We start from the raw sequence: 72,089 nt of genomic DNA on the forward strand, positions 1-72,089 counted from the left end.
AGCACTTGAAATGGAAAGATTTTTCTACTAACAAAATCTGCAAAAAAAACAATTAAACTTCTTTTTTTTTTTTCAATTATCTGCAACCCAGTAGAGAGTTTGCAGAAGAAATGGCCTAGAAAGCATTCATAAATTTTCACTGGCTGGTATGGCTCTTGCAAATACCCACTAAAAAATCATATATACAAATCCCCCCATATGTTACAGAAGTGGAAATTTTAGGATGCCTTAGATCTTGCTTGTTCACACAGAATTACTATGCAGTGTAGGATGTGGACTTGAATATTAAAAAGTAACAATAAGAATTGGTGATAAGGCCTGTTTATCTCAGACAAGAAAGCTGACATAAGGAAATAAATCCCACACCTGATGTGAAGGGAGAATGAGTGTGTGATGCAGAGGTTCCCTGCCTGCTCCACTTAGTGGCTATTGAGCTCGAAGCCTGACCTGACACCAGAGCTCCCTAGAGAGAAAGCAGTTACTCCAGAGAAAAGAATCCTTTCAGTGCTTCAGAGTCCAGGCTTGTTCAGAGGTTTATGAAGGCTTGAAGGCTAAATGCAGCCTGGAGATTGTAGTGCTGATATAAGGATAAAACATGTCATTTTCCGAGTTTGTTCTATGTGGTAACCGGACAATTTTCCAGGATGGCTTTCAAGTATTCTCTGTATTTTCTGCCAATAAAGTATTCCTGGCTTGTTGTTTTTGCACACTGCTCAGGAAAATTGCACAATGAGACATGCAGAAGAATGGTAGTTTAGTTTTTAGACTTCTCAGACTTCCCAGAATACATTCCCATTCTCAGCCCCTTTTTTCCATGGTTCACACCTGGCTTGTGAGTAGGAGGGAGGGTTTCAGGCATGACTCCTGAGCATGATTAGTATTTGGTTCAGCTAACAAATTGTAAGATTTACAGGAAACAAAGGTTGTTATCAAATCACACAATCATAGAATGGCTTAGGTTGAAAAGGACCTTAAAAATCATCTAGTTCCAAACTGCTTGACATGGGCAGGGACACCTTCCACTAGAGCAGGTTACTTATAGCCCCATTTAGTCCAGTCTTGGACATCTCCAGGGAAGGGGAGGCCTCAACTTCTCTGGGCCCATTCCAGTGTCTCACCACCTTCACAGTGAAGAATTTCTCCCCAGTATCTAATCTAACCTTCCGTCCCTCAGCTTACAGCCATTTCCTCTTGTCCTATCACCGCATACCTTTGTCAAAGGTCCCTCTCCACCTGCCTTGTAGCCCCTCAGGTACTGTAAGGTGCTGTAAGGTCTTCCTGGCACATTCTCTTCTCCAGGCTGAACAGTCCCAACTCTCTCAGCCTGTCTTCATAGGAAAGGTACTCCAGACTTGAGCTCAACTTGGTGGCCCTTCTCTGGACTCGCTTCAACAGGCCAATGTCCTTCTTGTGCTGGGACCCTCACACCTGGACAAAGTACTCCAGGTGGGGTCCCAAGATAAAATAAAAGTGCAGTGGGGGCTATTTTACTTTTCTGAGGTGAGGAAGTAGAAGGCCATGGTTCCCACTGAAGCAGAAATGAAGCTTTTATTCCACTTGGAGATGTTTAACAAGAGCAACTGCAGAAGCTAAAAGCACATGCAGCACTCATGATGGTGGGAGAACCCTGTTCTCTGTGAGTGACTCAGTGTGCTCACCTGGAGGAGGAGAGGACTAGCCTCCTTCTGCCTGATTCAAACTACAGATTTAGGAACTCAGGGGTTACTGACAACAAAAATTCAAGTCCTGCCTTCAGAATGCCAATTCACGCCCCTCATTGGTAAAGGCTCTGACCACCTGAGTGTTGAATGGGTCAGATGGAAAAGCATGACACCTTCCTCACTTTGTAAATCATGTATTTCTCCCCACAAAGCTCATCAGTTGAAATTAGCCATTAACTTTTATCAGCAACTGTGGATCAAATGAAAACCTCCAGTAGGGTCTGAATGCACAAGAGATAATTACTATAGGTTTGAATAGCTGCAAGTATGAAAAAGCCTGTAGCTGTACTTTATGGATGTTCTATTTATAAAATGTAATTTCCGATGTATATTGTATATATATCTGTATTTATCTTACTGCAAAAATCAGACACCTTTGCTACAAAAGTAAGGCATTGGTGAAATAAGCACTTACACTTCAGGCTAGATATAATACTGAAGGTCAGGAGCAGTTACAAAGTAGAACACTGCCCCAGAGTTACCTCGGTGTTTTATTTCCTTCAGCCATAGCCAGCCTGTGACCTGCTTATGGGCAGTCTGGGAACCCCACCAATAAATCCACTGAAACAAAATCCAAATCCAAAAAACCTGCCCTTACATACATAAAAACGAACAAATCTTCTCTCTTTATATGCAAGTTGCCAACATGTGGTTTGGTATTTTCTGTGGTTCTATCTTCACATTCTGCCTATGCCAAGATAGTGGGGGAGATGGGAAAGCCTGTTACCCAGTTTTACAAGTTATAATGGACAACTAATACCCAGCATGTTAAGATAATAGGAGACTACTTTATTTAACTGCTTTGGACTGGTAATATGCAATAATTGTGATGAAACTCTGAACTTAACAATAGATATCTACAATATTTTTATATCACTGCTTTTAGGTTTGATAAGCTAACTGAAAAATTCTTTGCTATTACCAATAAAAAGCTCTACGATGGTGTTTGGTGCAGATGTTTTGTCTTTTAATCTGCAATAATTGAGACAAATGAAGCAATGATATCAATGTTGCACATTTCCAAAACTGTCTTGATTTAAAAAACTCAAGAAAAGTCACCAACCAGCTGGTTGACAACTTGGTAGTAATACCTGATCCATGCAAAACATAAGTATCTCCTGCTTCCTGGTTTTCTCCTTAGGCCCTTGACCTGAAAAGAAACTGGGATTCAAATTGAGTAGAAATAATAACAGTGATACCTATATGGACCTAATTAGAGAAGAATGCTAATGGCAGAAATTTAGCACTCCAGGGTTTTGCATTTAGGGTATTTTACAGGACAGCTCTGTGGTCACATACTATAAAGCATGAGCAAATGAAACCTAAAAATGGCAGATAGATGGTGGGTTTTTTTAAATAATTATTTTCTTCAAAATAAATGGCTAGTATTTGACCTACTAATCCAATCAATTTGGTAACAAGCCTACATTTCAAATTTATTTGCTCATCTCCATGTATCAATTCCTAGCAAAATCTGTTTGAAAAAGATTGAGAAATCATGAATGGAATACAGAGCCAAGATACCCAGTGAGCTTCAGCTGTGATTTAGCCTTCACTGACTGAGTGACACAAACAAGTGGCAATGACTTCAAAGTGAAAAACTGGGAAGCATTCAGAGCTGAAGGGAAGGGCTGAAGCTGGCTTGCTGCACTGCCAAACCCTGCTGCAGCCTCTCTGCTGGCTCAGCAGACAAGTTCTCCCACCAGCATTGATCAGGGTAGCTTAAAAATGGGTCCCTCTAGACAGACTTGGGACAGATACTGGTAAACTCTTTAGCTTTCTACACATCGTTGAAAAGGCTGGGATTTCATATGGTCCAAGACAAGCTCTGGCTTCTTTCTCACCTCCTAAGTGGGGCTCATTTGCTCAATTCTGACATTCAAAGCAGGAGAACCCACGACTAATAGAAATTAGTTAAGCATAGGCTATGACAAGGTCAGTAGAGAAAAAAGCAAACATCCCCAAGGTAATTCAAATAATAAGCTAGTGGCAACAAAAAGGAAGAGCAGATTGAGTTACAATGACTGATCTGAAGCTTGTAGTGTTATCCCTCAGGGATTTTTGTCCCAGGATATCTTCAATATGTAGCGTCTGTGTAGCTCCTCAAAAACGAGAGAACAGCAAAGCAATTCTCTCCACTTCCCTCTGCCACCACCTTGAACTCATTGTTTTTAATCTGCCTTTCTTTTTCTTCTTAAGAGGCAGAGACACATTTACAAGTTGCACCTTAGAGACAAAAGTCATTATCCTTTTGCAGCAGCTTTATGTATTCTTCCTTAATATTAGAATCACCTTGATTTATGAAGCTGTGCTGCAAATAGAGGATTGACATTGCATGTAGCTAGGATAAGGACAGACAAGCCAAAAATTTCATGAGTGTAAGTGACAACTCAGTTCTAAAATGCCTGTTAAATTCCCCTGTGTTTTGAGAAAATACAAAATAAAATCCGATACCTAGTGAAGAAAAAAATCAAAAACCTAGAAAAAATGGCCAACGGGATGATTTTCTAATCTAGGAAAATTCAAAGTGAAAGCCTCTATTTCTTTATCATTCTACAATTACATATCTACTGTATTATGAATGACAGCAGATCTTTAACATGGTGAAAGGCAGCAGAACTATACAAAGAATGCAGATTGTTGCTATAAGTAATGACAGGAGAAATTAATCAAGGATTGGTTGTGCTGCATGAAAGTAGCAATTTCATCTTCCCAGTACACCTACAAGTATGAAAATGCTAACTGAATGTATGATTAAGCATAGCAGTTGTGCTTATGTCACATAGAATTAATAAGCCCTACTAATAAAGCCAGAAACAAATAAATTGAGAAGAAATTCAAGGGCAAAAGATAAAGTGAGACTACCTTTGTACATAAAATAGAAAAGCCTTGATGTGTCAAGGTGCCCTGAAGAGGGAAGAGAAACACAGAAAGGTCATTTTTTCTTTTGAACAATGATGTGAAAAATGGTGCAAGCAATTACACCTTCAGATCCCCAGCTGCAGTGCACCCACTGCCAACAGTTACAAATGAAAACCATACACAACTACAGGTACCACATGAGGATGTAAGCAAAGAGATAAAAAAATTCCAGTACTATCACTTTCATGTAAAAACTTATTCCTAACAAAACTCCCATGTTTTTATTACATGCCTACAGCAGTTTTACACAAAAAACAGGGAATGAGGAATAGAAGACACAGCTGTTGATATTGCCTCAACACCTTTGATTATAAGATGGTGTTTTATGTTTAAAATCTGGTATAGGAAAATAAAACCGTTTCTAAACTAATTTCATTGAGATTTTAGTTCTGTACCTGAGAACTCTTGGCCAAGGTCATAGACTGCTGAAGAAACTGACTTCCCTTTTTGAAAGGAAGAATTAATTGGTATTTAATTGTCAGTATCAGAAATACATCAAAACACGCCTGTAAGGGTTTGAAACCCATCACCAATAGCAATTGGGCCAGCATGCGCTGGGAGACAATCAATAGGAAGAAAGCAAACATCCCCTGGTAATTCAAACACAGCTTGGCTGGAATACCCCAGGAGATTTCAGCCTCTATCTAGCAACTAACAAAGCAATTATTAACTAAACTAAACAATTAACTAACTAAACAATTATTAACTTGGAATCCTTTTCATATATTTGCAGTAACTTCCAGTAGTACAAGCTACTGGAAGGAGAGTTTTCACCTTCCAGGATGTGGCATTTGATATAAAAGCTTAATGCATTTCAATTAATGTGCAGAAATATGATTGAATATATTCTGGATCCTAAAGCAAAACCACCCAAAACAAAATGCAATGAGCTTGTTTATATGCAACAGGAAAAAAATGTCTGTTATTACTTTAAAACTTTCAGTTTGAACAAATACTGACTGCTTTCAATGTTTGGGAAACTTTTCTTTCATGATAAAAATTGCCAGAAATGTTGGAATTTCAAAAGAAAAATTTTGAAGAACACTTTATTGGTATCAGTACAATCAGATAATGCAATAAGCAGTACACAGAGGTGCATGTAGGAAAGTAATATACTTTACTCAAATTTTAGCTTTATCTAACACGGTTATTGAATTAAAAAAATATTTTCAGTTTTTAAACTCTGTAAGATATTCTACCCTAGAAAAACTTAACCTCATCAGCTAAGAAAATAAAATTACATTTCTCCAAATAAAAAGCAATTCCATCAAAATGCTAAGGAAGTATATTTCTTCTATTCTGCTACTGTGCTCATCTCTATTTTACACAGGCCACATTTATCTGTTATGGTTAAATAAATTTTCTATTAATAAAGGTAAAAGAATTAATATGCATTTAATATACAAAACATGTCTTGTCAGGGTGTTCAAGTATCTGAGCAAGCTACATTTCCATCTTGGAATCAAGAAAGATTTGGGAAAAGATCCCTCTTTAAAGTAGTTGAGCAAGGTGACAAAATGAAATGCTTTCTCTGCACAGTGTGGCACATTACCACTAATCAAGGCCAACTATTAAAAGCTGCAATCAGTACACAGTCTTTGGAAACCAGGAATGTGAGGTTCATAAATTCACCAGAAGACAACCAAAACCAAGACCCACACGTTTGAGTTTAAACCCCATGGCTTTCAAAAATGACTGTGCTTTAGTTACTTTATATCCAGCTGGATTGATTTTTCCAGAGGACAAAACATAGTTCTTGACTTCCACAGTATTGCTACTTACAAAAAACAAATAGCAAAAGAAATTATTTTTCTAGCTCTCTGCTAGAGCAGAGATTGAATGTACACTGAGTAAACTCACCCCTTGACAGGATGTTTGAATTGCATAACATAGCTACAAATAGTTCTGTTCTGGTAGTGCCAGTGGAGGCTGGATTGTTATTATCCATGGTATGGTAACAGCCAGAGATCCTGGTGAGAAGCTAACTAACAACTCTGGGAGAACAGATTCGTCTCTCCTGGTTAATAAGAAATCATGTTATAGAGTTAAATCAGCAAATAAACAAGAAGCCCTTAAATTAAACCTGAACATCATATATCTACAGAATCTAGAACAACTCGCATGGGAAGAAAATACTGCATCAAAAAGTAGAAGTCTCACTCACTACAAGTACCAAATCATTAAATTGATGCCAAAAAGAAAAATGGTAAATGAAGCCTTGCTGTAGCAGAACACAAAACACACAAGATATTCATTGATATATCCTTTCATAATGCATATAGGTATTACTTAACTCTATTATCAATTCTAGTACTGCAGAAGAGTCCAGAATTGAACTTAGTTTGCCCAGCTTATGTGAACTTCTCCCACTTTCCAGAGTCTAATGAGCAACTGCTTCACCAGACCATCAGAACAAAACCTCTCCATCTTCCTTGACCGGTTGTGTTTTACATAAAGGCATTGGGGTTCCAAGAATTCAGTAAGAATTTAATTAACAATTTGAAAGGTGCAGATCACTGGGGGCCATTTTTGCTCATTAATTTAACAACAAAACCTACTTCACTATTAATTAGAACATTTCTAACACAAGTGAAACAGCTGTGGCAGTCCAGGCCACCTCATTATTTCCTTATACACATGAATATTTAAAAGTGCAAGGAACTTCAACAACACATAGACCAGTACAGACCCCCCCCAAAAAAAAAAAGAAAAAGAAAAAGAAAAAGAAACAGACTGAAAAATTACTTAACCCAAACAAATTTATTTATTGGAAGAAAACTAGGGGCTCTAGAAGAAAAAAAAGATTTTTTCTGACACTCAGGACATGAAACCAGAGGCTTTGAGGAACTTTTTGGATATTTTTATTTTTTCAAGAAGGAGCTCTGAACGAATATTAAATACCACAGCTATGAAGATTAACAACGGGTATTAGATTTGCTTCTGGAGCAAGTCAACTAATACCAGCACCAACTACTACTACAGAGAAGGAATCTCACCACTGTTGGCCAAAAAACCAAAAGGAAATAAAGCACTTCAATTTTAAGTCCCAGTGCCAGCCTTCTGATTCCTAGCTGAAACAGGACAAGGCAAGCCAGGCTTTCTAACCTCTTTCCAAATATCAGTCTTGAGGCTATTGACTGGTCCTGATCAGGTATAACCAATCTCCTTTCTGAGGTTTTGGCAGTCTTTCATTTCATCCAAAACCACCTTAGGAACTCTTAATGAAAAGAGAGGACATTTTCAAAACCCAGCACTAGAGTCAAGAAACTGCTTCTCCTTTCTCCCTGTTTGCTATAAGTCAATTCATATTTGCTGACTTTGCAAATTTGTGATTATTAGTGATATAAATTTTTAAGACATTACTTTTTTCTTCATTATGCACATTTATAAAATCTACTGTTAGCTAAGAGGAAAGTCTGACCTCTAATTACATTGTTTCAATCTTCATCTTTGCTGCCATCTGTAGGTAACTTGAGTGGTACAAAGGTAACAGTTCTGTGATCAGGACCTGTGCCCGTGAGAAAGCACAATGTTCTTGTTACCTGTCCATCCTGATTTTAGGGTTCAAATTAGGCAGAAAAACGTACAACAGCTTGTGGCTTTGCACTTCCAAGTAATCTTGCAACTGAGGTAGTTAAAAAAAAAAAAAAAAAAAGGAAAATTAAGTTAGAATCACAGAGTCACAGAATGGTTTGGGTTGGAAGGGGCCTTGGAGATCACATAGTTCCAACCCCCCGGCCATGGGCCGGGATGCCTTTCACTAGATCAGGTTCCTCAGGACTCCATTCAGCCTGGCCTTGAATACTTCCAGGGATGGGGCATCCACAACCTGTTCCAGTGCCTTACCATCCTCTAAAGAAAGAACTTCTTTCTAACATCTCATCTAAACCTGCCCTCTTTCCATGTAAAACCACTTCTCCTTGTCTTGCCACTATCTGCCAATATAAAAAGTCCCTGTCCCTCCTTTTCATGAGCCCCCTTAAGGTACCGGAAGGCTGCAAATACAAGTCCCCAAAGCCGCCTTCTCCACATGGAACAACCCCAGCTGTTGGATCCATGCTGAGGACCTATGCTATTTTACAGCATTATTACACCATGGGATGCACCAGAACACCTGTAATTTTGACTGTAAATATGAAATATAGGTCTTGGTGCATGTTTGGTTGTTAGAACTTAAGTTTCCTCTCAGTGAGCTATGCAATGTTTTAGCAGAACTGTTACGGTAAAGAAAACTTCTCAAGAGAAAAATAAACCAAAAGCAGAGAGGTTGGTCATAATCTTAAACCCATTATGACCCATTTTGGAAATGTGAAATTATACAAGTGAGGTCAGCATTTGAAATATTTGATTTAATGACTGGACAATTTTGATACATAAAAAATAGATACTTAGTAGTGAACAAGTTTATACAAACAAGATTTCTTTTGTATAGTACAAAACAATGATGGAGATAAAAAAAGATTTGCTGGGTTACAGGGCAAGACACAAGAACAACAAAACACCATTGAATAATTTTTTTTTAAATTATCAGAGTCTTATTTCATAAATACAGTGTAATGCTTTCATTTAACAAATACAAAATTTACTATTTAATTTATCAACAACAGGAAATATATAAAATGTCTTTGAATGACAATCTGATTTAAAAACTGATGCAAATACAATAGCATTTTTAGAATTCTGAGGTAATATTACACATTATCTCAAAAAAAGCTTCAATAAATAAAACTGAACAGAAGGCAAAGTGCAATTCAGTGAAAAGGAGAAAAGATAAAGCTTTTATTTTAACAATAGTAGATAAATAGTTATTAAAAGCACGTTTAAGCCTTAAAAAAATATTTTGGCTAATTTGCCATGTTTTCAGATAAATTGTATAGCTATTTTTTCATAAGCCAACCTTTCATGAATCCAATTCTACAAAGAGAGGAAAGGCAGTAGGTCTTTGTTTCTTACAGCCACATTCAGGTGTTAGAAATTTAACATTGCTTGCATCTATCTAGTTCATTCAGTGCAACAGTGAAAACTTAATTTATTTCTCAATATCTGAAATCCTGCAAGTTAAAATTTATTTTAAAATCTCCATTTGGGAGATACAATGTAAAAATGCAGATTTTTTTCAGTGCTGCTTTTAGCACGCTTCGTGCTAACCTAGCATAGTTCCAGGCTAAAGCCAATGGAAATTTTATTACTGGTTTCAATGACAACACTATGAATACAGTGTCAAAAATTCTAAAATATCCTAATATTTATCTCTGCCTTAATAAAACAGTAAAATCACCAGTAACTTTTCTAGGAGAAATAAAAAAGTAAAATTTACACTTAGCTATTGAAGAATATCCAGAACAGCTTTGAAAGCATGAATTAGACAGATTAATTTGCTAATCATTTGTAAATCTGTTGATTGTATGTAAATAATACAGAGAAAGAAAGAAGACTAATACAGTATTTGAGTACAGACACAAGATAGATATTGACTTCTGCAGCAGAAGTCAATGGGGAAAGCTGACAAATTAGATGCCAAAGTGTCTCAAATGATCTGGGCCTTATTCAGCTGAAAGAAAAATCTACAGAACACACAGTAGCTGTTCATATTTAAAACTACTATACTGCATGCTGATAGATTCTTTCCATTTAATGAATAAAACCCAGACTTACAATTGTTTCAGTATTTTAGAACCATTTCTTCCCCAGCTGCTAATTTACTAACTCAGAGCAGACATACCAAGAATTCTTTTCACAGAGTTTGTGCAGTGAAAAACACAAAACATCTTTAACTGCTGGTCTCCATGTTAATGAAAGTTGCAACATTCTTCAGAAATGTTATTGTATTCACTTTTGTCACAGCTTTTTTAAGACTTTCAACAAAATTGCTGCAAAAAAAGGATACCGTGATACTCTATATCAGTTTTCCACAGGTTGTGGATATAATTCTCTTCCTAAAGCATTTCACCAGATGTGGAATTTATTTTAAATATGTACTTTTGTTTACTATAATGCTACAGTAGATCTGGCTAGTTTGCTGTTAAGAATGAACATACAAATTCCTTAATACTTGTAGCGTGAACTTGAATCCCCTCAAGCTGAAAAAATACCTTTTAACACTCTTGTACATTCAAGTGTAAAAGCTGAATATACAACATCTAAAACCTCTTATTCATAAAAAATAATTTTTTTAGCAGTAAATGGCACTATCAAAACCCTATTTCTTCACAGGCAGTTATTTACATAGCTCTTAGACAGCTGGTTTCACCAAGCAGGAGAACCAGAATAATAAAACTACATACATTTTATAAAGATTAAAATTCCTATTTGCCTTTTTGAAAAAAAAAAAAAAAGGCTACATGCTGATGTTATATTTTTTCTGCCACTGGAATTAACCAATAAAGAAATATTCTGTATATTTTCTCCCAGTGGGATACCTTGATGTAAAGGAATTATGATTAATGATAAAGTGCTATTAAGAAAAACCTAACACTTGGGAATTGTCTTAGTTGGGTTTTGTTTATCGAACAGATGAGCTTTTTGTACAAAGAAAGCAAGCAGCAAATGTATTGCCATTCAGGAAAAAACCATACACTTCATATTTAATTAAAAAAAATAAATGTGATAAAACTGGCACAGTATCAAGAGACGTAACAATGAAAAGCTTAAAGGCACAATCAGAAGAGAGTGAATGCTACATTAAAATGCTGTTCTTGGAGTATTTAATCTTATTCCAGACCAAACCCCTCTGCATTTGAAATTCCAATTATTAACTTTTGCTTCAGTTCCTTCTTGTTCTTGTAAGGAGGGAGACAAAGCTGGTTGAAGCAGGTATGAGCCACAGGTAACCTAAAATAATTTTAAAAACACCCAGCAAAACACATTTAAGAATAATGCCACAGAACCAGAATGCTGCCAATTGCCTACACATTTTCAGTTAAACATTTCTTAAATAAGAAATCCTATAAAAGAAACATTTATCCCAATGTTGGTTCAAGTTCTGTTGAATGCAAGTAACACCACTGCTGATCTTAAGTACCTCAGATGAATTTGTTTGCCTGCAACAAATTCTACCTCCTTCCTCTTTATTTTTTTTTTCCAAGTTGGAAACATCTCCTTCCAGATTTTGGGAACTCCAGGTACCACACAACTTGTCTAAACACAAAATCTGGGTATAGAAAGAATCCACATCATGGAAAAGGAAGGTGGGTCCTGCAGTAGGTACAGATACACCTGGGATAACCACAGTTCTGTGTCTGTGAGGATACAGAACTCAGGGTTCAGCCTGGTAAAACAGGTCCTTACAGACTTCAGTGGGGAGCTCTGAAGAATTGACTGAAATGCTGGAAAAACAACACTTCACAAATTCTGGTCTCAGCTATACCAACACCTCCAGTTCCAAGTTTCTTCTGAGAGAGAATTGAATATATGTATTGCAGATATGGCTAAGGAATGTCTGACTGAAACACTGGAAACTTTGTTTCTGACTAGAATGGATTCATTTGATGAGCCACAGGTAATAAAAAGCAACAGGAACTTCTTGCCATTTAAATTCTCAAGCGACCCGGAGGACACACCTGAGGATATATACTTGTCCTACAGCTGATAACTTGGGGGGGAGACAGGAGAAAGACAATGAGCTGAAGCTCAACCTGCCATTTGGAAAACACACTCAAAAATGTATTACAGTTGGACACACATATTTAATTATGTGACTGAAAAGCCCTCTAGGTCTCTTTTAATTACATCCCTCAGTCTTTTGGTGCCCTTGGCACCAACTTGGCCTTTGATCATTGGCAAACATGCACAAAAAGGGGCAGAACCCCCAGATCTGGAAACCCAAGTTACTTTTCCACTCTCTGCCCTTTAAATGATCAGCAAAGATCTGTTAATTGGACTGGAGTCATGGCTTCAGAATTTGGAAAGTTGAGAAGCTTTTATTAAATTTGCCAATTTTTATTGCTATTACATTCTTTGATCCTATTGTGTGAATAATATGATGATGGTGTCTACATTTATCCCTGTGCAGGCAGTCTGACAGCAACAATTATCTTGCAAAACATGGACCTGCAGCAGTTTAAAATGCACACTGTTTCTAAACACATTTTCCCATTTTTAAGAAAAAGAACTGTTTACAGAAAGAACGTAAAGAGTGATTCAATGTTGACTGATTTTTCTTTATTTTTCATCTGCTCTTCATGTTCCTTTAATGTTGCTGGAACCAGTTATTACCTCATTGAGAAAAGCATTAAAAATATCACAGTGATGAGATAAATTAAATTTAAAACAACCTCAAAATTTATTGTTTATGCCTTTAGATCAGCTCTTCACAGAAAACCCAGCAAAATTCAGATTTTGAAAAATATAGTTCCATTTAAGTATTTTGATTACTCAGAGTGTTTGAGAAATCTAGGTAAAGTCAGTAACTATTGCTTCACAGAGAACTTCAGAGCAGAAAGTTTTTCTATACAGCTTTCAAATTATTTAAACTGACTTTCCCCAGTCTTAAGAACTAAAAAAAGTACTGACTGACTTGCTGTAAATAATGCCATCAAACTCAAAAAATTCAGAAAAATTTATGGTAGTTCAAGGTATATTTTCATTAGGTCAGCTGTCATGTTAGGAATGATTAAATAAGTACTTTATTTGAATTGAAAACACATAAATAATCCCTATAAATAATTACCAGCCTCAAATGTAAATTCTGACTGGGAAAACAATTTCCTTGTTTTTTAAACTTATGCAATCAATAAATGGGTGTAACATTTTGAAGGCAAACTGAAGGAATCGATGCAGTTTCTTCCTTGTACATTTGTTTGCTCTTCTGTAAAAAGACATTCAAGAGCAATAAGGGCTCTTGGGAAAAAATTTAATGGAAAAAAATTTAAAATAAAAAAAACCATCACTTACCAATTAGTGGATGTTTCACTCCTTGAAATCTTGAAATTCAGATCAGCCATTCCTCCCACAGGTACTCTATCACTTCCTGTAGCAAAATGTAGCAGCTTCTTTTGAAGATCAAGAGAAAATCCAAGTACTACATCCCAGAAGTATCTATGCTCGGGGCAGAGGGAGAAGAAAACGTTGCAAGATGCAACATCATAAAAAATAGTATGAAGATGATAATAAGACTACAAGTATTACATGATGAATATCACTTACTGAGAGTTTAATTAATATAATCTATAGGACATCAGCAATGCTCCAATATACTAGGTTAAATTCCCAAGGAATTGATAAGTACAATGTTTTATTAATTTTGGAATGATGTCTTGCCAAATGATGCCCCAACCCACTTATCTATACAAATATAAATGCCTTCTACTCACTAATATAAATGTCCTTAGTATCATAGTGAATTGAGTATAAAAAGTATTTTTAGAAGATTGGATAATAAAAATGAGATTTCATATGAAGGATTTGGAGCTTTTCTTTTCAAACTATTCCACTTAATGTGGTCATAATCTTTTAAGGACATTCAGTAAACACATACCTTTAAGGATCTAATTCTTCCTACTCATGACAATTTAGTAGTGTCTTTGTCTTATTTAGAAATAGGTTTCTAAAACTTCAGTCATTCTCAGGTTATCCTTGAAGAGATTACTGCTGGAAGACTAACATTCCATGATGTTTTAAACTCAGTAACTAGAATAAAAACCCAGGCCTACCGTATAGTCAGATCAGTTTTTTGGTAGCCCTCATATTGGGTACTTCTCTGTAAAGCAGACATGTCCAGTTCAGGACTGCCACAGACGAGAATTTCAACCTCCTCTGGACGAAGTAGCTGCCAAAAATCAAGGACAAAATATTTAATTTTTTAAAAAATATGCGAAATGATGCTACTAGATTAATTTTTTGTCATTACAGAAAAATTAACAGAATATCATTCCATGTAAGTCTCTAGCTTGGATACATACTGATTATAGAAAAATGAATCCCTCAGCACTTTGAAGAATCTCTTACTGCCATATATAGCAGAAAGTTAATTACAGAATAACACAATATTTCAGCACATTATGTTCTTAATTTCTTCACCATTCTTACATTTATTACACTGACTTGCCTATCATGTGATCAGACTACAAATGGGTCAGGAAGAAAATTAAGTTTTTACATATGGAAATCTAAGGGAGGGTATTGATGTCAATTTTGATTTCAAGTTCCATTTCATTTGCGCTGACAATCCCAGCGTGGACAGCTGAGCAGCAGAGGCTGACAGAACTTGACTCTCAGTAGTACACACTGCTGTGCAAAGCAAAGACTTCTAACAATAAGCTATGTTTAATATCCACTAAACTTACACCTGCAGAATCCACTCACTCATTTTCTACAACATCATCAAGTTGCATAGAAGTATGCCATGGGATTTCAATGGATACTCATCATCCTTCCAGAACCTTCCCTGTGGTTGGGCACACCTCACTTTGCTGCAAGGTGTCACAGCTCACCAATTTCACTAGAATTTAGAAAATCCTTGACAAATCGAAACTTTCTCTTCTTTCTCAATGCAGAAGGGATGCTGTAAATTAAAAAAGTCATTCCAACAGCCAAACAGGGCTGAAAATAGAAGAATGTTTAATCTCAACCTGAGTGTTCTTTCTGCAAAAAGCAATGAATGTTTTCAGAGGAGTCACTCAGGAACACTCAGGCACAGTTGTTCTGCAGTTCCTAAATGTAGGGAATACACAGAAACCTTGTAAACATTCACTGGAGAGCCTGTGATGTGTCCGTGAATACACAGTGATAAAACCTGTCTTCTGGAGCTTTATTTATCTCTTTTCAATGAAACACTACAGAGAAGAGTCGATTACCTGATTAATTTCTTCTACTTATGTTGGATTAATCAAGTCTATCGATCAGTCAAGATTCTTTCCAAATCTTAAAATCATCCAGTGCAATTTAATTTAGATAACTCAGTGTCAAATACTTGAAATAGAAGTGAAGGGTTATGTTTCACTTATTCTTACCAGTAATGCATAAGAAGCACACACACTGTGAAATCCATAATAGAAAGCTGCAAATTGTTTGTAGATCGATCTATTGAGAAGAAAATCAACATAGAGCTGCACATATTCTAAAAAAAAAAAATTATTTTGTTACATTATAATAATTTTAATCAATAACCTGTTCTGCCCTCTTAAATTGTAGCATATATGAAAAATTAATGCATTTAGTTTTAGATACCATTAAATTGATAAGCATACCAGAAAGAACTACAGCCATTTCATTTTCATACTCTGTTTATGAAAGCATAGGTTCATAGAAAGGAGAAAAAGAACAAACTTAAATCCGCAAAGTATGTGTGGTTAATGTATGCCCAATTACCTTTCCTATTCCTATTTGTGACTGGAATTTTATCTCCATTTGGCTTTAAGTTGTAAGATTTTATAACACCAAATTCTTCCTGAAAAACCTACAGAAAAAGAGGAGTCAAGATCAGCACTGGAAAATAAATGAATATACTTAGAAATGACAAAGCTTATATTATGTCATGCATACCCTTCCTCTCTTCAGCACGTGCTGTAATTCTGAGGGTTGTGAGATTTTTACAAGTTAAATATTACAGTTTTCAAAAAATTTCTCAGAAAATTAGTATTCAAAGAACAAAAATTGACCCTATTACATAGTGGCATGTCGAACTGACCTGCAGGCTCTGGAGCCATACAGCTTTTCATACAAAAGAACAGCACAGAAGCAGCAAATAAATTTAAGAAGGCATTTGCTCTGCTGTAGTTCACCTAGGAACTAAGTACCACCAATTTGAAATTTCATTAACTCGTAGGTTCATGTGTTCTTAAACAATGAGTAACTGAAAAAGGCTTTCCTGACTGAAATAGCAGTTACAACACACAGGTCAGGAAAAACTGTAAAAACTTGAACAGGCTATTGCTGAAGTGAGATTTCTTCAACAAAATGGAAAATTTGACTATCTTCTGGGTTAGACAGAAAAGCAAAGAGCTGGAAATGCACCAGCAGCTGGCCAAGTGACCCTGGTGGTGAGCACTGGGACCCACCTAGAGGGTCAGAGAACAACAGCTTGGAGTGTCACCACAGAGCCAACACGTAAACACGCAACGGCGCCAAGCAGCGCGGCTCCTGGAGCCAGCTCTGATCCCATGCAGTCATATTCCAAACAATCAGCAATCACACTGCAAGAAACCACTCTGCTGCCATTCTAACATTGGAAAAAATCACTGAACGAGGTTGAGAACCACTTATAGTTGCGTATTTAATGACCTGAAAGGTTGAGTAAAAATCCTCTTCAACATTGCCTTCATAGGATAGAAGTTCACTTAGTCCATGCGCCAATTCCTACAATATGAGTAAAAAACTCTTTAGTAAATCTACAAAACTAAGTGATGCACTTTGCAAGGATATGCCAGAAGCATGGTTTTATACAGAAAGTATCTTGGAAAAAGCTGTATTTTTAAAATGCATGCTATGCTAGAAAATATAGAGATTTTCTGATTCCATCAGAGGAAGACTTTATCAGCCTGTGCTGAAAAAAAAGCTGTTTTCAAATAGTTTGTAAGTCAAGCATTAAATATGAATAAATCAGGTTTTATATCAGTAATTTTTCCTCTTGGAAAATGTAATACTTACAGGCATAATCTGAAACAGATCATCTAATGTGACACCACAGATGCCTACAAGTGTGTTATGATCACAGGGAACAATGGGAGGACTCAATAATTTCTTGTAACAGCAAGGTGGGAAACGAATATCCAAAGTGATACTGTTATATACAGCAAGTCCCATAAGCTATATGTGTCAAAAGTTAAGGGCAAATCTGACACATCATGAAAAACACTATAGATAGTATTTTTCCAGCTTGGAAAAAAATATTTTAAGATTCGTGCTCAACAAACAGAAGGCATGTAAATTATTTCATTGTTTCTGGGCTGACAATTTTAAATTCAGATTTTCATTACAATTAAGCAGTGGTTAGCATGGTCAAATGATGCACATTGATTGACAGAATGCTTGAGAATCTTCTTCATAATATTCTGTACAAGCATTTCTACAATCAATTTTTCCAAAGTATGGTTATGAAAAAGAGAAAGATAAATATGTATTTTCTAGTGAGAGATCAATAAAGCAATGTTTCTTTTAAATAAATCTAAAAGCATTAAGACATACCTGCACTGGTACTACAGTTCATCCATTAGCATATTTAAGTGCATCCCATGAAACAAATTTGAAACTATCCCAATTCAATTCTCACAAGAATAGAATGGATCTGTTAGAAAAGACCTACAACCACCATCTGATCCAAGTGCAATCGGTTAATAGGCACCATTACATCATCTCAGTGGAGTTATAAGCATATACTATCATAAATAGTTTGCCTGAGGTCTTCATTTATAAGCACAACAGAAAACCTAGAAAATAAACTAGTGCTCAAAATAGCACTAGCCACTATGTGGCTTCCATTTTGTAATAAAAAAAGGCACAAAGCCACATACTGCTCAACAGGAACTTAAATGAACTATAAATGGAGACAGGCACATTGATGTTGACTGAAAGAAACTCCGAGGTTTAAACACATAAAAAATTACAACTTATACACAAAAAAAGTTGCATGTTTAATATTGATATGTAATTGTAATATGTACCACGTACCCACACACCACCATTTTCTTCCTATTTTTAGTTCACTTGCTTGGACGATATTCAAAAAAATACATTTAAAATGGAGCATAGGTGTATATATAACCTTTGAAGGAACTTGAGCCAGTGTCTTATTCCATCCCCACACCAGCTCATCAAGTGGCTGTTGTTCACAAAAGGATACGGCTCCAACCAGTCGGAATTCTGAGTAGTTGTCACATTTAAAGCTGCTGAACCAATGGCACTGCGAGTCCTTGTGGTAGGTGAACATGCCTGCAGAACGGTAACATGGCCCTTAAAAAGGCACTGAGTTTTCTAAGAATTTGTACAAAGCCTCCTTTTTCCTACCCATGCACCCTTGGAATGCTCCTGGGGGTGCCCACATCCCCATGCTTGTTCTCAGGACCCTGCTCCCACCCACGGCCGGAGCCTGCAGGCAGGTGCTTGGGAAGGAGCACCAGGAGCAGTGCCAAGCCTGCAGCACACTCAAGCCCACCAGCTCTGCTCGGTGCTGGTGCAACACGTTCTTCAGGGCCTCCAGTTGTGGATATTTTGCATTTTCCCTATGCAATCTGTTTCTTCATTGCACTCCAGCATCGGTACTGCCATAAATATTAACTGTCTAACCAAAAATTTTCTTACTGCAATGTAAACTCACTTCCTCCTCTCTTTCTAGGTCAACAGCAGATGACAATCCCAAAAAATGCTGGCATGAATCCCATGATACAAATACCATAAGTTTACATTCTTAGAATAGAAAACTGTAAATGGTTTATGTTATACACACACTACCAGCAAAGGGATATGTTTCATATTTTCTGTCAAAAAATTATACCAGAAAAGTTAAAAAAGCCCCAAACCACATGCACCCTAAAAAAGCCACTCATGGGTCTAAATGACAAGCTAGTTCCTACTGAAATCATGAGTATAGATGAGTTTGACTGCTATTTGTGTCAGATACAGAACATTCTGTTTTAAAGAGTGACAGAAAGTAAAAACCTACATAATAAAAGCAGATAACAGCTCTAAAATGCCTAGGAAGTATTGCTCAGAGAAGTAAGAGACACTCCACATAAGTGTGCCTTAAATGCAGAAGCAAACTGGATAAAATGTGATGGCCTTTTTGAATTTGTTGGGATTGAATAGGCCAAGTTTATTATTGTTGCCATGGTCAGTACAAACCAAAGCACTGACTAGTTCTAAGCACATCTCATATGCAAAAACTCACTGTATCTCTATTTGAAGATGAAGTTGGTGAAAAATAATATTTAAATTAAAAAAAAAAAAAAAAAAAAACAAAACCCAAAAGTCCTTTCAATTAAAAAAAAAAAAGGAATGAAAATCCAACTTTTCTCAGGAACATCTAGTTCTTATGATAAATGACAGGCAAAAAGCTGCCTCCACATTTCCCCCCCCACTCTCCTGAACAATTTATCTTTTGAACTCCAGCTCAAAAAGGTGCTTATCACAAAAGGTTTAGACACTGCTATTAGACATTGCCAGAAGCAACAGAACAGCTGCATGTAAGGCAGAGCAAGGTTCACATGCTAAAAGACCATAAGGATGTTGGAACAAAATAGGTTTCGAATCCCATTTGTTAATTGTCCACACCAAGATAAAGAAAGCATTGCAAAACACACAGACAAGCAGACAGCTGACTTAATTAAGAGTTTTTAAATCCCAGGAGTTAAACCTGAAGAATCAGTTAACCTGGAAAGGGTAATAACAGTGATATTTTCCCTTCCAAGCTTCTGACATGTTATTTGCATCTTAAACATTAAAGACAGTAGAGGATACAGTCCCTTTCCAAGGGACAAGAATATTCTGAACTCCTCCCACACTCAGCTGATAGTCATAACAATGAAAGAATTTGCACTTTAAAGTAAGGAAGCCTGCCAGAGATAGTGAAAAAATAAATTACTCTGAATGTTTCCAAACTCATCAGTTACCAAGCTCTGCTGACAGCTTTTTTACTAACAGAACTGTCAAACTTACAGAATGTTTTCTGCAGGATAAATTGTTTCCTATTAAGGTTGCTATCACCAATGTCATGTCTTCACACAGACCTCTTTTTACTGGAAAAAGGGCTACAGGCAAATAATCTCAGCAGATATGACAACATATTTATGACTTAAAATTCAGTACCTTTAGAAGTAGTCCTATAAACAATAAAGGACCATGATTTTAAGGGACATGAACACTTCCAGGCAAAGACAGGCAAGCTCAATGACTATCAGGTGTTATGCTCAAGTCCCTGGAAATCAATTTAAAAGCCATCCTGGCAACACTTTAATGCACTAAGTCATCAGTAATGAATCCATGCACAGAGGAAAGCTCATCAGAGTGGTGAATAAAACACACCCAGATCCACCTACATCACTATAAAACAAATGTATAGAACTGCTTGTTTATGACTGCTCATTCATGTCTTACAATCTCCTATTTAATCAAAAAGCCTTATTTTTTTTTCCCTTGGGCATGAAATGCCCTTATAGGCTCACAAGTCCTGGTAACAGCTGAGGCAGGTTTTTTCTTTCAGGCTCACACCTGCCTATACTGTCTCTGCTCTTGACTGAAGGACCCTTCCCTTCTGAGATTACCACAGACCCCTTTAAGAATACTGACCAAACAGAAATATGATGACAAAGATTCAAGTAAAAACTAACCTCTCCCAATCCTAGTCACAGAAATAGTACTAGAATGTGCAGGCACTCTCAGTGCAACTATCAGCACCAAAAAAATCCCCATTGATACATGGGAAACCAAGGTTGGCAGTTTGTCAGAACTGAGCATACTAACAGCACCCAACTCCAGCTACTGACAAAACCCAGAAAAACTCCCTCCCTAAACTAGCAATATGAAGACAACTGAGGGCAGTAAGAAAATGCAGCATGTGAAGAAATAGGGAAGGATAGTAAATGATAAACCAATACATCTGGCTTTATCTCCACTTGAATATTTGCTAAATCATTGAGCTGTTTTAGGCTGAGATAATTTCCTTCACAGCTAATAGTTAAGCTATTAGAAAGTTTATGTTTTGGATTTGTGCTGAAAACAGTGTTTATAATGCAAAGACTTTTCAATTATTGCTGAGCAGTGCTTACACAGAGTCTGAACAAATTCTCACAGTCTACTTAAGAATTATGAGGACTCACCATAATCTGGGTGAAAAATCTGCCGAATCAGAAGCAGAAACCATTCTTTTGTCAGGCCACCCATATCAAGACCAGCTTCTCCTACAAATGTAACTTTCAACTTCTTTTTCAGATCTGCCTTCTTCCTTGCTAGCTATTGTGAAATAGGTAAGGCAGAAGAAAAAGGAGATTTAACATATTATCACTACCACTAGCCATAGAGAACACCTCAGCCTCTACTCTATTGCTCTTACTTAGCTTAAACCATTAATTTGCATGATTTTCTACTAGTAGGTCAAAACTATATTAAAACAATGACTGAATTGCAGAAATAAGACAGTTATGACTTCTTGACATCATCAACTACTTTGCACATGGTGTCACTCTCTGGCCTTGAAAAGAAGTTAGGTGGTGTACAAACAGGCTGAATAAGCAATTAGATATAATGAATTGAATTTGTCTGGAATATTTCAGACCTATACAATTTTTTACCTTTTACAGAAGATGTGCTACCAGGAGGAAATGACAAATTGAAAAATTACTTAGACATAATTTGGAAATATTTAGTAACAGGGAAGTAAGCTAACACTTTCAATATTTGGACACCATTTGGTTCTGTGTAAGATGCCTGCCAGCAAGTATCAGCTGCTTTCTAGAACTGTTTTTTAGACAATGGTAACAAGCTCTTTTCACTGCTTTGTCCTAAGAGACAGCATTTCATGCAGGTACACAAAAAATCTGCAAAGAATTAGATTACAGTCTTTTACAATTAACGGTGATCTTTCAGACTCTCTATACAAGCTTCCTTTAAACCATTAATTACTGTCCAGCACCAGAGAAAGTGTTTCAACCAGCCAAGAATATGCATGTGCTAAATTAATCTCCATGTTGCTAGTTGCTCAAGTAAATTCCTATTACATAAATTTTATAACTATAGGTATTTGTGTTATTTGAAACAAGCTATTTATTAGCTGAAGTGATTTTCCTTTGCAAATTTTTTTACACTTGAAATACAAGTAAGACATCTTCCCTCTCTACCTGCCATTCCCCATAAATTTGAAAATATGAATATAATACGTTCTTACTCATCTCTGAGATGGGTAGAAGAAAACATTGGAAATAAATAGGAGAATATTTCGACTATAAAAACTTTTGAATTTGCTCTTGGTTATTTTCATGGGGTTAAAAAAATGACAGTGCCTGAGAGAAAGCAATATTACCAATCATATTTCTTTTTTCTTAGGAGAAAAGGCCAAAAATAGACAGGTTTTAATATATGAAAATAAAGTTTAAACTTACATTTTATGACATGAGTAATCAGAATTTGTTTGATGCTGTTTTCACTACCTGGACTTATTTTTCAATATCATCAGGCTGTTCTCAATGTTTAGAAAGAAAGGGAACTAAATTTCACTAAATAATGTTAATTAGCAAGGTTCAGTGGATACTGAAGAAATGCCTACTTTAATGGACACATCTGTTTCATTTCTAAAAAAGGAAAAATTACATTGAAGAGTGTGAGGAATTAATTAAAAGAATTTAAGAATAGAAAGCTGAAAATTCTTATAGAATAGAGAAGGAAAAAAAATATTCAAAGAATTAGAACAGAACAACCTCATTAGTGATTAGTCACATACTATTCATGCGGCTATAATGGAATCAAGTTCTACAGAAATTGATAATTGTGCACTGTATTTTTAACAGAAAAATTACAAATACAGACCATGTGCAAGCACGTATGTTTGTTATGGGTTTAGCTGTGGAGCAGTATGAGCACAGGAAGTTAATTTCAAAATGTCTAACCCAATCTGTTCTGCAACACTACAATTTTGAAAGTAATTAAATTATCTTTATTTAGTATTATGTAGTTGTATTCCCAATCTCTTAGTGCAAAAGATTTAAATATGACTTATCAACAATTTAATTTTATGTTTTTGTTACCTCATCAAGTGAATCACTAACAAGGTGTGTCCTCCTCACTTTCACATTTAGGAATAACATATTCATGTCAGGCTTCTGTCTCCGAGAAACTTTATCCACAAGGCTTTGCTATTTGAATGAAAAAGAAACATCACACATACAGTACCTTCATTTGAAAAAAAGGTGTCACACTTTTTAACTGTAAAAAGGTGTCAGTATTGTGCCTTGAAGACATTTCCCTAACACTGTAACTGCTTCAGTCTCTTCCAGGAGATGGAGAGAAATTTCTTTCCTGCTGCAGATACCTTCCACACTACATTTGAACTAAAGTCTTGGGAGGTTTAACAAGAAGGTGGCACCTCCCAAGTTGTTAAAAATATACCCATAAGATTCTGGAAACTGGCTTATGCTTTAATTAGTTATTTACAAGGTATATCCAGCAAGACAGGAATGGATAGGTGGTGGTGCTTCCACACAGGGCACTGAGGAAAAGAGTACCACCTATCACCTAGAGCAAACTACTACTGAGGGAGGCAGACAATGCCTCTTCCCAAACACAAGAGGCTGCTCAGAAGCAGTACCTCTTCCATGACCTGAAAGGATACAGTTGAATCTTGGTCTTTCACACACCTCCACAGAATAAAATAAAAACCAGTTCAAAATTCTAATGAAATTTTTCTTCCTTAATCATTGTGTTGATTTAACATGCTAGCATGTTATGCTGGTTTCTCAAAAGAGGAAAAAAATTAAGTCAATATTATAAGTTATTCTCTAAAACACTGCCCTCTATAAGGATCCTGAAACTAAGTACACAAAAAGAAAAAAAATACTGAGAGAAGCCAGCATGGACATCTGTAGACTATTCATAGCAAAATGGTTTAAGTTCTTTTTCAGGGTAGTCAGAAATACTAGAAGTTGTAATGACAGGTCACGTGTAATATCAGTCTAACAAATACTCATCAAATACCAATGGATGAGACATAAACATTTATCATTGAGGGACTTACCCGTGCAATACTTATCATTTGTTGTTCTGAGTCCCTTTGAATAATAACTTTTTTTGCTGCTATAGAAATAATAAATGGGTATTGACAGAAAGAAAACCTAACAAGAGAAAAGAAGATGAAATATTTTCTTTCTAGCATCTAGCATACTATTTTCATTTTAAGAATATAGGAGTGAATTATCATTCAGTAAGTAATTCCTCCACTGACAATAATTTGCAAATAGCTGCTGTTTTCTTCACTTTGTATATAGTGATACTTGACTCACTAGAACAAACTATTATTTACAAATACTGCTAGAAACTGAAATTAGTAATACTTATCTCTTCTCATTTGGGTTTTTTATGGGGTTTTTTTTAAGTTGCTTTTTTTCCTTCTCAAGCAGAACATCAGGTATCAGACAGAAGAGTAGCCTGAAATACCTGATTCAGTAGAGCAAATTATGGTCTCCAAGTTTTCCCCAACTGCTGCTGAAGGCAAGGAAAATGCCTATGAATGTACTGGAGGCTAAAATATGTCTGTAGTAAGACACAGTCAGAAGTCTATGCCAATAATTAATAAACCTACTTTATTATCATCCATATTTTACATATTATCTCTAGTTTGTAAAGGCAGAATGAGATTTATTTCAGACAATCTCACATCCATGCAGTAGCAAGTAAGTAGTAGCTATAATATGTTTTTACAATAATATAATGCAGTATTTAACGTGGATCTATACAGACATAAATGGTGTGCATACCATATACGACACTACATATCCACTACATTTAATACAGATATACATAGCATAGATACAATGTTTTGAAGTACTACTCAACAAGAAACAACCAGTAATTCCTCTTACCTGTGAGAATTTCCATAGCATTGCCAGTTATGATATTCTTCCATAAGATCAATATGATCAAGTGTAGAATTATAGAAATCCGTATATGAAATAATAGGAGGGCTAATCAGACTATTTGCAGCATCTACAAAAAAACCCACAAAGTCTTTTAATATAATGCCTAGGTTCAGCACATCTCATTTCTTGGCATCATGAGCACCAGTGATCTCAAAAACTTTAAGCCAAGTCTAAAATAATACAAAATGTGAATAACTTAGTTATAGAACTTAGCTCAGTCTTAGCTACAGAACTATAGCTACAACATAACACTATACAATATCACATTAATTGCTGTAGAAAAGAGTAAATCCCTAGTTAAGCCCATTTATGATAAGAGAACCTCAGTTTGACTCTGGTTTCCTTACTGACATACACTAAATTAAGGTTTTATGGATAAAGGGTGCTATGTTCTGCTGAAATTGATGAAAAAGCAGTTTGGCAAATGGAAGTGGCTAAGAAATCCATATAATTTCAAGCATCTATGGCTAGAAAATCTACATTTTTTCCAGTATACCATCTAGACCTGCACAAAAATTAAGTACTTGACCAAAGGAAGAAAGCCAATTCATATTTAAGCGATCTCATTATATAATGGCATTCATAAAATGTCCAAGAGCTAGTAAGTTTTCTCTTTTTACACTTCAGCATAATTTATTTTTGGTCAATCAGACACAAAGTAGTGTCTTTGATTGACTAAATAGCTCTTTTTCCAGAATTAAGGAACAAGCAACTCTTTCACAGATGACTATAAACACATCTTGGGTTTAGATACAGGTGTGCTAGTGTGCCTAACTCTGGACAGGTAGGACTGTGCTTTTAACTAGAAGTTTAACTTTTTTTTTTTTTTGCTTTTAACTAGAAGTTTTAAGTTGACAGTGAAAGCATCTTAATTCCAATTTTAATTTTCATCTGGTGGTTTTGTCTTCTCCTAAAACAGAGAAAGTAAGTGCTCTAAGCACCACTTGGCAGCAGTTCAGAAGGTTTACATTTGCTGTGCTCTATGTTGAACTGAGCAGGGATTCACTTTTTTAAGCAGTGGTTTTGGACATAAGAGGCACGTGCATTGCCTAACTTCCTTTAGATGCCAAATAGTTCTGTGGGGGTAGGTGAGTTACAGAAGAAATTCTGGCAGCTACAAGTTTAAGGCAGTTTCTTTTAAAAATCTAAGGGAAACCTTAGATTGGTTACTTCTGTGGATTTCTGTTTGAACAATCTTCAGTTGTTGTCATATGAAAACTCTGCATAGCAATTATCCTCTACTGGAAAGCAAGTAGGAAGACTTACCAACAGAAGACTCTTGCTTACTACATTTTAGCATTTTATTGTAGTTTGTACTGTGCCACCATCATTATCAGTCTTCCCCAGAAGAGGAGCAGTAAAAACTATCCTCTCCCAATATGGGCGTGCGTATGTGTATATATAAAACAAACCCTATATACACACATAAATATACATATAAAAACATTCACATGCCCACACAGTTCAAGAAAAATACCTACTAAATAAAGCCAGGACTTTTGCTGCTGATGGAATCCACCAGGTACATTTCACCATAGGTGGAAACTCCTCAGGTTTTGCAGGAAACAGCCGTAAAGAAATAAATTGCAGTAACCTGTCCACCACCTGCTTGAACCTCTTCTGTGAAATCCTAAAACAAACATGCTGCACTTACTCTCATGTGATCACTGTCTACACTAGAGTTAGTTATCAAATTTCAATGCTTTTAAAAAAAATCCTTCACTAAAATTTTTAATTCAATTTTAATTGTTTAAATTATTTTTTGTTTTAAATGCTTTTGTTCTGTACATAAAAACAAAATTCCAAATGTAAAGTTTGAAGAAGCATGCTTTTAAATATTGACACATGGTAATTCTCTTCAGTGCACCCCTAACTATGCTCTTTAAGTCTGTGAAAAAAATAAAAAAAGAGCAATAGAATCATTATCTGTTCTTGACTTTTAGTGAACAAAACAAAAATCCTTTTCAATTTCACTCCACACTCTGAATACTGAGGAATTCTGATTTATTTTGAGATATATGGTCCTTTTAAATAAAAAGTGGTATATGCTTCATATGCTTGTGCCATGTGCACATTTTAAATTACATGCTGCACCACTTCCATAATAGCACAACAGTACACATATATGTGTAGACGTTAAAATAGCATTTTGTAAACAAGAGCATTCCTGTTTCAATGGTTTCCATTTCTAATACATGCTTTAAGACTAAAAATATACATGTCTATTGCATCCTTAACCAAAAGTGTAAACCTCATTTGTAAATGCAGTTCCAATGAAGTAATATTTTACCACAATTTTAAGCAAATCTGGACACAGGGAGGGGGAGGGAAATTGAATTACCATCCTTGCAGAGAAGAAAATCCTTAAATAACATTTCCTAGGAGAATTGGAAATTGCAAATGTGGCCAAACTTTGTTTTTACCTCAAACGGAACTTTTTGCTCAGTCAGTACATACCAACTTAGGAGCTGCTCTTTGGGCAGTTACACCCATATGACTGTTTTAGTGAGGTTCTATTAGAGTTATTTCCATGAATTACAAATCGAATGCCCTAACCACACTCTCTCACCACCTCTACTGCACTAGGAAGCCAGGCCTCTAGCTCCCTTGGGGTTTCTGTACATTACAGCAACATTACAATATCTTTTGCAATTTACACCAGATTAAACTTCATTCAAACAAAGATCATGAAGATGTTTGTTTTAATAATACCATGTAAACATATAACTAAAAATTTACACACAAGTTATTTTGCATATGTTATCAAAAATAACTCTGTTAAGTAATTTTGTGATTAAGGCTTTTTTTGCAGAAGAATAATAATTTTTATACATTATGTACATTATGCATCTATAAATCAGTATCACTTATTGGACTATGTCCACATGTATTTGAAAGCAACAAAACCAATCTCTTTAGTCAATTAAATTAACTTTCATATAATTTATAAAACAGTCAACATCAATGGAAATACAGCAACAATTGTAATCCTAGAAATAGAATTTGTAATGTGGAGTTTTGGGTTTTTTTTTTTTTACTTTTTAGACCAGTGCACTAGGAAATGATGGTCAGCTTCTGTTAAGGCTGCTATCTGTCTTAGCAAGTGAGCATAGATGACATAAGTAGAAGTGTTACTAAATTGAGGATTCTGAAAAAGATTAAAAAAAGTGTTAGGTTAATAAACTGCATAAAGGGAAAAAAATCATTAGGATTTTTTCTTATGTTTGTTGTTGTCAGTACAATTACACAAGAAAGTAGTTCACCAAACAGCTTGACAGTGGTAAAACTATGGGAAAAAACAACTCACAACTTCTAGCCAAGTAAAAAATACACAACTTCTGTATTGTAAAAGTATGATTTTTTTTCCCCCAAAATAAAGCCCACAGGTAGCCCAAAGGCAGTAATCTCAGAATTCTGAATTATTCTTTACATTGTAACACAAACTACACTCCTCTAAGTGATGTGGTTTGCATATCAGTAATACAAATTCTTATAGCTCCTGTCTATCCCGTATCAATCCAAACTCATTTTCCCTCTATTCCATGTGTTCACATATTCCCTCATTTCAGCAGGAGACATTCTTTTCAATTCACAGCTAGTATATACCACCACAGAGAAGAAAACTCAATAGTTTTCTCAAAAGAGAAATAAATAAATCAATAAATTAAATTGCCATTTGATATTCTCAAATAACAGCAGAAAGTGCTCCTTGTGTGCGGAGGTGTTAGGTACACTAGCAAAATATAAAGGGGAAATCTGGTACAAATGCAAGCCAACTATAGCAGCAAAGGTAAGAGGTGACCACAGACAGAAATCAGACATTGTAACCAGTCAGACAGACTGGAGAAAGTCAGTCAGACAGACTGGATAAAATGCAACACTGGAGAAAGTCACAGCAATATCAGAAAGTGCATATACTGAAACTTTCAGAGTTACAGCATCCTAATACAGTGAATCTGGGAATAAGGACAACATAAGAACAAATAAGTAGGTAAAATATTTATTTTTTCAACCCAGAAAATAAAAGCAAACAATTACTTGTCTATTAGTGCATAGTTTTAATCTATGCAACCTTTCCTCATCAACCATCTTCCATTAAACTCCCATTCCCATCATGCATTACACTTTTTCCATATTTTAACACATTGTTACAACAGGAAATTGGATGGGAAGTATCGCAGCTATACAAACTATCTTGTTTGCACAGTATACTGGTTTATAGATTGTAAGTTAAGTAGACACATACTTACATAAAAGTACTGTATTTTTCTTACCTGTAAAAGTATACAATATGCTCTGAGATCATCCTTTGTTCGTGGCCTATGAATTAATGAAATAATAAACATATGGATCCATAATTTATAGACATTAAGAGTCATGAAATCATGGACAATTTTATTTTGCTTTGCTAATATGTATAGAATACCATATTTAAGAATCTTCACTGCTCTCAAAAACTGAAAAGGTCATTTACAGATTCTGACAATTCTCTAAAGGTAGCAGGTTATTTATTATCTATCTTTTTAAAACATGACAGAAGGCCAAAAAAAGGTCAGAACTGAAGAGTCAGAGGTGTTCCAAAGATGGAATTCCACATTATTGTCTTTCTCAAGTGACACCATAAAAGAGCTTATTTGCTCATCTTTGATATTTCCGGCAAGAATTCTCCATTCACTTCTACCACTGCAGCCTCTGTACTTCTTCATGTTTATCAAGGCTTTTACATAACCACAAATACACACAGCAACAGCACAAAAAGCAGTGTAAGTTGGAGAAAGGGGTAGCCAAGACCTGGGACACATGTGAGTTACAGCAAGCCACTGTCCTTTGCTATACCTTTTTATAAATTACACTATGCATTCTCACTTCCATTACTTCATGCCAAGATGTTGTCATCTCCAAAAACATTCCTGCTTTTGAGCTATCCCCTTCTGCATCCTGCACTGCTCTTTCTGTGGTGCTGCCCCACACAAACAGTATTGTGAAGCAAACTGTGGATCAGGGAATTGTCCTAGTAGCTGTTGGGGGGTGGGCAATGAGAGTAAGTTTTAACCTAGTTAAATTCTTAAATTCATCTCACAATTAAGAAGTTCAAAGAAATGCCCTGGCAACAAGCAGCTGAGATTTGGCGATGGAATGCATGGCTGTGTATAGATCTGTTTCTCAGAGGGTTCAATGCCAGCTTACAGAGTTCAAGATGTATTTCAGAGATTTGCCAAAAAGAATTAAGTTCTTATGTGTCAAATAAGTTGCATCACATTTTCTTTCTTTGCCTAAAACAATAAAGATAAAACATATATCTTAGTGCTGCTGGTGCAGCACTGATGTAAACATTTATTATAATTACCCTGTCCATTCTTGCAGTAGACCATTAATTATTCCTTTTAGGACTGACTTCTGAACATCTTGAGGCTATGAGGAAAGGAGAGGAAAAATAATATCTGAAGTAATTACACATATTCAATACAAGGTATTGTACAAACAAGCAAGTTTGCTTTGCTTGCATTTCAAGACAGCTAAGAAATCTTTTGTGCTATTATGCTAAATATCTTCCTCACAGATGTACTAGGTGAGTGTGGGGTTGTGCCAATGGTGCCTTTCAACACTTATATCCTGTAAATATAATTTCTAAACTACTCCTGTCCTTTGTATACTATGCACAGGACCTACATTTTACTATTCCCACCCTCACATTTTCTTTACTTCTCACCATGCAGTCCCATCACAGCCACGTAATATCTCTAAGATATGCAGTCTTTAAGAAGTACCACAATATAAACTATGCTTTACTAGAAGGAAAAATTTCCTTCTCTTTTACTAGAGCAGCTGTCATGATTCTACAACAATTCTCATGGGATCATTTGAAGTATGTTTTGAGAGATTCTTCAGAAATCATGCCTATCTGGGAAAAATTTTGGTATAAATTGTATAAAACATGAATTATTTTTCTCTACTTACAGTATTTAATAAGGCATCATAGACAACATTCACAAATTCTGCATCGATTCCAGAGTCCTCAATGGTATTAAATGGAGAATTGGTATCCTTCTGTAAGTTAGATAATACTATCTTTGAAAATGTATACTTACTATCTTTGAAAATACTATCTTTGAAAATGTAAATTTAACAGCAAGCTTAGGAAAACATGTTCAGATATAAGTATTTCCTTTATCAAAACATAAGAATAGAAGTTTCCTTAATTAGTATGCTAAAGGCAGAGCAAAACAATAGTAATCTTACAGATATTCATATTGTCATTCTATTTCAAAAATGTAAGAGGGTTTCAAATAATTAATTACATTGAACTTTCATCTTTGTTGTTGATCCATTATCAGACAAAGGCAAGAAAATTTTAAGGATTCAATATTTATTAAACAACTAAAGGTGACAGGTTATTTCGTCCAGGCTCAGATCCTACCATTCATATTAAATATCATAAGCACATTTTGCTCTATAATAGGCAGGAAATAATAATTTAGCATGAATTCAGAAACACAAATATAACAGTTCCCTAGGAAAACCAAGTATGCCATCATAATACATGAACAGCTATAACAGAGCTCATTCCACACCTTTTTTTTAGGGATAGGGAATTTCTGTTTCCAGATTTGCCTGGGCCACTGCATTAGCATGGATGTTTTAAAAGTGAAATTTGTGTAGAAAGTACCTACACAGTCACAGTGTCACATGCAAACTACATATTGGAATTTTAAAGTTCCACAAACTTGAAATAAAATTGCTTAACTGGAATCAAGAAATAAATGCAATAACAGATTGTCTACAAAAGGCAGGTGAGATCATGACAAAATTATCTGAGTGGCCATGAATACCTGGCTGAAAGCCTTTAACAGATATTTTTAGATACATTTTGAAGATACAAAGCACTGTAATTACTAAATAGTATTAGGAATTATTTTCTACCTTAAATGCAGCATTTATCTCCAAGAAAGAATCAAAAGTTGTAGAATAAAAATTATGTACAGCTTTCCAATCTCCCGATGCCTTCGACTTTTCCATATCATCCCTAGAGAAAATATATTCAAATACTGGTAATGGTTTGATCTTGCCAGCCATTTAGACTTTAAAATGCACTGTAACTTTAAGCTTTTCTCACTAAGCACACTTAGAAGACAGACGAGTATAATATCTGTATCTTTCTAACCTCTTCCTTGTCATTTAAAGATCGTGGTATTGTAAGAGAACAAAAGCATAGTTTGTGTTTGATACACCTGAGCAATGTCTTTTATTCAAAATGCTAATTCACAATGTCACAGTTCAGTGTGTTAGGACAAATAATTAACAGAACAGAATTAAGCTGCAGCTACACTTACATGGTGAAGTTTCTCAGAGTAAGTATGATGGCTCCTAAACTACTCAAATTCACTAGAATATCTCCAAAATTTTCTTTTAAAATTTTTCAAATAGAATTTAATCTTAGGCACAGGTGGTCAGTCTTAGGTAGTTAATCTTAGACAAGGTGATCACTGGTGACAGTCAACGTGGCTTCACTAAGGGCAAATTGTGCCTGACAGATTTGGTGGCCTTCTACAGTAGGGTTACAGTGCTGGTTGATGATAGCAGAATGATATCATCTACCTGGACAAGTGCAAGGCCTTCCTCTGGAAGCTGCTTCCTCTCACTTTGCTGCAGGCTGTGCAAGAAATCTGCAGCATGGGGAAATCCAAACCCAGCTCAGCACAGGGAGCAGCTGCCAGATCCAACTGAGAAGGACCTAGCCCTACCTGGAGGATGGCAACCGTGGGAGAGGGGAAATGGAGAGGTGGTGGGGGCTCACAGCTGGTGGTTCAAATGGACAGGACAAGGACAAGGCTTTAACCTGCAGGAGGGTTGATTTAGATCAGATATAAGGAAGTTTTTTACAAACACTGCCACAGGTTGTCTAGAGGCAATAGTCAATAGATACAAAAATATGAATATGGAAAATAATTCAGTTCTTTGCATCACCTGAGTACCAGGAAAGGATCACCTCTACAAATTTTCCTTTATATCTCTTTTTCTGTCCCACGAAATACACACTGAATAATGAAAAAGCTTTCCTTTTCCTCCCTGGAAGCACAAAATTTCAAAAGTGGGAGAGACAAATAATTGCCAGTATAACCAAAACACCTAAGACTGCAAGGGATTTGCCAACCTACAATAAGCCAGACATACTCTTTTCCAAAACTAAACATTCACTGCATTTCTAATTCTGAAGTATATGTTTTGCCATTTTCTGTGTGGAACAACATTTCAACCTAGAAAAAATATTTTGATCGTTTTCACAGTAACAGAGTTATCAATCCCACCATCATAACCAAACTAATTCCTTGCCAGTCTTACTGAAACTGTTTCCTCATTTGAGATTAACAAAATCAAACGTATGAATTAGGTCAAAATGAAAAGAATTCCAAAGAAAGGAAGAAAGCACATTTCTAGAAACACCAGTATAACTTACTGAAAATCTTTCACAGTTTTGGTTCGAATTGGAAGGGAAGGTTCAGGAGGAATTGGTGCTTTTGGTTCTTGGGGTAACGTATCCATGGACATGCGCTGCTTTTGCCGTACATCGAGGCAAAGAGGTGGCAGGTCCCTCCCTTAAAAGAAAGGTAAAGAAGAGTAAATACAATTCATCTAACACAAATAAATTGGTACTAGGAAAAAAAGGAAACTCCAAGTGTTTGATTCTAACTCTTCAAAAAAGTATTTTTCTTACCATGTGCACATGCAGACATGATGGAAAATTTGGCTAACTAATAAAAATAGCAGTGTTGCCCATTATTGTATTTCCAATACAGATTGTAAATTTTCAATATACAAACTGCAACACTGGTGCTCCTCCCAGCTAAGAAAAATCTCACTCATGACCATACCAAAGTCCAACTATCATATAAGGACAAGACTTCAGTCCATTTTTCTACACTGTGATATAGAATTTTAGCTAGAGATGACTGTGGATCATCTACAGTTTCCATAAAGAATCTCTTGAAAAAACTAAATGGGAAAGGCAAATTTTTTTGTCTTACAGAGAACTGTGGTGAAACAGAAGCATCTTTGAACACTTCTTTTCAATACATTTGGCTATCTACTCTAATACAATTGGCAGCGCTTTGCCAAGGTCTTTCTATTCTACTCCTTCCTTTCTATTTGATCTGAGAATATTTCATCAGATTAGCACAGCAAGACTTGGCAACAGCTGCAGTGAGAGCAGAGATGAGGCTGCCTCTGTGCCCGACACAGCTCCAAAACACACCCAACACAGGCCAAAGCTGTGCCCAACAGTGACACTGGTAGCACCCCTGTGACAATGTATTTAGGAAAGCATAAAAAAAACTGCACAGCAGCTGAGAGAGAGGAGGGATTAAAAAAAAAAGGAAGAAAAAAAACCCAAAAGAAACTACCCTACAGACATGCACATGAGTGGAAAAGAAGGAGAAGGAAGGAGGAGGTGAGCCAGGGTCTGGAGCAGAGAGTCCCTTGCAGCCACTGGAGAACCCATACCTGATCAGGCTGCTGGCAGAACTGGAGAGAAGTTGAGAACAAGGGAAGGTGTGGTAAGCAGGGAAGGGGAAGGTGTTTTGAGTTTTGTTTCTGTTTAGTTAAACTGGCAATAAATTAATAGCCTCAAGTCTGTTCTGCCTATGACAATTATTGGAAAATGTACTCCCAGTCTTTATCTCAATCCATGAGCTTTTTCATCTTATTTTCTCCCCGTGTCCTGTTGAGGTGGGGAAGCCACAGAGCAGCTTGGTGGGTGTCTGACAGTCAGCCAAGGAAAGCCCACCCAAAACATGAAAAAATATTTCCACTGCATTTCCAACACTCATTTTGACAGTGTCTTCACAAACATCCTCAAACACTCTTACAGTCTAATTTATGCTGCTCATTTTTAAAAGCATTTACATCAATTGTGACATATGTTTGGGATAAAAGACACTATATAAAATAAAAGTGTCCTCAAAAGTCATACATATTTAATGAAAATCCTTCATTCTTATACAATGAAATTGTATAAGACCCCTCTAAGCTTTTTTGAAAGTTTGTTTTTTTTTAATTAACAAAACATCAAAGCAGCATCACTACACTGCTGCCTACTTCATTTATCAGCAGGGAAACAGATGCTAAATAAGTCCCATGAATCCAAAACCAGATTTTTTCCCTCATGCTCATGACAGAGTCATTGTCCGTGTGACTTCACTCAGCCACCATTCATGAGATAACAGATCAGAGCTGCCTTCAATCCCCTGAGGATGGCATCAATTATTTATATGGAACCTTGTCCATTCTCACAGATGGAATTTTAACTATTTTAAGATAAGAGAAGTAATTGAAAAAAACAAAGCAGGCATACAGATAAAAAATTAATCCAAGCCAAGGTGCCAAACAATCCAACCATGCAAATGTTCTGCTATTGAACATCATTCTCTGAAAGCAGGATGGACTGATTTTAAAGAATCTAAGAATTTGTCTTATTTTTATACTCTGAGAATAACAAGCTTTTTGATTTAAATCTCATTCTATCTTCCTAATTTTAAATTGATTAAACATTGAGTTATAACCAGCTGAACACACTGAAATGAGGAAAATATTCTCTCTACATCTGTAGAAGAGACATCTGCTGGCAGACACTGCTTCTCAATTCAGTAAATTGAGGCTGCAGGTGATAAGCTGGTAACTTGCACCCTGTCAGCAATGCAATTTTCTCTGAAATGCAGTTTAATTTACATATACTAAAACTGATTTTTAATAGTATCTTTAACACACATGGTCAACTTCAGCATGTTTTGTCATCATTCAAGTTTATTTGTACATAGATTTATTTGCTCTTCTGCCAGTAAAGAATACTAATTAAGATCCTTCACTTGAGTTTCATTGAGTAAGAATGGGAAAGTTTATTGAGTTGATAAACAGCAATAATACAATATTACAAGACAAGAAAAAACAGTAATTTCTGGCTTCTTGCCCAGTTACATCAAGTAAAAAGATTCAGCATATCAAAAACTTTGGTGAAGAAAATCTCCTTGATACAAAGCAGAATTGGGTAATCCAGGGAAGTTCAGGGTAAATGAATGCTGCAATTATTTTCATTGTGACCAACACAGCTGCTGGCCAATGAAGATTTTCAAAGGAGATGAAGCAAACAAAACTTACTTACTGTAATTGTAACATTAGAAAAGAACTAGAACAATCTATTTAGTATATAAATTTTATACCAGATCATTGTTACATTGGAAGACTTATTACATGTGGCAGCTATGTAGCACACAAACATCCCCCTACTTTTCATGCTGTATTTACTAGCATTAGGTTTTCCATACCTTTGTCCTCAATGAAATTAATGTTGTTTGAACGTGAGCCTGAAGTATTACCAGTATATACACCTATATATATACAGCTACACATGTTCAGAGATAGAACATGTATAGATAAAATGCAAAAAAACCCAAACACCAAAACACCAACCAAGCATTATTCCTAAATGCCAGATTAGCAAAAGCAGCATTTTCAACTGATAAATTTGTTCAAATTGTTAATTTCTCCACAGAATACACATACTGCCTCAAAATATATTGAATTCACCTTTGACTCTTAGTAAAAATACTCTGGTTTTACATAGGCAGGTTACTCTGATCCTGAAACTACCACAGCATCTGCTCAATTTTACACACTGAGCTCTATCTCAAGAATATATCCCTGATTGTAATAAATATTGCCACGCAATAGTGTGGTGAAAATTAACAACTAAGTACTTATGAGGCAGTAATTACAACTGGGACAGCATTATTTGCAGCAAAATTGAGGGCACTTCACGAGAGTGATAGAGTTTATCATTCTTGCCAGGTATCAAAAAAAAAGGATGGGGGGTCAGGGGAGAAGCAGACCTTTGGTATGTTTTGCCACAGTCAGAGAATTCTTTACTGACCATCTCCAGCCACTGTGGTTTCCTTTGTGTAGTACAAAGCAATTTGAACAAAGCAAAAAAAACCCTGTCTGAGGTATCATTCAGACCTTTTGTGTTTCAGTGATTGCCTTTGTTTTGGAAGTAGAAGGCACCTCTTTACCCCGTAACAAAAACTGTTAAAAAAAAAAAAAAGGTCTTGCACTGACTTTTAGTTATGCAGTATAGCTAACAGGACTAATAAAAGATTATTTTAGCAAGAATCTAATGCTGCAAGTTATAAAGCACCTTTTTCTGCACAACTTTGAAACTGACAATACTTGTCAACAGTTTTGTTTCAAAGTCACACTACTGCGATCTCTCAGTCAAGTCTCTTTCTCGCCTCAAATTCACTTGAGTGCTATAAAGACCTAGTGAACCACAGAACAACAAGCCTGAAGGGGACTTCCTCAGAGACAAGATCAATACAAACCTGACAAATGTTTCTAGAGTCTTTTATGAAAAGTCCCAAATTACTGAATTCCTTGCCCAAAAGCCTAATAAAAATTCCAGGTCTAACCACAACATCATCTCATCTAGGCTTCATGATTCTAGCCTACCATACTGATACAGACCTACACTTTCTATCTTTCCATCAAGTATTGTTTTCTTGCCACAGCACAACAACCTTCCTTCTCACTTATAAAGCTATTCAGAACTTACTAATTGCTGCCTGTGCATTTTACTTTTTGCCATCACTGGCCTTCATCTTCACTGCAAAACACCATCACCCAGCAACTGCCTTCCTTAAAAGCCTTACACTTGCCTCATTCCCACCATCCTTCAGATGGCAATAAAATAATTTTCTCCAAAGTTCTGACAATTTCTAGAGACACTGATAATTCCATTGAATGACTGCAGCTAGACAAAGAATATCTGCAGATCGACTGCTGAATCAGTACCTTTTTTTTAAATTTCAGATAGTTATTCCATCCTCCAGGTCTATTTGTTTTTTCTTGTCCAACATGTCTGTATGACACAACCTCTACTGGGCATGGGCTATCATTTATCTCACTGCCTGTACAATGTACAACACAGCATAATTTAATGAAATCTAGATTTCCAGATTTTCTGGCACTACCACAATACAAATACTGGCAGAAAATTGAGCACCTTCTAAACTTGGTAACTAAGTAACACAGGTCTTTTTTTCTCTTACCGTTTTTGATGTTGGGTATAACAAGTTGCGTCGGTGAATTTCTGTTTCCGATGCCTTCTTTCTTTTGGTTGATAGTTGTGATGAAATTGCTGAAAGTGGAAAACTGATTTTTGGCTCCTTCCTCCAACCCCTGTAATTAAGATGACAGTGTGCTCTAAAGGGCTAATACATTACTGCTAGAGTAATCTTCCTAGTGAGGTTATTACACAGAATTCTTAAATACCTTTTAAATCAGACTGGTAATAACTGAATAAAACATAAATAATGATTCTGCAAGTTTGCTTCAAATTGATTCAGGAGAGGCACCATAAAATCCCTTTCAATTACATATGAAACTCAAGTTCCAATTACATAAAGAAACTCAAGTATTAATTTGTGGGATATGAAGATATCCTTGGATTTCTGTGAGGAAAACACAATACAATTCAGATGCTGTCAATAACATTCTAACTTTCTGTATCCTAATGTTTACTTTTATACTTCTCACTACATCCAGCTCAGTTTAAACAGAAGAAAGTGTCACATATTCCTTTTTCCAAATAGCCCTAATATATTCAAGTAGTTTAGACAAATCTCCCAAGACCTGAAGTGTGGGGTCAAAAATTCTAACTTCTAAAAACAGTTCAATACTGACTACCGGGGTAAAACTCCTTAATGATTCAAAATGGTCAGTGCTGCCACTGAAGAAAGGCTGACCAACAAAACTTGGTTAACAAAGTGGTAAAGACTCCCTGCTTGAGCACCCGTACATGCTGTCACCAAGGAGCCTGCACAAATCTCTGCTAGGAAGTGTTGATCACTAATGTGCTCTAACAGCAAACAGAAGTGAAATCACACATCAGACTTGCAAAGGATTGTGCCAATTAGTCTGCTGGCTAATCAGCACTGGGTGCTATTAGATATAGTTATTTACTATAGAATCTGCAAAGCACAGGTGGGGTTAAGAGGCTTGCTCAAGATGACAGAAGTCTCATGATGAATATTTTAATTTTCATCTCAATTCCAAGTCATCAATTGATATCAGAAGAGGGTAAATCAACTCAAAAAAAAAAAAATATAAACACACTTCCTGCACATCATGATTTTCAACCTCACAGTAACCTAAAGACTCATTTTCCTGATACCTGGTGTCTGTACTCTCCGTTAGAAAAATGTTTCCATACAAATCAAAACTTTAATTCTGCAAATGAGAATATACATTCTCATGTAATATCCTATCAAAATTTTTGAACCAGTACATTTCCCTTTTCCCTTAACAGAAATACATTTAGACTAAGACATGCAGTCAGAGTTCTAAGAAAAGCACTTCACTTTCACCACAAGATCCTGAAAAAACACCAGAAGAGTAATAACACAACCCATAAACCTACCACACCACAGTGTGCACAAGCTGGTACACTGCCAGAAATTTTAAATAACTGTGGCTATACAGTTATTTTTCCATGGCTCATAACTCACTAAACTGTAAATTTGAACAATCATCAGGAGTTCTGGCTTTAAAAAATCAAATTTCAATTCCTAAAATCGGTATTTTTACCAAATTTCAATTTCTAGTTCCAAATTCCATATACGCAATAAACATTCCAAAATAAAATATAATCACCAGTGTAATTCTCAGATTAACATTTCTTTTTAGTTTATAACCTTTGAAATATCATTAAGATGATTCTTAAAAATCATCTAGCACATGACTGGAGAAAACCAGACCCTGGACAAACATTAGTGACTGAAAAAGAACTTTTAAACAACTCCAGATCTGAGGTTAATCTGCTCAGTCAAAAAATGTGTGCTCCAGGCAGAAAAGCTGTGAAACACAGACTAGTCTAATTACAATTAATAGGGAATAGATAGCAGAGATAATTGAAAAAAGGAGTTTTTGTTAAACAAATTATTGTGACAGCCTTTTTGACTGACTTGGCTTTCTAGGTTTTACTCCAGCCATGTCACTGAAATACTACAGGTGAGCAGTGTTTTAAAAACTTTCTGTTTACTGCCACCTCCCTCAGTAGGGATCATAAAGAACACAAACTGCATCCCCCTCTTTAACTCCATCATCCTCTTTCAAGTACAGTTCCAACAATATTAGACAAACATATGGACAAAGACATTATTGGGAGGCCCTGGAGGGAAACTTCATGCTCATTAATGAGAAATTCTGACAACCCCTGAGGGAGTAATCTAGGGCAAGCGCACAACACCATGTCATATTTAAAAAATTTGTAGGAGGTCAATGAGCTTTTAGAACCTAAGACTCTACAAGCACACTGCCACCAGGAATCTGAACATCCACCATCCCCATCCCACCCACCAAAAGGAATGAATATGCTTAGAGGGAGTAAGAGGATCGAAGTAATCTTTAGTCCTGTTTTAAGATCATACTAATAACCCACAACTCTGTTGGCTTCTTAGTGGAAGTTTTCCAAAGCACTAAGCCTTCCATAGGACCGGAGAGTTACTAGCATTATACTTTATAAAACTGTATTTTTCATTATTGAAGTTAAATGAAATGGTGAAAACAAGTCAAAATGTTTGCAATGAGCACATACAGACTGCTTTCTTGGAAGGGATAAAAGATCATCTAGAAGAGCTTCTGGAAAATCCTGTGTTAGTAAACATTGCTTACTCAAGACCCTTATGTATATGGCAAGCAAAGACAAGTGAGGACAAAAAGATTTTCTTCCCTGTGCAAGAAGACATGGAGGACACTCAAATTTCCAAAAGGCATCTGACAGTGCAACAGGCTGCACTAGAAGCCGGATTTCCCCTTCCATTCGTAGCTTGAAAGGTGTAACTTTGGACTGCTTTTCCTTTACAGAAGTCTCTAATTGTTCCTATTTATTAGGGAGCAAATTACTTAGCTTTCCACAAGTTTCCTTCCAGAATCTGAATGCTGACACCCAAACTATCACCTCTTTGGGGATAGTTTACGACATCTCTCCACAGAACTCCCTCTCTATCCCCACCCCCTTGTAACATGCTACTGAACGCCACGTGAGGCCCTTGGTAAATTCAAACGCTGCCCTGCACCTGACACACAACCACAGATCTGATATCTGAGCCAGGTCTGAGCTCCTCTGCAGTAGGTCCACTTAGACAGCTTCTGCCTGTGGGCGACGCTTCAGAGGTACATGACGGATGTCCCGCTACAAAGAAGTTCTCCTGATTCTTTAAGGTAGCTGGAATTCTACGTGGTCATCCAGGGGCACATATTTTTCATTAACTGAGCTAAGCCTGACATTTTAGGCCAGCACTTGTATCTTTATTCAAGGGACTGGCTTTTACCATATTCTTGCACATTCTGACAGATTTACAAAGCTGAAAGTCTTTCAGGAGATTGGAATGTTTAAGCAAAATACAAAATTGGCAGAATTGCTCCAAGGAGTTTGCAGTTTGCACACAATTACTTAGTTTAACATCACAATTATTTCCTGACAGTCATAAATATTATATGGGCAATCTTTTCAATTCAAATTATGAATTTAAATAAATGATAATTTAAATGATAACTTCTAATAAGTCTGATGCCTATCAGAACTGATGAACTAAAATCTCCTAAGTGTATTAGTACAGGATTAGTAACATTTTTATTCTGTTGTTGGACCGAAATAACTTACCACAAGTTCTAATGTTAAGCTACGTAAGGTATCCAACTCACGCCAGGAAAAATTTATGTTCTGTAATATTGTATGGTCAGCAGAAAGAAAAGCACAACTCTGTTATAATTCAAAACCTGAAGAAAGGTTTCTAAAAGAAAGTTATTCTGGCAAATATCCTTTTTAATTTTCTGCATTAATTCATTCATCATTTAATCAAAATGTTCTGTGATCTTTGCTTCAACACAAAAAAAAAACGGAAAAGATTTTTAAACAAAAAGTTAAAAATACAGAAGTATTTCCCAGCTACCTCTCTTGCCATTAAGTGTATTAGAGCTGAAACCCTCCACCCCCGAGAACCCTTAATGAACATTCACAATGCTGCAAACCCTCAGTCATGACTAACCCGACAGAGCAGACCGTTGTAAAATGTTAACTATAAGTAGATGGAGAATTTATAGCTTCATTATGTCATTGCTTACAGATGCACTTGTTATTTTTAAGAAACTTGAATGAAAGCCTCTCAACGGAAAGGAACATGAAAGAAAATGAAGACGATGATTCCCCTCTTCCCTTTCTCCTCCCAAATAAAGCGGCAAACGCAGCAAACGAACACGGAGCGGCACAGGCGGGCCCGCGGGCGGCTGCCCGGGCGCCGACGGGACTTACCCCGGCAGCCGCGGCGGACACCGACGGGATGGGCGGCAATTTCTCTCCGTCCTTTTCCTTTTCTTTTTCCTTTTCTTTTTCCTTCTCCCCTTCTTCCTCTTCTTCCTCCTCCTCGCCGCCCTCCTCGGCTGACGGGGCCGCGGCGCTGCCCTGGCTCAGCTCCGCTCCCGGCGGATGCCCCTCGCCGGGGCCCGGGGGCAGCTCGGCGGCAGCCGGCGGGCTCTGCAGCGACATGGTCCCGCTCCCGGCAGCCTCTCAGTGCCGTCGGCACCCGCGACCCCGCGCCCTCCTCTCCTCCTCTCTCCGAGGAGCCCCCGCGGGCACCCTCAGCTCCGCCGCTCCGCTCGGCCGCCGCGGCACTGCAGCAGCCGCGCTGCTCCCGGGCGCCCAGACACCCCCGCACGGCGGGGCGGAGCGCAGCGCAGCGCAGCCCGGCCGCCCCCGCCGCGGCCCCGGCGAGCAGGGGGAGCGCGGGACGCGGCGCAGCGGAGGCGCCGCCGGAGCCGCTGCCCGGGAGCGCCCTCGGCCGCCGCGCCACCTACAGACCGCGGGCCGCAGCGGGGGCCGCCGCCGCCATGCTGCTCGTGGGCGGCTCGTGGAAACGCGCCTGGCGGCCGGGGCGCGGCGCGGGGGGAGCGGGGGACACGGCGGCGGAAACTCCGCGGTGCAGGAACCGGCGCGGGGCTGCGGCTGGCCCCGGCGCAGCCGCCCTGGCAAGGGGTGCCGGGCCGGGTGTGCGGCACTGACGGGACCCGGGAGTGGCGACGAGGAAATAGACGAGTAATAAACACATATAAACATAAATATATAAAATATATATAAATATACAGCTGGGTGAAGGGCCCTCGGGGCGGATACCGCTAGGCACGGCCGCGCCTCCGTCACGCCGGGTGGTGTTGGGTACTGCTCTGCTGGCGCAGGCCGTGCCGGCAGGGGCACCTCTCACACCATCCTGAGGCCGTGCCGGCAGGGGCACCTCTCACACCGCGCTGGGGCCGTGCCGGCAGGGGCACCTCTCACACCGCGCTGGGGCCGTGCCGGCAGGGGCACCTCTCACACCATCCTGAGGCCGTGCCGGCAGGGGCACCTCTCACACCATCCTGGGGCCGTGCCGGCAGAGCTGTCACTCCGCGCTGCGGCCGTGCCGGCAGGGACATCTCTCACACCATCCTGAGGCCGTGCCAGCAGAGCTGTCACACCGTGCTGCGGCCGTGCCGGCAGGGGCACCTCTCACACCGCGCGGTCGCCCCAGGGCACGTTCCTCGCCGCTTCGGGTCACGCTCCAACGAGAAAATACAGAAATCTTCGAATCATTAAAGTAGAAAAAGCCCTTCGAGATTATTAAGTCCAGCCTTCGAACAAATAACACCGTGCCCACTATACCATATCGTGGAGTCAAAGCCTTATTGCGAAGGACTGCACCGTACCACGAGGAATGAACGTGTAACGAATGTGTGAGCGTGGTCGGTCTCTGATGGCAAAGCCAGAGCGGTGCCGAGGCTGTGCAGTGGTGGGTCCTGGCCCTCCGTTTGGACAGGTCTCGGGCAGCCGGAGGCGGTACCGCAGTCAGAGCCTCAGCGCAGCTCCCTGGCTGTGCTGGAGCTTTGCTTAAGTGTGTGAAGAAATACCATCTTCAGAAGAGGCGCTGTGTTGAACTGGTTGCAAGACAACATCTAGACCAGATGTCACACGTCCTGGCTGGTACTGACCTGCCACTTGGCTTGGTATGCCCTGCTGCGTGAGAGGGGGACAATGTTGTGTATCCCAACCTACATCCAATTTAAGCTCTTCAAACCACTAGCTGCCAGATGAAACAAGTTTCCTTCTGACCATTCTACTTTTTCTCCCAGCTTCAGGAACAGAGTGTGAATAGCATTACAGACCATGAAAATCTTCAAAATTGTTTTTCAGGTGGAGGAAAAACATGTGATGTTTTTTCTGAGCATTGGCACTACACAAGTAGCTCCTGCAGAAGCTGTGGGAAATATTTCTGTAAGAATCATAAAAGCAATGGCACAATAGGTACTGCAGTGTTAATCTAACACATTGAAAAAGGCTTTTCCTTTCTGAAAGAATGGGCAGACCTGGAGTGTTTTTAGGTTTCATTAAGAAGTGGCATTGTCTCCTTACCTAGTTAAATATGAGATCTGGTTTTCCAAGTTCACTCTCCTCGCTGTGTTTACTTCCCAGTGGCTTTCAGCAGTTTGCATGAATAAGCAGCCTGTTGCACTTAAAACAAAGCCCCCCAAACACTCACTCATCTTTTTCCTTTCCATGCCAAGAAACAACATAATGATAGTAATTTCATCAGCTTCAGTACAAGCAGCTTTACACCCAGTGGCAGTCCCCAGCTAGAAATAATTGGCACAACTGTTTTGTGGAGCTGTGCCAGCTTGAAACATGGAAGGATTTGCTCCATTGAGCCTACAAAGAGAGATGAAATAAAGAAAAAAAATATATGTAGAAAGGCAAGTATAGAAACAAATTAGTATTTTTTTCAGTTCCATTGAGCTATAAAGGCCTGACTTTTGACAATGTCAAAAACACTGAAGTAATTTTCTACCAAGATTTTCTCACAAAAAAGCTAATGCAACATCAAAGACATCAACTTCTATTGTCCATCCGCTCCTGTGCTATTTGAAGCTGAAGTGCTCTACTGAACTAAACTAATTCAAGTGAATATTTTGACTCATGACAGTTATAAAAATAGGCACAAAAATTTCTTCCTACTTTTGTAAGAGAGCAAAATGACCATATACTGAACAAGCAAACACATTTTCTTACTTTTTTTAAACTAATGTAGCGTACATCTGGTGCCCAGGGTTTGAAACTAAAAGTATTTCAATATCATTCATAGATCCACAAGGGAGTCAAAGATATAACCACAGCTGGGAAAGACATATCTAAATAGGCTTTCAGTTTTCTAGCATGGATGGATGCTAGCTGGGAGCAGCAGTGCTGCAAGTAATGAGGTGATGCATGTAGACCCTGCAGTAATTTGTTGCCAAAGTGATGAACTGGGGTAGTGGAATAGTAAGAAAACAGGATAAAGACATTCTAGCAGCAAGATTTGTGGAATATACCACATACACAATTTTCAAAACTAAACAGAAGTATGCAACTGCCATTCTACAGGCTTCATGAATTTGTTGGCCAGATGGCCTGGGAGCCTTGACAAAGGCCCAAACACGCTCAGTGCCTGTATTTCAAAGGACACTCCCTTGATTTTTTATATCTTTTTGTAAGCTGCTTAAAAATCTTAAATCACATGGTGCCAGCTACTTCACTGAATTTTTTTGGTGAAAGGGGCCAAGTTAAAGTTCAACTGAAAACTGTTGCTCATGCCCAAGTACACATTGGCTGTGTCTACAGTTCTTTCTGTTCCTGGAAGGGTTTGCAGTCTCGCTCGACCCCATGCTGGCACACCATGCTGCTGGCTCAGATAAACATGTGCACACTGCAGTATCACCCCTGAATAACTGTAGGGGGACACAGGCAGCATGTGACCCTGAACAGATTTTCTTGTACTTATGGAAGAACTGTCCTGCCTTAGCAGGATGTTGACCTTTTAAGCTGGAATAAGACCTTCTTGACACCTTATTTTAAAATACTTCACAAATATTCTGTTCTGTACAATGAGTTTGAGTTGTCAGGAAGGGGGAAAAGTCACTGGCACATTTCTGTGCAATGACGTGGCCAGGCACAGACCACCACTAGGAATGACAGATGGAACCAGACCAAATGCTAACATTTGTTCACAAATGATTACTAAATGCTTACAAGTAATAGATACACTCACAGAGACTGGCATTTGGGAGTGAGACACAAATATAAAAAATAAAAAGGGCTAAATTCCCTAAATTGCCTAGTATCGTCATGATGATTGGATCTCACTTTTTTCTCTGCAGTCAGAAGTCAAATTGAGCTATAGCCAAAATTGCCCCTGGTTTAATTCAGTAACATTAGGGGATAGGTTTGGGCTGTTACGGGATATTCCCTGATCCTCAAATGGTTTAATGGTGTGTGCCATCAAATGATATCAAACATCTCTGTGCAAACTGGTATTTCAGGAATCGAAATGATATGTGTCCTTCAGAAAAGGTAGGCTGAATTTTCCCATTCAGTTACTGATGTACTCCCATTACACATCTGTACTGTGTCTCTCTTCTGGAGTAGTACTGTTTCCTTCTCTATACCTTTTGATGGTCTCATACACTTCCCAGTACAAAATATTTGGGCTATTTAAGAGATGTGTCCTTTGTGAGATGGACCCTGAGTGGGCACAAGGGGAAGCACAGGGTGGCTGAAACATCAAAAGAGGAAGCAAAGGCTGAAGACAACCCATTTCCTCTCTATGGGAGTAGGAGAGAAAGAAATGTCTGGGAGTTTTCCAAAACAACAGGTTTTCAGCAAAACATTCTGTTTCAACAGAAAGATCTGATTCATTGACATGGAAATGTTTTACAAAGAAGCATCTTTCTCAGTGACCCATTAGCAGAACTCAGGCAACATGCCACTGAAATCCACCTGTTACTCTGCCAACTCAGTTAGAGAGCTCACCACACTTCCATGTGAATCACAAAAATGAGAGACACTGTAGCTTCTAGATTCCCTGGCCTGTTAACTCCCAAGCTGTGGTACCCTCCTGTGCTGCCTGCCCACATCATCCTTTAGGGGAGATGGAAGTGCGTGTCTGCTCACAAGTCATGACTGTTCTGAGACTGCACAACCTCAGAGCTTGTAAGAGATCACCCCAGTCTTGTCCAATCTCCCCTTTTTGCAGCCACTTGTTTCTCTTGAAGTTGGACTAAGGTATATAAATCTGAAGAATTTTGCTCAAAAGAGTCCAAATGATTGTGAATCTATCTGCCATTCCTAACAAGCTAGTCCATTTATATTTGTTATTCTTGCTGCAAATTTGAAAATATGTCAGCCTTCAGCTTGGCTTACTGTTTTAGTCTCTGTATCATATGCCTTCATTTGCAAGAGAGAAAAGCTCCTTTTATTCCAGAAGCACATGTGCAAGGTGCATTCAAACCCTCCTAAGCCAAGTCCATGTTATTTCCCTTATGACTAACATTAGATGAATCTATTGCACTCGCTTACCCTTTGTCTATCCTCCAGTACTTGAAAAGTCTCATTTAAAAAATAAAATTATAAATATTTATTTTAAAAAATGGTGCAAAGAACTTGGATAATCATCTGAAGCACTTACATGCAGGTTGGGTTATCTTGGCAGGCAATCATATCTCTTTGGCAAATGGTAAACATTTGATTGAAGGTATATCACCAGCTGGGATGCATCCAGCTTGGGCATTCCTAGTACGGAGAAGGAAGAGATAATCAGAAGTTCTGTCTTATTGGCATCATTACATTTTCATTTTGAGTTCCTTGTCATCACTGACTGGTGAAGTATAACAGCTGTTCCAGCCAAATGAAAAGGCTTATGGACCCTGGTGCCTAAGCTATATATTATCTTCTAGGTAAGTGATTAACTCACTTTTGTCTGCCTGAATAAGGTGAATATTATATTACCTCTTGCCATGGAACAAGGCCCTTTGGGTTGAAAGAAATCATTAGCCTCCCTTTTAGAAATGCAATGGCTTTTTCAGAGGGAGCTTACCTGTGATAATGCAGTTTATGCAAACATTGGAAGAAAGATATAGCAAGAGAAAAATTCACCAAGTGAAGAGCATTCACTGAGTGACCTCTCAGCTTTACTAAGGTTTCCATTTCTTCTCTCCAGAAAGCTGGTGTTGGTTATTCAATCTAAATTTCAGTTAATTTCACTTGTACAGAATGTAGCAGTAGCATGGTCTTCTCCAAGGTATAGCAAGGGACAGCCATTAAGGCTGGGAGATAGCCCACTACTTCTGTCATGTCTAATTTGGAATTTATTTTTAAATGAGATAGAGGCAGATAATAGGCACAGAATTTTATCCAATTTCTATTCAAACTGGAAATAAGAAACAAATATGCCATGTTAAAGAAGGTTCAAATGAGGTGGCAGTAATAACGTTTAATTAAAAAAGTAGCTTCTGTACTTTTGTCATGTGACCTATAAAATTGTAAACCACTGTTAGAATTAACATTTGTTTAGTATGGCTTTACAAATCTCCTCTTACTTAGTGGTTAACAAACGAGTCTGATTTCTTTAAAAAGACAGCGTTCTTGAACTGAAGTGACAGCGAGACATACAATTTAAATAATTTCAATCTGCTCATCCTCTTTGCCTAGGAGGAGCTGGAGGAGCAGAGGGCGCTGGGGAGAGAGCGGAGGGTGCCGGCAGAGGCGGCGGTAGCCGGGGCTGCAGCTCCCTCCAGCGCCGGCTCAGCGGCTTTTCCAGGAGAGGGGCCTCGCTGAGAAAGCATCGCACTCGGGGTTCCCGGTGTTTGGAAATTACTTATTAGCTCGCAGACATGTCTGACAGGGTGGAAGTACCTAGATTTCGAACTTTAAAGGTAAAAAAATATGGGATAAGATCATGTATACAGTGATTTGCGTGAGTATCCTTGAAACTCTTAGGGCAAATGATCTAGACAGTATTAACCACATATGTTGATTTGGGCAGGATTCAGAGCTGCATGCGTGCAGACTGCCAAGACTTTTACATTTTTAATGCAGCCTGTGGTATTTCCTTTGTAATGTCTACATGGGATGGGTACAGTGCCTGCTTCTTCCAGTATCTTGGTTAGCTAACTCTAATTGCCTTTCCTATTAATGGCTAACTTCTGCAAATAGGAGGGATGTGAATTTGTGGAGGTCTTGAGTCTCTCAAGGAAGAAAGGCCTCTGGCATACATATGATGATGGTAGCTAGAATCAGAGGGCTGGAAGATGCTGCCCTACTACTGAATGGTGCAGTCCTTGCTGATGAATCTGCAACCTTCCTGCCACACTTCTCAGGCTGGTCTGTAAGATAAATCACCTCTGCTTTTCATCTGTGGCTACAGCCCTAGGGGAATCCAAAGCAGAGGGTGAACCTCTACCTCTACACCACCTCTTAGTGGTGCTGTTCCTGCAGCAGAGCAAGCTCTGAGGACAGCTGTCCCAAAATCTGGTTCCTCATGTGCAGCAGGATTCTGGTTTGGATCCAGCAGCAGAATTGTAGCACAGGCACTGATGTGTCCCAGCTCAGGACCTGGCCAAGCAGAGCCTGTTGGGTGCTGTGCCAGCCTGGCTTTCCTAGGCTCAGCCTTCCCTCTTGCAGGGCTGCTTCACTTTCTCATCTTCCCTGCTCAGGGCAAGTTGCTTGAGAAAGCCAGTTTTTTTCTAAAAGTGTAAGAGGGCTCTCTCCCCTGTCTCCTGTAAACACCATCAGTTTCAAACCCAACTCTTTCACCTTCCCAAGATTTCCTTAACTTTCCCCCTCTGCTATTAGTTGCAAATTTCCTGTTAGGCACTGCTATAGACCCAGTGGCTGCTTTCCAGCAATTTGCCTGGAGTAGAGAGTAGAGAAAAGGAACACCCTGCAGTGCTATGCCACAGCCACAGAACAAAATCACAGAAGGGAGAGAAAAACTCCCAACAAAACCCCACTGTTCTGTAGTGTCACTACAGGCCCATCACACATGCAGACTGAAATGTTCATACCTCTGACAAGCACACCTGAGGTTTCACATCAGGTTTGGGCAGAAGCAGCAGCTTCAGGACATTTCTTCAGGCAGTGTGGGCTCAGACACCAGAAGCTCCCTGTGTGCCAGTAAGAGGCAGCAAGTGACACAACTCATGATTTTCCAGAAGCTTGGAAGTGCTTTTGGATAGGTGCCAAGGGCATCCCTGTGCTGTGCCACTCAAACACCCTGCACCACTGGCACATGGCTACAGGCAGTGCTCAGTGCATGATGCATAAGTGCATTCACCATTCACCGAGGGCCTTTAAAAAAAAAAAAAGCACAAATGTAAGTAAATAAGATCAAGATGTATTTTATGGATACTGTCTAGCTTCTTTTACATAAATACTTGTAGTCACTCAAAATTTGTTCCTTCTTAAACAGCATCTATTCTAGTAAAACCTCCTTGTCAGCCAAAAAGCACAAAAAACTCTCCATGGTTTGTGTGGGATAAAAGGAGCGATGTAAATACAACTAATGTAATGGTGACTAAATTTACCTAATGAATGAACAAATAATGCTGTTTTGCTTCTCTCACCTTCAGAGGAAATGTGCACCAAGTGGTTAATAATCCATCCTCTGTCCCTGCCCCACACCATATCCCTGTATTAAGAAAACTCCACCACCAGTGCTTAACTGTAGGGGCAGAAATGTTACAAAAGCAAAGAATTGGTCTAGATAATAGGGATCATATATCTGACTTTCTCCTGAATTATCTTTCAAGAAATGTTTTCCCTTTAAAATTTTCCCGCACTTGTTCTCCTTAAAACATAAATATTTTGATATTTCTTGCAAAAGTCTTCACCTTCAGTGTAGTTCCTGAGCACACACAGTAAGGCAGTAGAGAACCCTGGAGTTACAAAACACTATTCGAAAAGAAACAAGAGATAATAAACAGCTGTACCAGTTTCCTGTATAAATTATAATACTTGTTGAAAATACACTGGAGCAGGAGAAGGACTCCTCTCTCTGAGAAGCAGCAGAAACAATGTGTGATGAACTGACCGTAACTCCCATTCCCTGACTCCCCTGCTTCACTGCTGGGGAGGGGGTGGAGCTGGGAAGGAGGGAGGGGTGGGGGAGGGTGTTTTGAAGGTCTTGTTTTATTTCTCATTATCCTGCTGTGATTCTGTCAGTAATAAATTCAATTAATATCTCTAATTTGCATCTGTTTTGCCCATGATGGCATTTGATGAGTGATCTCACTCTGTCCTTATCCTCAGCCTATGAACCCTTTCTTATATTTTCTCTCCCCTTCCAGCTGTGGAGGGGAGTGATAGAGAGGCTTTGGTGGGTGCCTGGCATCCAGCCAGGTTCAACCCAATACACACAGTCTCCCACGTTTCAGCTGATATTGCAGAATTTACTGTTACTGAGTATAAAGGTGCCTGATTTGCTGGAGAGCATTGCAGGAGTACAGGCTCCTTCCCAAGACAGTGATGCCAAATTATAATGTCATTTGTATTTCTCCAAGTAGTTCTATTTATAATAACCTTTCAGGTGACCCAATTGTACACTTGGTAAAGCATGTCTAAGGAAGATTAGTTTCTGTCTTTCAGAGTATGAAGTAGAGTACTATATAAATACTGCAGCTTAGCTACTGTCTGTTTTGAATGTCAGTTAGGATCAGGTAGTGTTTATGTGCTCTTGAGATTTAGCAGTTTTTATTCAGGATTTCTCAAATTTGCATCAAGCTGAAACTTGGCATGTAAGCTGTCAGCACAGATGCTAGTTTTATTCCAAAAATAGAGTAAGTTGAAGCTTTTAAAGGTGTTAAGTGGCTTATTTATGCAGTGGTTGCAGATCCTTTAGTTTTCTGTCTCTTTCAACTACACAGAAGCTTACTCTGTAACCTTCCTCCAGCATTACTCCATTCTCCAGCATTACAGTGCTGAGCAGTGAAGAATAAGAAGATAAGTGATCACACTAGAGTGATAATACAAGGATGGCATGCCCTGGAAACAGGTGTAAATAATGGTAATTTTTGGTGAAACAGAACTACATCCACGGAGTCACCATAAACAACAGTAACTGAGAAAACATCTGAAATGCTGCCCAAAATGCTGACATACTGCCTGATAGCACAGTGCAAGGACAGGCAAAATCCCCAGCACTGGGAAGGTTTCCTAGCACTCCCATTTAGACAAGGAAGGACCTTCTTTCAGGGATCACTGAAACCTCCTCCTCCAGGAATCATTGCTGGGTACTGCTCTACCTCCACCATGGTATTTATTGAGCATGTGTATTAAAGTCTAAGGCATAATGACTCAGAAAATTTATAGTAGTATGGATCATTTATGTTCAGTGATCTGCAGCATGGTTTGAGTGGTAACAAACTGCCCCTCATAGAATAAATCAACCCAAATATATATATATAACCACAAACGGACCCCTTTGCTCTATTTTGTGCAGCCAAAGAAATGCCCTCTACCATAACCTAAGCTCTGGTAGATTAGAAAACAAAACTAGGAGATTGTAAAAGACACAAGCTTCCTTGCAGAGTGTCCTGCCAACAGCTGCAGGAGAGGGCAGGTCAATGTAAACATGACATACACCCTGTCCTCTTTCCTTTCTAAGAACCCTGAAAGACAGGAGGGGAAAGGTAAAGCCAGGGAGAGCCTGCCTAGTCAGAGATCTGTCTGCAGCTCAAGTTTCCATCTGTAACAAGTGGAGACAATATCCAATTATTTGCAATAATGTTGATATATAAATAAATGATATGTAGGTTTTTGTTAATTTTGTCAGTTTTAAGAATACTCACAGGTTGTAAGGACTGTAATCAGGTTTCAACTGGACTTAGTAATTTAACAAAACCTCCAAATTCATAGCTGTATTTTTTTCCAGTGAGAAATTTACTCTTTGCAAAAGCACTTGTGCCAGTACAAGTCAGTGTGCATGACTTCTTTATTCTACTCTTCTAGGAGAGGCATCCCCCATCTGTTTAAGAAACAAAGAGAAGTTATCACAATGGTTGCAGAAATATATTTTTAAGTTTAGACCCTTTCATTCTACTGAACCAAACTAGATCCAAATACGAACCAGTAACAAGATTGTAAGCTTGAAGTATTTGCTTATACATAATACATATTCAATGCTCAATAATTTTATATTCTCTGAGGAATGGTAGAATTTCAACACTCACTGGCTATACCTCTTCTTGGACGTCTTCAGCAATAACTTCTCTTCTAAAATCTATTCCATAAAATGTTCAGGTGTATCAAAATCACTTAGATGAGACCGTATCAAGCTCTATTTAGTGGCCAAGATTTGCACACCTACAATACTCATGACATGAAAACATTTTAGTATTTCCTGTCAGAATGAAGCAATGTGAAAAACCTGAGCTAATTTATTTGGGCTTTAGACAGCTGTGGATGAGAACTAATTTCTGGTCAGGATTTGAAATCATGCCAGCAAGAGCTTACTCTTAAACAGATGCTCCAGAATTCTGTAAGGAGGGTCACATATCTCATGTCATCATTTGATGGGTACCTGGTCAGAAGTCTCTTCCCTTCCTGCTACAGCTGTCCCTGTGAAATAGCAAACATGTTTTCTAGTCGTTGTGCGCTCTGTGAATAATTTCCCTAAAAGGTTATTTACAGAAAAGTCAGGGTCCATTTTCTTAACTCTAAAAACATGAAGGTTGAACCAAATCTTGTTTGTTAAAAATCCTATAACTCTCAGTTTGGTACAATTCTGAATTTTTAAAATAATTTCAAGATGTTAAAATAATTTTACAGATAAAAAAATAAAAATCCCCAAAACCTAAAGAAGGGAGTCTTCTTTATCAATCCCTTGGTTTTGAAAAAATATATATAAAAATTTAGAGATTGTATTTTTCCCCAGTGAGCATAAAAATGAGACAGTCCAGAAATATACATGCAGAAGAATGCATGGAACACACCTTGTCTAGATGCTTTTTGTGTCTCTTAGGCCTCCATGAATATCAGGTCTCATTGCAACACTTCCCCTCAGGAAACATCATGGTTTATGCCAGAGATTTCTATCTCCCAAGAGTTTCATCTGTACCTGTCTTCAAACAAGACAAGCACAAGGTGGGTATTTTTGGTAGGTTGCTCATGCTGTTGATAATCAGCAGTGCCTGTAGTTTCATGAATGCTTTCAGTTCTGGTGTGTTCACTTCTGCTTTTGTAAGAAAGAACTTGTCCACCCTCTCCCACCCTACAGCTACGTGCTGTCATCCTTCCTTCCGCTGTGTTTGCAGGAACATTTTGTGTGGTCATGTGGAGCTCTGGTTGTGCTTAAGCCAGGGAAAAACTCAGAAAGGTTGGTACATCATCCTTGAAAAGATGGTGAGGGCCAGGAGCAGGGTCTGGGCTCAGCAGTGGCTCAGTGCAGTACCTGAAGGTCAGGCACCAGCTCCAAGGCTGGAACTCACCACACTGATGTAGGTGCTGTGCAGGAAAGGTGACTAAATCAACCCCTGGGAGAGACTCAAACAAGGCACCCCTGGGATTCAGAGCCCAAATTCACTTCTGGTGCCTGTCTGCCTACACTTGCATGGAAGAGGAAGGTGCACATAGGTTATATTTTGCAAGAACTGCCCAAAAAAGGTAGAGTGAATATTTTTTGCCTGTGGTGTGATTTGACATATGACATGCCACAGCAACCTTTCAGGGCACAGAATGTGTTCCCACTATGTATCTGATGTAAATAAGGATGTATGACTTAAGTACCAGCTCATGGCTGTAGCCTGAAGGGATACCATTGGACTGAGATACAACATTGTGGTTTTGCTTTCCATCTAGGGAATTGTAATATGTGCTAAAAATACTGTTAGGAACGTGGAAATGCAGACTGTTATCTCCTGCAGAGTGGGGCATGGAATGTCGATCCCAGTAGAAGTCACCCGCAGAAGAGGGAAAATGGACATTTTAAGGAAGACTTCTTGTGTTGCCAGCAAGATAAGCTGGGGCTGGGTTGATATTCTTTATCCCTCTCTCCACTCTGTCCCTTGCAGGATAAGGAATGATCTGTTTAGAAGTGAGTCATAGCTAAATAAAACCAGCATAGGTAATCATTTGCACCATATTAGGCATCACTTTTCCATCACACATTGTATCTATGTAGCTACTGGAGACGTTGTTTTCTTCCCTGTGTTTTTTTATGGGAAGATGCATTTATTTTTAAGCTGTATTTAAAGTCATTCATCTCTAGGGAAACATGGAGGGGATACTTGACAGGACATCACTTCAACCTCTCTCCGAAGCTACTTTGTGCCCATGGTCTACTATCCCAACTCTGGGTGGCACACCATGACTGTGGTTTAAGAGAGCATCCAGGAGAGAAGACTTGTCCTGACAATCTTTTTAGAAAAAGTATCCAAGATCCTGTCTGAAATGATGGTTACAGACAGCAGCATCTGCTGAATTATTTAAATTGATATCTTCAGGTTATATAATCATAGAATCAGAAAGGTGGGGAGGAGAGAAATTTATACACTAATTTACTTGTGAAGGACAATAAAATAATAAACAAAACATTCTGGATAAATAACAAATTAAACAAAGTGATTGAATTTCAGCCTTAGAGAGCTGTAGAGACAAGTCCTGCCCGTTTTACCCATATGAGTAGTTTCATTAACAACAATCTGCTTCTTAGTAAATTGCCAGTTATAATAAAAACAAATAACTGTTCTTTTGTTTCTCTGCTGCTATGCATTTTAATAATTCCAGACATACTCATTAAAACTGGTGCTTTTATACTCAGATGTTGTACAACACTCTTGAATTACTGTTAAACTGCTCCATCTCCCTGCTCTGTCTGAGTATCCATATAGCCACAGACGAGGCAGAGGAAAATAAAAACCTCCAGAACAGGTGCAAGAGCAGGATGATGCAACTGTCTGCTCACTCTGCCCACAGGAGCAATGTGGCACCTCGGGGCCGTGAGCATGGATCCTGAAAGTGGCACTGAGTGAATTCCATGCCAAAATGTTGACAATATCTGATATATGCAAGAGGGCCACGGAGTGCACAGAACTGCATGTCCAGCGGAACATAACACCATGCAAACACCATTGGGGTTAGATTTGCACACAGTAATCATTTATTCTCTATAAAAACAGATGTGCCCTATAATTGCATCTAGAAGGTGCACTACCAAAATTAATAATCCAAAACCTGTATGAAGATAAAGGTTTCATCACCTTTATAATTTATTTGAAAAAGTTGTTCTCCATTTTCTTATGCTGTAAGTACCAATTTTAATAAAGTGACATCTTGTTACAGGTTTTAAAATATTTTTTACTTTGTCACATTTTAATGCTTATAATGACAGTATACTATGAGGAAAAAGGGGTGTCAGAGCACCAAGATTGCTTTGAAAACATTGTTTGTTGTTTTATGTTATTCAGGAAGTATGTAAGGCTATTCAGGAGAATCATGATGTTCAATATGCACATGTACAATACTTAGTCTGCAAAAACAAGTTGGCAGACTTTTGCATGGAGCTGTTGCTAACATCTCTTTCCTGAGCAATGGTACATTTAGGAATCTGTTGGCAGTTTTTTATTCTCCCCATGAGAAATGACCACAAGAGGCTCACTTTGTGCCCATTCTTCTCAGGAGCATTACTGAGAGGGCAACTGGCTCAGCACTGCAAAAACTCTGGAGGGAGAGATCTCACTCCACTGCCGTTGTGAATGGGGAAAACAGAGGTAAAATAATATGAATTTGGATTTTTGGCCACACTTCCAAGAGCTACACTTCAGAAGCTAGTGGAGTTCTGTACAGGCATTATTCATCCCTGTTTCTAAGCCCCTTAATCTGTCATGCTCAGTGTTGTTCAGATCTGGAATAGAAAGACAGGCCCAAAGACAGCTGGCAATCTGTGTGTGACAGAGCAGGTCAATGAGTGCTAACAGATGGAAATAGGGAAATAACTCTGTTATGGGCTGCTCAGCCTTTTGAAGAATTGGTATACAGGGAAGGTGAGAGAGGGTAAAAACTCACTGTTTTCTAGAAAAAATATTTTTTCCAAATAGAAGAATTGCTCAGTGTCTTTTTCCAGTCTATTTGAAGATTCATCTTAACACTGATGTTATCTAGTGAGTTTGAAGTATTTCCTCTTAAACTTTGAGCCTTTTTGGTGAATGACTGTGGAACCCTGTTGGATGGCCACAAAGTTGTGATCTCTGGGTTAAGGAGGGTCCCCTTGACCTTAGGGATCTGTCCTATGGTTGAAACTGGTCCCACCAGTGTTCAGCATTTCAGTGTTCTGCAGACAGAAATCCAGCACCTCTGGTTCTTGTGTAGATTTATCAAGAGAATAAATGGAGACCAGGATGCTGTCAGTGTCCACAGGTCATGGCAAACACATTTCAAGTGGAAAAAAAATCACTCGACTCTTTGTACTGCACCAAGGATAACACAGTCCCAACCCAAACAAGTAAGAATTATTAATGGTAACAGACAGCTGGAAACACAGGTCAAGGACAGAAGACATCCCTGCCTCAGTAATTTTCCATTTGCTCATGATGCAAAGTGACCACCTGACTGCTCTTCTGGCTTGTTGTAGTCTCGTGGGCAAAGCACTAACTGTGATACACTCGGGGTTCATGTGAGCTCAGCTCACATGGTAAGTCAGACTCCAGACTCCCAGTCTGGGGTGAAACTCTTCTGATGGCATTTCCTTTAAAGCTGTAGCACTATGCCCTTTATTCTCTGCTGCATAAGCTTGGGCCCATTTAATCAAAGATATTGTGCTTAAAACTGGTTGGCAATGGAGTTTCTGCCTAAAAATGATTGAAAAAAGAGAGAACTGAGTGATAGGAAGTGAAGCCAAACTATAAGTGATGTGAACATTGTTTTCCTTTTCAAAGTAGAACTAAATGTACGTGATTTAATTTAAAATTAAATATCTATATAAAGTGTTTCATTTTAGTAAGAAGAAATGCTGAAAATCTTTTTGCTGCCAAGCAAATGTGGATGACATTGGCTGGCAACACAGTAGTACAATGGGAATTTTTTCAAACATTGCCACAGTACATGCTTTTTTTCCTACTGAGATCTCACTACTATGATGCCAGCCAACTGAGAAGAATTTCTCGTGTTTTGGGTGGTAATAAATCTTCCACAAAGCGTTAACCAACACCTTGGGCAGCTTTTCTGGTTGATACTACTCTAGATCCCCCATTACAAATTGTTGAAACAGGAGAAAGGCCTTAGGTACACATTTCAAACATTTCCTTCCTAGTTTTGTCAGCATCATGTGACTACATGAGTGAAATAGCAAGGGATTCATGAATAATAGTGGTAAACTACAGCTCAGGCTTTGAATTAAAAAAGAAAACAAAATCAAACCAACTTTTCATTCCCCACTCCCCCTCTTTATTCCCATCTAACAGTTCAACAGACTTTGTGAGAAGTCTTGAAATTATTTCTCTTTTCAATGCTTCTAACTTAAATTACTTTCTAGAAATTAATATTTCATGACATTACAGAACTCTCCAAAGCTTCATCTCTTTAGTGCTAATTATTTCAAAAGGACCTATATGAAAGGCAAAGGCCACTTTTCTATATTGTCTGCATTAACACTATAAAACTATCTTCATTTGACAGTTAAAGTTCTCGTTTCTGTATTTCCTCATTTTTACTTTTTAGTGTCAGAAAGTGACACAGTTTGAAAGTATCATGGCGTTAGCTCTGCAGTCAAACAATTATGTCCTCGTTAGTAAAAAAGATGCAAGACTGCTAGCACTTAATCCTTAGCTTTTCTTTCTCTTCAAGCCAAAGCCACCTTTGATTTCCATACAGGAAATTCTCATAGCAGTACCCCTAAACAAAGTACTGTTTAATCCTCCAGGTCATTTTGATATAGTATCCATTGCTTGAGCAAGGAAGCAAGGTCTGCTTTGGCACCTACATATTTGGAGCTAAGGAAGTTTCCACTTTGGAGTAAATAGTTTCCACTAGACCTCACTTCTCTTGTGGTAAAAAAAACCCCAAACCAAAACCCAAAATAAATCAACCTTCCATCTGCATTCCTTTCACATTCTGATGGGCACAAACTAAATAAAAGAACCTTCAAAACCACAAACTTATGTCATTTGATCAAATGGAAGGACATGCAGTACAAAGCTGGAAATCTTTTCCATGTACCTTAGTCAAGGTCAGGACAACTCTGTGTACAACCTGTTGCCTGGGGTGTCAGCATTTCAGGTGTGCTTTCAGAGGCTCTTACCACAGTTCTTTCATGCAACATCCACACTGAGGAAAAAAACCTGCAAGTCCAGTCTCTTCACCCTTTGAAGTTCCCTCCTGTTCCTTAACTCATACTCAACCTTCAGCAGCCCATCTCTCATAAGGTGAAACTTGCAATGAGAGTCTTCCTCTGTTCTGCTTTCTGCCTGACTCTGGAAGTCTGGCTGAGCATCCAGCTGGACTCTCACGCTGAGGGCTCGAGTAACAAAAGCCACTGGGAATGGACAAGGGAGCAGCACGGGGGGCTGACGGTGGCTTCTGCCTGCCCCTCGCTGGTGAGATCCCCCAGGTGAGGGCACCGAGAGCTGCTCTGTGATGCCAGAGCAGCATAAAGCCAGACCAGTGCAGCCAAAGAGAGTGAATGCTTTCAGCATGTGGCAATAATTTCTCCAACCTGCTCTATGTCATTGAGCAGCCCAAGAGTGGGGAAACACCTCAAAGGAGGAAAGAACCAAAGTCTCAGACTTCTACTTCTCATCCTCCAACTTTTGAACTGAATGACCTTGAAAATTTGACTTTCTAAAATTGGTATTCACAAGTGTGGCACTTCACTGCTCTCAATACTCTGGGCAGCTTTTCCCTCAATACCTCCATATGGCCTTTTGTCACCCACACTAAGTTTTCTGATGGAGGGCTAGGTGGCTTTGCATGCCCTTGCCCATTCCCACAGCCAGTCTCCTGAGCACCCAGCATCCTCATTCACAGTAATCAGATGCATGAATCTAACAAAGCAATTCCAGTTTTATGAAGTGCAGATTTCTGTAAAGGAGTTATTAGCATAAAAGAACCCAATGTTTACTGTCAGACCCTATAGGTTTTGACAAGTTCATTTGTTTTAGATGTGGATCTTAACTAACTTCCATTCCTTGGGTATTACAAGACTTTAGCCTCTTAAACATTTAATAAACATAATGAAATAATAAACTAGATGAAATTAAATGTTGTGGAATTAGCTCTGCATTTGAATTGCATTTCTATTTTATCATTTAGCAACCAAAAGGATAAGTTTGTAAAGTGGTTCTTTTGAAACAGGCAAATAAGTAAGATAATTTGGAGACACATGGTGTAAGTAGGATGAAGTCTTATAAAGAAAAATCCTTCATGACATTGTAGCTGAATTAAGCAAAGGCATAATAATTTCCATTTGTCCAGACAAGCTACTGGCACAATTTCTGCAACAGAGCTGAAATGGTATCTGCAGATGGTGATTGGGGTGCAAAGTTAATGTTTTTATGCATGAAGCATCCTGGCATGTGCAGGTGATCTTCAAATGCCAAGGATTTCCTCTCTCTTTTGCATCACAAAACATCTGCAACAGTCCTACAGCATTCAACAACACTGTTTATGATCAAGAGCCAAATTGTGATATTTGTGTTCACAGCTATTTAGCTTTTACCCTAGATTCCCTTCCCAAATTTTCCTTCATTTTATCCTGCTTCTGTTGGGCTTGTAACCATATAAATTAAATGAACAATTGTATTTCTGTCAGGCTAGTCACCCTGTTGGAACTGCCAGAATCTCACTGGGCTGGTAAATCACAGTTTGGTGGCTGCTGCCAGACATAACAAGGACATTCACTGATGTCCAGGAAGCTATTTGGGAAGCAAGACTGCTCAGAGGGAATATGGGTATCTCACAGTTCATCTGCTTGCTAGGAATATGAAAGTAAGGGGAGCAAAACTACTCAGAAATATTAAAAAGCCCTTTTGTATGGTTTAATACTTGTTTTGGGATTGCAAAATACAGGAAAATAGGGAACATATATATTTTAATCCAACAAAAAGTACAGTAATGAAAAAGTTCTGCACATAAAAGCTGAAAAACAATGATGAAAAAGTATATATTCCAGCAAAAACTCCATCACTATCTATTTCTCTCTATTAATACAATCATAGCTTAGTCAAAATCTGACATAAAACTGAACTGGAAATGTGAATAATCTGTTTTGCAACTGTTAAAACCAATTGAATGTGATGTTAAGTTCACCACAGGTTTTGTCAGCAAGTCCTTACTCCTTTAAACTCCCATGTACAGGCTTTCTACTCTTTTGGAGTGGGGAATTTAAAAGGTCATTAATTTGCTTTAGTTTGCCTGGGAATTACACAATCTGAACAATATGAAGAGCAGCATTTGAAAGACATTGTTTGCAAGGTTGTGCTGGGTAGCAGCATTTCCATCTGGCAAATGCCTGAAATGTGTGCTCAGTGTGGGAAAAACTGGAACAAAAGAGGAAAATAAGGTGATATTGGCCTAACCTAGCATGTGGCAGAGTTTTTGGGCAGGCTCAACGTATACAACAACATATATAGAGTTGCAGGCTCAGAGTATATTGTACAATAACAGAAAATGCAGAAATAATTCTCTCTTTGTCTGCAGTGCTTAGCAAACAAGTTTCACTAATTTTTCTTTAATCAGATTTCTAACTAAAATATTCATTGCTTTAGTGCAACTGGAATAAAGACTATTCTAAAAGCATGACCAACTGATAAGACATGAATAAAATTACTTCCATGTGTATGAGATTATTATAAATGGGACTTCTCTAACAAAGAACACTGTAAACAAATACATGATCCAGTTTATTAACTGAGATTGGCTGGATTACATTTTGAAAATAAGATGCATATGTTGGCAATTATCACACTTCACTATAGTTACGCCTTTGAAAGACATACATCATGTGTTTTTTCCTGTGGAAATTGTAGCTTTTTTAGCTTGCCTTACTAGAACATTTTGAGAAGTATCTTTTCAAAATGTATATACCAGCCTGATTTCTGAATCCACGTTCAGACATGAGAGGGCAGATCCAGATTCCTCAGGTACATGGGCTGAGGTGGAAGTTAGGAAGGTCTTCCAGCCAGCTGGGATACACCACAGAGGGGGATTAGGTGTAAATGTTTCAGTGGCTGCTGTGTTTGCCTGTAGCTTTTGTCACTCAGGGTATGAGACCAAGAGAGGCATTGCCTGGTTCAACTAGGACAAGAACTGTGTCCGTGCTCTGTTTTGCTGGGGTTATTTTACATTGCAGGATGGTTGTTCTCATGTCCTGGTTTGTAAAATGTGGCAAAACAGACCTTCCCTACTTCACATAGATGTTATTAGGGGAACTTAAGCTGCTAGACTCTTAGGTAGTAATTGCCAAAGAAAGACAGATTTTTTTTGGTTTTGTTTTGTTTTTTTTGGGTTTTTATGGTCTCTCTCAGAATGAGAATCTTCTCTGACACAGCACAATACGTGATTTAAGCACTCCACATGTTTTGAGAGAGCTCTGTGCTGGGATGCACTGGTTACAGTGGAGAGAGGCAAGTTAGATCACATGGAAAGTGATATAGATCTTAACCAGAGCACCATACTCAGTCTAAATGTTGCACAGTTTGGGCAGATGACTGGCAAAACCTGCCAGGGGCATTTCAAAGATGATATTCATGTGCTGTCCCATTTCTCCATGTTAAGGAAATGCATGTTAATGTTAGCCCTGGCACTAATCCACTGCTGGGCTCTGACATTGGAAGGACATACACAGCAAGTAGGAACATGTCTGCAGAGGTTAGAGATGAATCTTCACTCTCACAATACAAGAACTTTGTGCAACAGCTGTAGGGAAAAGAAGAGGAAACCAAGCCCAAAATCTTTGCTTCAAGCCCATTATAACTTCCCACACATCCAAGAAATGATTACAAAGTATTTTGCAGACATTATTAGACTCGGGTGCTGTTAGTCCCATCCTGGCATAGATAACACACAGGCCTAACCTCTCCTTCCTGTCATGCAGTCTAGAAAACCAATGAAGTATTGCAATACATATGAACAACAGCACAAAGTAATCTCCTTATCGAATGGACACTAGTATTGGTAGCTCACAGTAATATGACTTAGAAAGATGTGAACTTAAAATGTAGAAGATAAAAGAACCCTGGCCTCAGCTAAGATTCTCAGACAGCAACTCCCCAGGTAGAGAAGTGCCTCTGTTCAAGCTTTATTTACTTCATCCAAAACATTGCACCTTTACAGTATGAAGGATTCCCCCAGTGAAGGAGCTATTTCAGTCCAGTCCCTCCTTCCAGCACATCAGAGATAAAGATGGCCAGGTGATGGGTTAACTTCACGGACTGCACTTCAGGCTTCACTGAGGGTGTTGCAAGACCTCATTTTCAAACAAAGCCTGGGATAAAATTACATCAGAATGCCATACAAATCTTCAGCTGCCTTGAGCAGGCCAGTAACATGGGAAACTTTTTATACCTCTTTTATGTAACAGAAAACCTCAGATTATTTTTGGGTTTGGTGCTGATTCTAATGTCACTTTTAAAAAACATGAAAAAAGGAAGAGAGTTAAAATCAAGAACTCCATAAATCTTATTAGGAAAAATTCTGTTTAAATTACATGAAATGAAAGTATGTTCTGAAAGCTCTCCAAAGGGTCTTAAAAACACAGTAGGGGGAGAAAGATACCATCCAATTAGTCCTCTAGTCCTACACACAGCAAAATGACCACACTAAATAGCAAAGCAATCAGTTAAGGAGGGATCAGAAGGCATGGGGCAAAGGACTCAGCAAAGCTGGCATCCCCACCTCTTTCAGTGTTTCATTTCATTCTACAAGTCCAAAGACTGTTTTCTTGAAATTATAAAATGAAGGCCAGCCCCACCCTGTTTTGTTAGACATCATTGATCTTTTTATATGAGCTACCTGTTCAGAGAAGCAGAAAATTTCAGATAAATCCTTCCTTAAAACAGCCTTTTTTTTGTTTGGTTTGGTTTTTTGTTTGTTTGTTTTTTGTTTTTTTAATGTAAGGCCAAATAAATGGATGGGGCATTTATTTTTTTGGAAGATTGATAGAAGCATTTCTGCTCTGCCTCTGTGTTTGTGGCCACTAACTGGTGACAGCAATTAGAAATTACTGCCTGGTAAATTTTCTTCCATCACCAGCCCAGTTCCGTGTTGGAGGCAGGCAGAGGTGAGCAGAGCCTCTGTCAGCGGGTTCCTGCTGTTGGCAGCCAGCAGTAGCACTATTACTGCTATGCCTTTATTCCTGCCCCGGAGCAGAGCTCCATCGGCCTTGCAGCTCGTACCACTGCAGCCCCAAAGGGCTGTCTTTGCTTTCATGTTCCCGTCCTTGCTGCGTGCCAAGCTAAGCCACAAACCAGCTCAGGGCTTTATCAGCCACCTGCAGAGGATTAGGTGGACAGCTCTGGACTAAGGTTTCACGGCAAGCCCAGACAGCGGCTCTGGCACGCGGGGAGCTGAAGCGCGGTGTCCCACGGCCCCGCAGAGAGCAGACTGCATTTGTACCCCCAGGCCCTGCAGAGCAGCCCGCTGCCACTGTGCAGCCACGGGGCACTTAGAGGGGCTTTGGCAGCTGGATCCAGCCCCCATGTACTAGACAGTCTAGATGGGACCAGACAGTAACCAAAGTGTTACAAGTCAGTGATGGAGACCTGGGGAGCTGCTCCTGAGACACACCCTCCATCACAACAATGCCTATGCCAAGAACCATAGCAATGGAAGGAGAGAAACATTTATCTTACTACCTAGAAGGTATTAAGTCTGTGCTTCATACAGTAAGAAAGTTATTATCACCAGCAAATCTGTCCCTTTCTCTAAGACATAAAATCTGCAAGGCTATGAAGCCAGGTGTCTGATAATGTGGAAATCACATCAGAGATGAACACCACCAAGACTGTTTTTAATGGCCATCCTGGAGGTGCTTCCAAATTTTAAAGTGATTGTTTAGGGAAAACAGCAAAGTTTTCAGATTACAATAAGGTTACTTAAAATGGAATTTAGAGTTTGGGTGCTTAGTACAAAAATGAACAGAGAGGATCATAAATCTATCTTATGCTAGATGCCTCTCTGTATTATTCAGGGACCCTTAGATTTTAATTGTTATATTTTCTAATGCTTGACTTCCATTCTGGCAGGAATTATCGTACTGTAATTTAGTCAGCTAGCAGCCGTTACTTTGAATAAACCCAATGGAAACAAGATTAGATGCAAACCCTTTTACAGCAAAGCCAACTAACCCAAACAAACCTCAAAACTTGTAACTTATAAAGTACTTTCTCTGATGCAGCTCATGCCCAGCTTTATGGGAACCACAAGGAAATATATTAATTCCTCTGAGAGGCCATAGAAGGCAAGTATCAGATGGAAGACACTTTATAGTGGATCTGCTGTAAGTCATTCAAGACTTCAGTAGATGTTTGAGAGATCTTCTGGTTCTCTGACTATAGTTTGTTCTTTACAGAGCAAACATGAGAATTCTCAAGTCAAAACACTTTTCTAATCAACACTGAAGAGGATTTAAAAAAACCCAAAGCTCTTTCTCCCCTACAGAGTTAAGGGAAAGCTCAAAACAAGTTACTGAAAACCAATATGCTGCTTTTATACAGAATTTCCAAGAAAACAAGAGTGGGGAAGCAAGTATACTGAATAACCAAGGAATGGTCTTTTAGCAGGATGAAATATTAGAGCATTTTCAAGCTTATCCTAAGCAGGTATCATTATAAAAGCAGCTACAAAGAGCTTTTGTTGGTGTTACAAGTGTAACTAGAAGAAGAATTCTGTTACGGTAATAAAGCTGCTACTGCAAATGTTTTGCAATTGAGAAATAAGCTTTTTGTGGCTAATAAAAACATATATATTAAAAGAAATGGTCAGCATTATATTTCACCTCTGATTTCCTTTCTTTCATAGCCCCTGCATGCTTCTTCCTAACCATAAACTATAATCCTTGAAGAGGAGGTAGTCATGCTCTGCATAAGTGTAATAGTCTAAACACGTCACTTTTTTCTGCAGATTGAGACCTGAGAATTTAATGATTTACAGAACACCTCTGCTTGAGGCCTTCTTGAAGCTTTTATTAATTAAGAGTATGTGTCTTTGATACAAAGTAGAATCTCTGAGAGGCCAGAGGCATTGCATTCTCAGGTATATTTAACACAGAGCAATGTGATGGATGCAGTTCAGGGCTCTACGCCGCTCATGTCTCTGCTAGCATAAATTTAGAAAGTGTTAAAAGGTCTAGTGCCTATAAAAGTTAAGCATGTTACAGCAAGCCAAGAAAAGGGAGATGATGCACTCTCAAAGGAATCTGTCTAAGGAAGTTATGGGTGTAGCTGCTGCGCTCTTCGGCTTTGGTGAAAGTCTAGAGCAGGAAGTGTTGTGGGATGGCCCTGGCAAAACTTACAGAAACAACAGCTCTAAAGTAACTGGGAAATTTAGATAAGAGAATTGATATAGATCCTTAGGACAAATGAATCTCCTATTGGACTGAGAGTCTAGAAGAGTAATAATCTTCCTCCTGCAATTCACAGTTTATTGCAGAAAAATGAATGAAATGTTATAGCAATAAGACATTCCCCCAGAGTGGTCACTGGACTTCTCACTTAGAGAAGAAATGAGAGGAATTTTCTTTTTTTAATCTGCTATTTTTTTATGGCTGTAACAGGAATTTAGACAACAGAAAAAGATTCCAAACCCCTTGGGGAACTTGTCAACACGTTGTGATTCATACAAAATAAGTGGGACAGTGCAGTGGGACTCCAAATCTTGTCCTCTTCACCACTGACCTCAGAACTGCTCCTAAGGTGGTGCCGTAAAAGCCTGCACTTACTACTGGAAAAAGCCATTGCTGACAAATGAGGTCCCAGAAAATGTTTGAAGGAATCATGTGACTGACTTCTTTTCCTAAAAGCAAAAGTCACCCTCATTAAGTCTGTTCTGGAACAATACTGTCAGTTGTTTTCTGAGTATTCAGAAAGGCCTGTTTTGTTTTCAAAATTAGAGCAGAGAATAAACATGAGTAACTTGTCAGCTTCAACAAAACCATCTATTCGAAGCTGGAGGCAAATATCAGGATACCTTGTTGCCTCAACATTTTGGGCCAGACTACATCAAATGGTGGAAATCAAAGTCAAGTTCAGCAATGCTATCTTGCCCATTCCCAGTAACAAAGAAACCTTGCTGAGCTGTCCCATTGCCAGACTGCAGCATTGTCATCCAAAACCTGCAGAAGAGCCCAGCTGCCCTGCAGATACATGTGTTAAATTGTAGCTTCAGTATCTACAAATGGAGACCAATGCCTTCACTTACATAATGCTCAGGCTCTGCTCATTATTGAAAAAAAGCATGTTTAGCATGCTGTGATTCTTTAGGGAAAAGGGTGAATAGAATTAACCTCCTTGAAACTATTTTTTTTCTGCTGCAGCAGCTTTTTAAAGTAAAGAATTTATTGGTGTAAAAAAACAGTGACATTAATTGCCAAATAATGACAAATGCCAGTGCCCATGTTTTATATCTGTGTTTACTTCACAGCACCATTCAAGCCCTGGTCCAAGTAATCTTAATAATGATTGCTTGTTAATATTAAAGTAGTTCCTCAGGAAGTTCCCACATGAAAAAACACTGCTGACAGATTGAGAAGGGAGGAGGTTCAGGTAGAAATTCTCCCTTCTGCACTAGCACTATAGGATTTGCTGTGAACCTAAACATGTGAGGAATATAGCTTTCGCCCACAGACAGCGATGAATACAGTCTGTGCCTTCCCAAGATAGAAGACCACAGATTTAGGCTCAAAGAAATGCCAACATACAGCTTAAAGAAAGGGGCTCTAGTTTATGTTAAAACAGGATAACCAGCTTGGCATGAAAAATGTGAGAGTCAGATTGGTATCCACCCATTCATCAGGCCCTGAGCACGGCAGGGAGGCGCAGGCTCAGAAGAAAACTGCCTCATCCTAATAAGGCAGAGCTGTCTGGCAGCGGCATAGTCTGGATGCCTTCTGTGTGAACTAGTGCGAGCCATGGAGGAGCCGCTTCTGCGCGGCTCGGGGCCGCGTCATCTTTCCGTCAATAACTAAGTGCGATCACCTCTGCAGGATTACTTGTGCTGAGTTGCACACAAATGCTGGCCTCGCTTGTGTGCTGCAGGAAAATCTCATGTTACAAGAAAAGCCACTTACCAATGTCCCAGGTTACCCTTTGCACCTCCTCCAACGTGAAAGCCCAGGGAAAAGAAAAGTCACCATGAGTGACTAGCAAGCATTTTTCTTCTGCCCAGGAGATATAAAATTATAGCAAGTATTTTATTTATTTTTTTGACTTTTAGTAAAATGATACTGCTTCTTTGCTTGACTTGTCAAGACCTTCCTTTGTTTAGATTTAACTTGATATGACTGAATCCTTTAGAAATAATGGATTTAAAATGGAAGGCAACAGCTCAGAAGATGGGCATCTATGCAAACAGCCATGTTTCTGCCTGCTGCTGAGTGGAGATGGCAAGCTGTCTGCTGAGGTAGGAGCTGCTGCTCACTTATTTTGAAGAAACATGTTTTTTTCTTGATGTATTTATTACATTCATATCCACTAATGCATTCCAGGGTGAGGCAGATCTCTCTACTGATGTCAAAAGAATCAGCTGAAAACAGGCCAGTAACAATTTTTTGACTTTACAGCAAGCTCTGTGGCTGTGCAGGAAGAAGGAGATTTAGCATTATAAGCATAAACAAGAAACAAGTCATTTACAAAGAAGAGAGTAAGTATATCAAGTCGAAAATTATTAATGTAGTTGCTGTTCTTATACCTCATAGCCAAAAAGTGATCCTGCAGCAAGATTTCCATCCGAATTTTTAGAGTATTTGCTTGATTAAGTGCTGCAAGTTGTGTCTTTTGGGACACAACCTCATTTTGGTCTATTGGCATTGTAGACCTTTGTCATTCAGTCATAAATATCCAATGTATTAAAATGAAAACCAACACTCAGCTACCTCTATTACATCTTACTCTTTTCTTTCAATAATTTTAAATATTGACCCAAAATATGGTGGCATGTTGACAGTTCATACTTTTGCAAAGCAGGAAAATGAAAGTAAGTGGTGACCTTTTCTTATCACCTACAATAACCAAGTATGGCTTTACTGGCCTCTTAATCTCCCTCCATGCCCTCCTTCCAGGCTTTGCACTCCAATGGGAATTAGTGGCTAAAAAGAGAGTGAGAAACTGTGGTGAGGGACAGAGAATGTGCTGAGGAGCTCTTGGGTGAATAAACAGTGCAATTGGAAAGATTTTATTTTAACACAGACATTTGAGCAGAACAAAGCATGAACTTATTCAACTCTCAACTTATGAGATAGTTTGGGTTTGTTTAATCATCACTGAGGCTCCCTAAACTTCAACTACAATTAATTTTCAGTTTGGAGGAGGTGCTCTCATTCAGTCGTCAGTTACTCAGGAAATAAAGGTAACCCTAACATTCCCATACAGAGGGAGCTCCCACCACAAACCACTCAGTCACTGTAAGCAGCTCCTTTAATAGTCAGCTTCTGCAAAAGCATAAGGTACTCAAGAGGTGCATCAGACCAAGCATAAATACACTTCTACAATTTTCTGGAATTTTCCAGAGAACACTTTCCACATGACTGACATCTTCTACAGGTCAAAACCAAAAAAATGTTCATTATGTCACCTCTCAGTCCCAAGCAGGCAGGACAAGAACACATACTGACACATCAGCATTTCACAGGAGAGAGAAATTATAGTTTATGACCACCTCTGCATTTTTCTCCTTTAGATAAAGGAGTTCTTCCCTCTGCACCAGAATCTGTCAGCACACACCAAACAATAATGACATATTTAAGTGTAGTTACTCAGCACTATGCACCCAAGCACCTACAGCTGAGAAAGCTGTTCATTTAGTAAGCCAAATTTGGAGCTTCATTCTGCTTAGCCGGAAGAAATGTGTGTGCTCTTGTTCTGCATCCACAGAAAGCCTGGTGGCACAGAAGTGCCCACTCTTGGGCAAAAGAAAATGGAAGACACTCCAAAATGTAAGCACAAGAAAAGAAGCCTCTCCAAGGGAGGGAGATCACTCATCTCCCACACCAGTTGTAATGCAGGTTTGCTAGCCTGAACTCCTTCATTCTGATTGAGAAAATAGATCCTTCATCTCACTACTTCCTTCACTCTTAAGTTTCACTTTGCTCTCTCCATGTCACTATAATGAAAGAACAGTCAGCCCAGTCCCAAACAACCATTCTGAGTATGTATTTCAACATTGCTGTGGTTAATAAGCTTGTCAGATAGCAATGCAGGAGCAGCGGATATATAGGACCCTCAGGTATGTTGCATATTTTATCTTTGCCATATCACAAATTATAACCATGGTTATGATTAGAATGCTGAGAATCATGATTTTACATGTCACTCTTTCCTTGCCTATCCTGACTTTCATTTCAGCCTCCTCTCTCTGGCTCCAGCAGCAAGGAGACATCAGTGACAGGGAATGCCTGCCAGTGCAGCAGGAGTGAGCCAGTGCCGATCCCTCTTCCTGTAACATGCCCTGGCTGAGCATGTCCAGGCTAAAACATCATTGCAGCCAAATTTGCACATACCCAAAAGCAGTATTACTTTGTAGCACTAAGTACTAGTATGAACAGGACTCTTCACAAGCTTCTTGAACAGACAACCTTTAGATTAAATGGAGGGACTGGAAGCAGGTTTCAGACTATCTTTTCCAGATACTGGAGGACACTTCTTATATTTAGTTGCACTAGAAGTACCTAATCCCTTTAAATTCTTATCCTTTCAGAGATTAGGGTTCTTGAAATGAGGGAATTGAGAGCAAGAGACCTGGGATGATTAAAAAAAAAAGAAAGAGAAGGAGATAAAAAAGGCATAAGGCATACAAGGCCATCAAAAAAGAGTTGTGCAGGACTCAAACATCCCATCCCAGACTCTCTTTGCCTTATTGCCTCCCAGCACTAGAGAAAACTCAGTTTGACAGATACCTACTTATTCTGCTTCCCCATCCAGGTGCCCTGAGCTGCACTACTTTATACATCCAGAACAGCCTCAGCTGAGGGATGCTCAGCATCCTGCTCTGCTTTAACCCGCTCCACACCCAGAAGCAGGGCTGTAGTTCAGCCCGGGGGCAGCAAACACAGCCATCGGGCAGTGGGTTCCCAAGTCTCAGAGATGCAGATAGATGTCACGGCACCTCCTGTCTTCTTGCAGAACAGAGAATGAGGTGGGGTGCTATCAATTACTTAATCTGAGGCTTGGCTGCTTTGCCTGTGGGCAAGAAAGCTGTGATTCTGAGCAGGATGCCTCTGTCACTGGGTGACACCTTCATCCTCCATGAGGCAACACTCCTGATCTCACCAGCTGAAGCCGTGGTACTGTTCAGGGAAGCACTGACCATGCTCAGGGCTCTGCAGGGCGAGCAGGAGTTCTGGTTACTCTCCCTGCTGCCCGAAGTGCTGGCATACATTACTGTTCAAGTGACAAACACAACTCATCTTGGGGCCAGGAACCACGTCTCAGAACTCTCCTCTTCCTCATGAGCGCCCTAAACTGCAGCCCACATCCCTGCAGCCTTTTTGTTTCTTTGTATCCATGCTTTCTCTCCATGTAATTAATTTGGTTTGGAAGAACACATTCAAAAGAAGAGAAGGGTGTCCTTCCAGGATAAGTGTTTGCCTTGGAAATAGGACATGTGGATTTGAATTCTCTCAAGTTGAGAAGAGAACCAAATGTAAAGCCCCTGCTTTATCTGCAAGGGCAGTAACCACTGCCCACTGCCATGGGAAAGGTGCACATCTGAGACACACAGCAAGCTGCAGACCACTCCCTGAAGAAATGGACCATGGAAGCATCCTCAGGACATAGCCAGGAGCAGGCTCCTGCAGGAAGGCTTCTCCCT

At 38.7% G+C, this 72,089-nt stretch overlaps 1 protein-coding gene across 2 annotated transcripts; it reads right to left on the reverse strand.

Moving 5' to 3' along the window:
• Nucleotides 1-8,971: 8,971 nt before the first annotated feature.
• HECTD2 (HECT domain E3 ubiquitin protein ligase 2) lies at nt 8,972-42,877 on the reverse strand. 2 transcript variants are annotated; one of them, XM_053984252.1, is made up of 21 exons: nt 42,555-42,877; nt 38,293-38,422; nt 33,654-33,792; nt 32,120-32,222; nt 31,157-31,246; nt 30,546-30,610; nt 29,473-29,518; nt 28,237-28,346; nt 26,680-26,828; nt 25,142-25,265; nt 24,298-24,394; nt 23,312-23,419; nt 21,392-21,524; nt 18,421-18,509; nt 17,229-17,387; nt 16,863-16,937; nt 15,951-16,038; nt 15,593-15,699; nt 14,294-14,409; nt 13,536-13,679; nt 8,972-11,474 (listed from the first exon to the last, which is right to left on the reverse strand). In XM_053984252.1, the coding sequence occupies exons 1-21, from the start codon at nt 42,786-42,788 to the stop codon at nt 11,354-11,356; spliced, it is 2,427 nt and encodes an 808-aa protein (XP_053840227.1). In that variant the 5' UTR covers nt 42,789-42,877; the 3' UTR covers nt 8,972-11,353. The 2 variants fall into 2 exon arrangements, with proteins under 2 accessions (XP_053840227.1, XP_053840228.1); XM_053984253.1 differs by lacking the exon at nt 8,972-11,474 and having other exon boundaries at nt 13,590-13,679; nt 15,593-15,662.
• Between the last annotated feature and the right edge of the window lie 29,212 nt (nt 42,878-72,089).

The sequence above is a fragment of the Vidua macroura genome, chromosome 8 (genome assembly GCF_024509145.1).
Source record: "Vidua macroura isolate BioBank_ID:100142 chromosome 8, ASM2450914v1, whole genome shotgun sequence".
NCBI classification, from domain to species: domain Eukaryota; kingdom Metazoa; phylum Chordata; class Aves; order Passeriformes; family Viduidae; genus Vidua; species Vidua macroura.

Excerpts from the sequence above, each read along its gene's own strand:
- HECTD2 (XM_053984252.1), bottom strand. The coding sequence starts at position 42,788 with ATGTCGCTGCAGAGCCCGCCGGCTGCCGCCGAGCTGCCCCCGGGCCCC. Across the intron at positions 23,420-24,297 it reads AAATGATAAGTATTGCACGG|CAAAGCCTTGTGGATAAAGT; the intron begins GTAAGTCCCTCA and ends TCATTCAAATAG. Across the intron at positions 18,510-21,391 it reads GATTTTTCACCCAGATTATG|GCATGTTCACCTACCACAAG; the intron begins GTGAGTCCTCAT and ends ACCGTTCTGCAG.